This window comes from Nicotiana attenuata, unplaced genomic scaffold, assembly GCF_001879085.1.
Source record: "Nicotiana attenuata strain UT unplaced genomic scaffold, NIATTr2, whole genome shotgun sequence".
Classification (NCBI taxonomy): domain Eukaryota; kingdom Viridiplantae; phylum Streptophyta; class Magnoliopsida; order Solanales; family Solanaceae; genus Nicotiana; species Nicotiana attenuata.
Window position 1 is genome coordinate 199,048 of NW_017670455.1, and position 72,089 is coordinate 271,136.

The following is a 72,089-nucleotide window of genomic DNA, read 5'->3' on the forward strand; positions in this document are numbered from 1 at the left end:
AGTAGGTCCGTGTTATGTTATGGGACTTGTTGGTATGTTTCGAGGGGGTCCGAGGGACTCGGGCTTGTTTCGGATTGATTTCGGATCATTTTCCTTCTTGTTTCCACTGTTATCTTCTGTTGGTTTTTGGTGTCTTAGTCCTTCATCGCTTTCGCGTGGCAAGTGTCGCGAATGCGTAGTGTATTCTGATGTAAGAAGCAATTTTTTCTTCATGATCGTAAAGTATGTCCCGCGTTCGTGTAGTGTTGGGGCAAGTCTTCTTCGCGTTCGCATATGGGGGATCACTTTCGCGTAGAGTTGAGCTGGGAGTTGGAGCTGCAGGACCTTTCTTCATCGCATTCGCGAGGCTTGGGCTGCGTTTGCGTAGTTCTGTCTGCAGTGTGAATCGCGTTCACGAGGCTTGTGCCGCGAAAGCGTAGAGCATTTTCGGTGGCTGATATTTTTGCTCATCGCGAATGCGAAGGTGTTCCCGCGTTCGCGAAAGAGGATGTCTGGTCAGAAGTATAAAGTACTCTATTTCGAGGGTTTCGGCCATTTTACATTTTTGGAGCTATGGAGCTCGGATTGAGGCGATTCTTGAAGCAATTTTCACCATATGAATTGGGTAAGTGTTCTCTACTCGGATTTGGTTATATTCTATGAATCTATCTTCGATTTAGCTTTTGGTTGATGAATTTTAAAGAAGAAATTGGGGGTTTTGGCCTAAAGTTTCACAATATGAATTTTTGAGTTTTGAACATCGATTGGAGTCGGAATTGAGGGAAACTAGTATGGTTGAAATCGTAATTGAATGGGTTGTCGTATTTTGTGAGTTTTGTCGGTTTCCAAGGCACGGTCCCGAATATGATTTTTTGCCAGTTTTGGGTTTTGATTAAGGATTCGATCTTTATCGTTTGGAATTGTTTCCTTGGGCTTTATTTGATGTATTTGAGTTGCTTTTAGCTAGTTTTGAACCATTCGGAGGTCGCTACGCGCGTGATGGAATTTTTAAAGCATCGCTTGGCTTGCACGGTATTGGAATTGGCTTGTTCGAGGTAAGTACCTCTTCTAAACTTAGTGCTGAGGGAATGAAATCCCGAATTACATGCTATGTGATTGGTATTGAGGTGACACACATGCTAAGTGACGGGTGTGTGGGCATGCACCGTGTGAATTGTGACTCCGCTATTTCTGTGGTACTATGTAGTTACCTGATCTTACCTATAATCATGAAATTTCAACGTACTTGAGCTATTGAGTGATGATCCATGTTAGACACCATGTCTAGGCTTCCTGCTTATCCTATTGGGATTTACTTAGATCATTTCTGCTGTTGAGTTATTTGCTTTCATTGCTTTATATACTCAGTCATATGCATATCATATCTCAGTCTCTGTTATTGTTTATTGATACATCAATTTATCATTTTCAGGCTAGTTTCATGTAATTGTGAGACCGAGTGAGAGAGACTGAAGAGATTGATAACTACGTGAAGTCGAGGGCCTAATTGTGAGGATATTGATACTATAGCACGTGAGTTGTCCGTGCGGATTCTGATATTGATACTATAGCACGTGAGTTGTCCGTGCAGATTCTGATATTGATAATATAGCACATGAGTTGTCCGTGTAGCACATGAGTTCTCCGTGTAGATTATAGTGCTTGGGCTGTAGAAGCCCCTCCGAAATCTGCACACCCCAGTGAGCGTAGTCGACTATATATATGTGGATCGGGCTGCATGCCGCATCGAGTACTGTACAGCGTGTTTAAATGTGCTGAGAATTGAGCATAGTGAGAAAGAATGCGAGACAGTGAGATTGAGTACGCTGAGAGTGTGAGTGCATGAGCTCATCATCGAGATGCATTGCAGTTGTCATGCGTACTTGAGGTACATGCATAGAGATGTATTTCCTTCTACTACCCAGTTTTTGCGACATTTATGATTTTACTTATATCTTGACAAGTAGGCATAGAGACGTGCGTTTGTCATGCTATCTGAAAGTGAAACATCTTACTTGTTGTTGAAAGAATATTTGGGAAAATCATAATTTTCAAACTTACTCGTATTTTTGGCATTTTCGACAAAATATTTGAGTTTTCGTTGAGATACTTGAAAAGCATGCCTATTTTTTTCTAGAACTGTGAACGAACTTAACATTCTATTTCTGAGATACCTCTTTTATTACTTGTACCATGCTGTTATGAACTGTTGTGAAATATTGGTATTGGACCCGACCTTTGTGTTAGCTCATCACTAATTTTAACCTAAGGTTAGGTTTGTTACTCACTGAGTGCATGGGGTCGGTCGTACTTATACTACACTTCTGCACCTTGCATGCAGATGTTGGCTGCTGATATTGTTGTGTTCGATGGGAGCTGGATCGAAGATGTACCTGTGTCCCGGTTGTGGCTGCCTCTTGTTCATGGTAACTTTAGATCTATAAAACTCTGTTATGTACTTTTCAAACAGATTATGTATCTATTTCATTTCAGCTTTATAAACTTTATTCTTCGAAGCTCATGATTTATACTACCAGTCCTTGGGAAATGTATAAAATTCAGATAATTTCTTCTATTTAATTGTGTTATTAATATGATTGAAATTGGATAGTTATTAGTTAGCTTACCTAGCAGATTGGGTTAGGTTCCATCACAACCAGTGAATTTTGGGTCGTGACAATAGACCAAAGAGTTCCTTTGTTATAAATGTGCCATCCTTTAAGAATGCTCTTCCAAGTATAGGAGTGACTTTTCTTTTGGTTTGTGATGTAGGTTTGGCTTAGGAGTTTTGCCCATGGTGCTTGCGGATTGTTTAGCAACCTCCATGCCATGCTTGTTAGAAGAGCGATATTTTTAGATTTGGCTTTTCGAAGACCTAACCCTCCTTTATTTTTTTCTGAGGTGATTGTCTCCCAGCTAAGAAGGTGAAGCTTCTTTTCGGAGTCAATGGTACCCCATATGAAATCCCTTTTAATTTTATCAATGGAATTAAGGATTTTAGTGGGAGGAGGGTGTATTGCATGACGTGACTAGGAATACTCGCAAGAGTGGATGATGCTAGACTGATTCTATCTGCGATGTTTAAGCAGTTAGACCTTCAAATGGCTAGTCAAGATCTCATGTTTTCTAGAATATAGTGAAAGTCTTTTGCTTTTGGATTTGAATTGGTAATAGGGAAGTACAGGTATTTTCCAAAGGAGTCACAACTCTTTATTCCATACAGGTTAGAAATGTCGTCAATGCAAGTCTTAGAGGAGTTTTTTGAGAACATAATTTTAGATTTCGTAAGATTAATGGTCTGCCCAGACATTTTACAAAAGATGTTTAGTCTTGAGAGAATAGTATTACAGGACTTCCTATTTATATGGCTCATTAATGTAAGGCCGTCTGCAAAAAAGAGATGGGAGAGGGTATACCGTTTGTTGAGAGAGTGATAAGGTCCCATATTTTAATATCTACTTGATGACTGATATATCTAGTAAATATCTACATACAGAGAATAAAGATATAGGATGACATAGGATCACCTTGCCTAATCCCATGACTTGGTTTGAAATGGTTGGTGCTTGAGCCATTCACAAGCACATCCAAGAACTTGTTGAGATACATGACATTATGAGACTGATGATTTTTGGGGGAATTTAAAGTACAACAGTGTTTTGTATATGAATGACCACTCAAGTTTGTCGAAAGCTTTTTCTAAATCTAGTTTGAGGATTATTTTACCTTTCTTACTTGCACTCTTCTTAAAATAATTCATTATTTCTTGGATTAGGATAGTGTTATCACTGGCTCGCCTATTCTTTAGGAAATTGGATTTGAAGGGGCTTATGATTTTTTCCAGGAAGGGTTTCAATCTGTTAGTGATGATTTTAGTAATGAGTTTGTAAATGGTATTACAAAGGCTGATAGGTCTAAAAAAATTTAGATTGTTGGCATTGGGGAATTTTCGGATGAGGCATATGTAGGTGCTATTTATTTCTGGCAGAATACAGTGAGAGCTAAATAATTCATGGCAGAAATTAATAACACTAGGGCCAACTATTTTCCAATATTATTGGTAAAAAAAGGGGTGAAGTCCATCCGGACTTGGAGCTATAAAGGGTTAGAAGGAGAATAAGACTTTGTTAACCTCACTATCATTGAGGGGTCTGTCTAGTAAGGATAGATCTATGGAGTCCAAACTAATCGGGAGGTTGCCATTTTTAGAGTGATAGTGGGAAGTAGTAAAAACTTCTTCAAAATAATTTTGTGCAGGTAGCAAGATATCATTGTGGTTGTCAATCAAATTCCCTAAATTATCTTTGAAGAAGCTAATATGGTTCCTTATTCTTCTATTGGAGGCACAAATGTGAAAAAAATCTAGTGTTGCGTCACCATCGTTGAGCCATGAGATCCTAGATCTAAGCTTCCAGTAATCTTCCTCTGATTTCAAGTAATCATTGTAATCTTTTTGTAAGGACTAGATGCATAATAAGAATACCAAATAGTCTAGCCAAAATTTTCCTTTTTTTTTCTTCCTAAAGATGTCTCCAAAAGTATTCTTACTCCAATCTTTAATATTAGGGCAAATTTATGCATGGCCTACTTGAAGTTGTTATTAACCCAGGTTGATTGGACTATGTTGATAAAGTCGGGTTGCGTACACCAAATATTCTTTAACCTGAAGGGCTTTTGTGGAGGAAAACGGGTGAAGGAATTAAGTTGAAGGAGTAAAGGGTTGTGGTCCGAGTAGGTTTTAGGCAGGTGGGCTACTGAGGATCCCGGGAAGAGGTTTCACCATTCTTCATTAGCTAGGAATCTATCCAATATTTCCATAATTAAACCTTTGCGTCTTTTCCTATGGTTAGTGTCGCACCCCGTTTTCTCGCGAAAGTAGGTTTTGACACATTGACAACTCATTTAAAGGAAGGGTTAAAAGAGAAGAGTCGCGATCTAACGATTTTTAAGGTGCGTTAGGGCAGCTTTTTGCGAATAACTTTATTTTAACTAGTCAATGTCACCAAATTTGGGTAAGGGCTCAAATTACTTCAAAGAGAAGGTGTTAGGCACTCTTCAAGGTCCACAACTATGGGTCCCAGCCGAACTTGAATTATATGGATTAGTCAAATAAACGAAGAGAGGGAGAGCACAAAGTTTGGGAATTTTATTATAAAAAGATTTTCAATAGAGGGGTACAACTATTTTATTCAAATAGAAGAGAAATAAGATAGGGGATCCTAAGTTTTTAACCTAAAGGATCACCCTATGCAACATAAATAATATTTCGTAACTCCTTCGAGATGGGGTGTTACTCATATTATTCAGCGGACACAGATTATCATCTCCTACTATCCGGTTACTATGTTAGAGCAGTTACCTAAATGCATTCTAATTCAATTATAAGTAGTGCCCTATGCGTGCACTACCCGTCTCATACCTATGGTCCATGAGGTATTGGACCTTTATTTAGTGGTTCTAGACCTCACTTAGACTGCTCAAAAATGTCAAAACTAGGCGACTTACAAAAATACGTTGGACTTCACATATAGACAGTTAAGGCTCGAATTTGCCTCCACACTTCAGCAGCAAATGCACGCAAGACAAATGTCTATTAGGAATTGGCGGACTTCAGAATCTTAAGCCTATAGACATGCTTTCTAGGCGATCAAAGTATACATGCAATTCCAGATGTAAGTATTTCTTATAAACAGAATTGTACAGGTATGACAAGCTGTTTATTGAAATTTTTAAGTTACCAATACTACATGTGTGATGCCTAGGTGATCTACGCAGTTGGGTATAACAAAATCTGCTGGGGAGAGTATCCAGATTTTCCTAACAGTTTCGCTCAGGAACAGTGTTTAAGTAGTCTAATATTAGCCAATTAACAAGAAATTATTTCCTATAGGCACGATCTGTAATAGTTGATGATTAGAAATCATTTTATTTATACTTAGTCTTATAAAGACGATTTCTAGTGAATAATGTGATACAATGGAAAATGAAGTGATCATAATCCTATAGACATGATTTCTAGAGAATAACTGAAGTGAATTGAAGGAAAATTCATTAACACTCGTTCCTATAGGCAGGTTTCTAATGCATTTGAATGTGGTCATGCAAATTGAAGGAGTGCTCACTTCCTATAGGCATGTTTCCTATAAACACATAGCAGTAGACATAGCATTTGCACTCATGTTTAATGGTAAACAAGTAGTGTGTGTGTGCTTCTTCTAATGTCATGATCTCTACAGTGCACATATTATCGAACAACACATATAGCAAGCATATTACCAAGCCCTATAGGCATGTTATCTACCATTGCATGTATGTATTAAATTCTACTCATTCCTTTTTTACTAATACACTAATTGTTTATACAAAAGGTTATTACAGGCCTAATAATGAGTGGAAAGTACAAATGTTACATAACAGTGAACAGGCCCACAGTAGGCCCAAATAAAATAACTAAATCCCAGCATTACTGGGCCTTCAATATCTCTTACTTATCATACCTAGGTCTTCAACAAAAGCCACATTCAATACACGACCCAAAGGTTCATAGAAGAGTCCAAACCAATTTATTTAACCACAGCACCAAGTGTTGCACCACTTGGAACAACCAATATAAATACACAGTACATGACAGGGAAGTAGGATAGTAGGAACAATTTTGGAGGTTGAGGGAGTGACTAGGACCAAGCCCTAGTGTGTCAGAGTTCACAAGGGGCCTCAATTGGACCCCGAGTAGTGCTCACACTAGGGAGGCCAACGATAAGACCTAGGTAGCCTTGGCTTTCAGCCGACTAAGAATGAGAATTCAGAATAGCAGAGTAGCAAGCAAGGAGAGTGGATAGTGATAGAGGAACAAGGATCAAGCCATACACCAAATTGAGCATACATGGAAACTAGTCAAGCAGGTCAATATATTCAGCAAAGTATACATAGCAAAGTACCAAATAGACAACCTTATATTATATAAAGGAGGAGAATAAATAGGTTTAAAAGCATACATAAATTGTCATGTACAAATGCATGGAGTTAAACTAGTTGAAACCTAAAGATCCCAATTACGCTAAGTATACATCCTACAGCTATGTTAATCAGTATTTAGACATGATAGGTGACACACATGGTGATAATCACTGAAAGGACAGCGTAGCAAACGAACCGAGGCATATTGAACGAACATATTAGCAGAGGAGCAAAGACACAGTTGATAGAAAAATAGAGGGTTTATCTTAAAAATCAGGACAACAAGGAAACATGTTTAGAGCAAATTTTAAAATAGTATTCTATAGAGTTGGGGGTTAATACACAGAGGTCAGTCAATCAAACACAAGACTCATCACTTAAAGGATTCATTCAAGGTGGGGGGCTTCCATAGAGTTGGGGTGGTATCCAAAATAAAAAATATGCAAAATTTTTGTAACTAACAGCATATGGTCACAGTAGTCAGACTCATATCAAAATGAACTTTCATTGAAGTTTAAAACTGTACATGCTCATCTGCTAAATGGTATAAAACTCATTCCAGAAAGCAAGGAATCATACAAGTGCAAATCAAACAGTAAACTATCTCATCGTTCAATTATCACAGAATGACAAAGATTATTGAGAATTATCATAGTTAAATCATGATCATGTAATTCAAACACTTATAGGTATGCAGAAAGAAGGAAAGAAATTGAACATTGTAAAGGTTTAAAATACTAACCAGCAGCAGAATCAAGAGAGTAAAGAACATAATAGCAAAAACCCCAGGTCTCCAATGCTTTAGAGTTCACAAGAGCCTCGAGAATGGGCTCCGAGCTGTGCTTGCACCGGAGGAGGTCGTTCAATGGCCTTGGCTTTCAGCCGGCCCAAAATTCAATGATTTTAGAGAGTGCCCGAGTGTGACAGTGAGTGAGTGAGTGAGTGAGTGAGTGAGAGAGGAGAGTAGTAAGAACGATAGCAGTGATTAGGCGATTCCGAAGTTTGTTGAAGGGGATTTATGGGAGGGGTTTATATAGTAGCAGATTCAATACATAAAATAAGGAAATACGGTAAATTAAACACAGAATAAGAAAAATATAGCATGCGAGAATCAATTAGAATAAGTTTTAGGGCAAATAACACATAAAATAAGGAGGTACAGTAGATTAAACAGAAAATAAGGAAAAATTCATCAGTCAAACACAACAAAGGGATCTTGAATCGAACCAATAATGCAAGAATCGTTCATTATAGCATCTATATAGAAGAAAGATCGTCCAGATCTTCACAGACCTGTTCTTGAGAAGTAGTTCTTGCCAAAAATAGGGCAAGAGCTAAGTAACACCATAGACATGTGTATAATAGCGGAGTATCACAAAATAGGTAAGTAAATCATGGATTGATTCCATGTTTGAGACGGATTTGGAGAGTTTTAGGAAGGTGGCTAGGCTTTTGCGGAGAGAAAGGAGAGTATACATGGGCGCGTCTCAGGGGTAATGGGGGTTAGGGTTTCTGGGTTGGATAATAAAATGGGGGGATTGATTGCGTATCGTTGACCTTTTAAGATCAACTGCAAGGATTAAAAAGGGGCTGGGGCGAGTCGTTTGAAACGGGTCGGGACCGAGTTTATTAAAGGGGTGTTTGGTCTAGGCTTCTGATGAGTGAAGTGGAGTGGGCCAAAGATTTTGGCCTAATTTGGTCCAGAAATAGCCTTATATTGGGCTATAAAATAAATATGCGAAATTATTTTTTTAAAAAAATAATTCATAAAAGAGATTAATAAATAATAAAAACATCATTTATGAAGTAAAATGATTTAGAATACTAGCTTGGCATTATAAAAATATAAAAAAAAAATGTTTTTAGCACAAATAATACAATAAAATGTAATTATGCATAGAATATAGGATACTCTTTGCAAAATTGTATAAATAGCTTAAAAATATAAATATAATTATATAAAATAAAGTAAAATATTATGAAGCATATATACGGATGCAGAATAATAATCTGGATGATTGAGTCATTATAAAAATAATTTAAAGGATAATTTATAAATATGAAAAATTGATTTTGAAGTTTTAAAATTATAAAAAATTATGGAAAATGTTTGCATAAATCTTGTAAATTAAATAATAGTGCAAAAAGATATTTTGAAAGTATATATATGTATATTTTGAAAAATATGAGGGCATAATTGGGTATCAACAGTTAGAACACGTATACTTACAGCCCTTGGAGCCTAAATCGACTAGCCTACAATTGTTTATATGGTTCCAAATCCTAGAGGTTCTAGAATGACTAACCTTTCTACCTCCAAATTTCTTGGATGACATGGTTGTATCATTTGAATCCCCTCCCAATAACATGCTCCATTAAAGGTGTTAGCAATATTTTCTAAGTAATCCCACATGATTTCTCTATCATAAATATTAGTGCTAGCGTAGACAGTGCTAAGGAGCCAAGAAAAGCAGAAAGGGAGTACCTCTATCATTGCATGAATTTCCTGGCCCCTCCTAGTAAAGTTATTAACAGTGACTACTTTGTAATCGTAGAGAATGACCAAACCTCCAGCTTGACCTTCAGCAGGCACCTTGATCATCTTTGTGAAATTGAAGTCATTCAGCAGGGTTGCATGGAAGCCTATTCTAGTCTCTAGTAATTCTATCAAGCAAGGCTTGTGGGTGTCAAAGATTTCCCTAAAATTTTGAAGGAAATCATCATTGTTTGCTCCACGAACGTTCCAAAAGATAATGATGGCGGCTCTATTCATCCTTAATGGTTCGTGGTGGTTAGAGGTCATCTCCTCCTCCATAGTGGAATTGGGGTTGGTCCTTCTTCAAGGGACTCTGATCACTGCATGGGAACCCACTACTGGACCCCTTGGTGGCCTTATGTCCATGGAGCATTTATACATTGAGGGAGGACACTTGATTATGAACTTCTTGCTCAATATCTCCTTGAAGAGTAGTACCTTTACCTCATTTAGGTTTGCAAATTCCACACTCGATTCCATGTTTAGAGGCTCAATCTCTTCCTCCTCCTCTATTGGATTTCCTTCTTGTCCTTGATCGTTGGGAGGGGGTTTGGCTTCCATTTGATTTGGGATATTGGCCTGCAAGTTGGGTGAGTTTGATTTGCTTAGGTGTCCCATGGTATGAGTATGGGGTTGATTTGGGATATCTCCTCTAGTAGGAAGAAGCAAAGGTCCAGAGGGAGGGTCATTGGAATTTGTGGGTTCGCACGGGGAGGTAGATTCCTATGATTTTGCATGGCTTGGCTCAGATTGTGATTCATGGTTGGTGCTACAGATTGTAGCACATTGTTTATCCATGCTTGGTTCATGTAGTTGTTCATAGCTAATCTCACTCCTTCCGATATTAGCTGTGCAAGATATGGAGTATTCTGGATTACTAGAACAATATCCTGGCCATTGATCTCCATGTTGAATGAGATCGCAAGACCATTAGCCCCATTTCCATACAAGATAAGGGATGGTAGTTTGAGGGTAGAGGTGGAGACGTGTAGTAAATCGTTTGGTTTGGCAGATGAGGAGGGAAGGGAGAAAGGTTGTTCATAGTTGTTCTTGGTGCTCGGCGAAGAACTTGGATTAGTCTGTTTCTTATTCTCGGAGAATAAGGTAATCTTGGCATATTGGGACTCTTTGGGACTTATAGATTTAGATATTCTATCAGTGTACTGGATGGGGGGAGAGGCAGTAGGCAAATTTATAGGAGTAGGTTGTAATTGCATGGGAGGGGAGTGGGGAAGCATAAGGGTTTCAGCATGATCTAATAAAGATCTTGTAGTAGCCACGTGTTATAGGGCTATGTCCATTTGTTTTGTTTCTAGTGTCTCATTGGACAGATATTTGGAGGAATCTGTTAGTGTTGAGAGGTGCCTTACCCAAAGAGGGTGGTTGAACACCAGTAGGGTAGGTGATTTCGTGATTTTTTGATTGGGTTATAAATAGACATGTCGTATTGGCATGTTGTTTTTCATTAAGAATTTTAACATGCAATAGATTACGACTAAGCTATTTTTTATCTAATGATTGTATCATATAAGGGCTTGAATTAGTAGTGTTTTCCATGTGTAGGAAGTTGGTATTAGGAGTGCTAAACTTAGCTTTCATGCAGTGGTCAGATATCTCCTCAACAGCCATTGGTTTGAAGTCATTAGTGGATACTGTGGGCAGGGTTTCTAGGGAGGAATTTTTTTTGTTAGTATACAAAGTATTACCATTGTTATTAAGGGCGTGATTATGATTAAAACCTTTAATTTTGATGAACTTATCCTTTGGATCTTTTCAACAAATTTTAATTTTTGAGTTTTGAGGAACATACCAGTATCTGCATTGAAGGTTTTGACATTAATACCTGGGGTTGCTGAGTCATTAAATGCAACTGGTTGTGATCGTGTGCCCTATTTTTAGCCATGTTGAAGGAAACTATTTGCCATTCTTCACTAATTGGTTGATGTTGCATTACCTGGGAATTCTATTGTTCCTCGACGTTTGGACTTTTTAAAGACATCGAGTAGGGACAATGGAGATTAATGTGTCCAAGTCTTCCATATTTCTTACATAAGAAGTTTTCTCCCTCGTATTGAATGGACTGCCTGTGCGACCCAATAAGAATAAATGGTTTAATTGGCTAGTCCATGGGGATTTTCACACAATGTCTAGCATAACGACCTCCTAGGGTTGCTGATATACATGCATCAACTTTTAATAATCTTCCAATTGTATTCCCAATTTATCGAAGGACCATACTATCACAGAACTCGCTAGGGAGATGTGGTAAACGAACCCAGATGGTTGTATGGAGAGGCTTAGCTTTTGTTGCCACGAAGTTTGGCTCCCACTTTTGCACTGAGAGGAAATGACTATTAATAAATCATGGACCCTGGTGCAAGACGTTGGCTAAATTTTCTTCTTTTGTAAACTTAGCAATGTAATAAGCTGCACCTAAGTCAATTAAAGTGAAATTTTCTATAATCATCCATTGTTCTTGGACTTTCCTCCCTAGGTAGTGGTTCACAAATATGCTTTCTTATGAGTTTTATGTTGACCGAGTGTTTCCAAGGATGATAAATGCATTGTAGATCTTCGGATCATAGACTAGCACTATAGCCTTCATTTATTGTATCTGTATCACGCGTGTTACAGTCCATAGGCACTGGTGATTGTGCTTCTTGGCGAGTAGGCTTAGCGGGAAAAGCTTTAAACTGGATTGTGATATTGTGTAGGTTAGTGTCTGCGAGTAATTTGTGTTTGAAGGAGGGGGTATCCTGAGTAGGCAAACTAGGAATGACCCTTGAATCTCCATCAATGGCGTTATTGGTTGCGATATCTGGCGGCTTTGGAGGAATTTGTGAAGTTGTTTGGTTAGCAGTAGAGGTCGTTTCTTTGATCATCCCTTAGAGAGAGAAGAGAGAAAAATATGACCATAGAATAATGCTAAGGAACATAGTTTGTTGTACTAAGAATAACGTATTTGTCAAATCCCTAGAACAAGAAGGAATTAGGAAACAATAAATAATTTTCAAAAAATGATGATACACTTGTGTGTGAGCCAAAATTTAGATCTGGGTTTAGACAATTAGATTTTATAAAATTGAGTAAATCTTAGCCAATATTAATGTCCAAAAGATATATTAACTGATTTTATAGTAAGATAATACGTATATTATCTAAGTAGCAATAATTGTTGATACCACTAGCAATATTCAAGGACCCAAAAAGGAAGGGGATAACATTAAATAACAATAAATAATATTTAAGTAAATAAAGCAAGATTCTATAGAGAAAGTCAACGTGTTCTCTTACAAGTGAATATCTCATACCTCATAACTATCCCTCTTTCTATTTATAAGGAAACATAAATCTAAAAACCTTAATAGTACAGATCCAGAGAATATTCATAGGAATATTCTCTTTGAAGTTGTAACAACCGAAGCAGTCATTTTGCTTTCTAGGTCCCCGTTCCCCTAATTAAGACTCTCCGTATGTGCCTTTACTATTTTATGACTTGCAGGGATGGTTCACGTCGATTGGATGGGTTCGGATTGAAATCGGAACACTTGGTTCCTTAGTGGTGGCCTAAGATGGCCAAGTTTGACTTTACTCAACATTTTTAGTAAACAGCCTCAGAACCGGGATTTGACGATTCCAATAGGTTTGTATGATGATTTTGGACTTGGCCGTGTGTTTGGATCGGGTTTCGGATTATCCAGGAGTATTTCAGCGCTTAATGTTGAAAGTTGGTGCATTGAAGGTTTTCAAGTTCTTCAAATTTGATTTGGAGTAGACTTGGGTGTTATCGAGGCCCGTTTAGGATTCTGAGCCTAGGAATAGTTCTATACGGTGATTTACGATTTGTACACAAAATTTGGTGTCATCCGGAGTTGATTTTATCTGGTTCGGACGCTTGGTTGCGATTCTAGAAGTTCTTGAAGTTCATTGTGATTTTCATGCGTTTTGGCATCTGATTCGTGATTCTAGATGTTATATTGGTATTTTGATCACGCGAATGAATTCATATAATGTTTTTAGAGTTGTGTGGATGTTTGGTGTTGAGACCCGAGGGCTCGGGTGAGTAGGGAACGTGGTTCGAAGTGTTTAGAATAACTTCAGTTTTGCTCCTTTTGGTCTGGTGCTTCAGGTCTCGCAAATGCAAGATTTTGTTCGCATTTGCGAGGATGGCTATGCATTTTTGAGGTTTGGGTGGCACTATTGAGTTCACATTTGCGAAGAAATTGATCGCATTTTCGATGGCATCTGGGCGTAGCATTTTCCACATTTGTGATCCTTTTGTCGCTTTTGCGAGGTGCCCAGCTTCGCATTTGCGAGCTTTTGTGTCGCATTTGCGACTTAGGCAGTGTTGGTCAGGATTCGCTTTTGCGCCTCCATTGTCATATTTGCGACCATCGCATTTGTGAACCTCATGTCGCAAATGCGACATCTAAGACTGGTATAAGGACTTTTAATTCGAGACTTACCTTATTTTCCACACACTTTCACTTGTCTTGGGAGATTTTCTGAGCACATTTGCGGGTGATTCTCATCAACATCACAAAGTAAGTAAACTTTACCCATTTTAAAGTTAAATACGCTAATTATAGGTAGATTAAACATGGAAAATTAGTGAAACTTGTGGGATTTTGTGAAAAACCTATGGTTTAGGTAAAATTGAGATTTGATCATGGATTTGACTGTGGAAATTGGTATAAATTATATATATATAAACACACACATATATATATATATATATATATATATATATATATATGTGTGTGTGTGTGTGTGTGTGTGTTCGTGAAGTTATGGATAATAATTATTTATAAAAAAATTTGGAATCCGGGCACGTGGGCTCGAGGGTGAATGTCACGACCCTAACCCTGAACCCAGCCAGTCTAATACAATTCGTCCCTTTCAAGCAGTTAATTAACATAAAGATAGCTTAAAACATGATTTAATAGCAATAATTCGCGGAAATATAGATAACACAGTGGAGAACCATCCCGACACAGCCCTAACCGGGGTGTCTCAAGTCATGAGCAACTAAGGATCCTGATACAAGTCTACTAAAATACGATATCTGGTACAACTGTTTGAAAAACATGGAAATAATACGATAAGGGAGATACGGGGGCTGCGGACGCCAACAACTACCTCGTAGTCTCTGAAACACCGCCTGGACTGGAAGGATCAGCACTCAGGAAGGGGACTTGCTACGCCTGAATCTGCACAAACGGTGCAGGGAGTATTGTGAGTACTCCGACCCAGTGAGTAATAAATATAAATAATGGCTGAAAGTAAGAAATCTCGTAAAAACACAAAGCATTCCATACCGAAGTAGTAAAATCACTTAAAACAGTAAATCAGTGAAGTATCAAGTAAAATCCCTTTTTCAACAAGTAAAACAAGTAATTTGACAGGTAAATAACAACAGAAATTCGCCCCTCGGGCACAATATCAACAAATCCGCTCCTCGGGCAACAACTCAGAACAGTACCAGCCCCTCGGGCTCAATCCCACATCACAATGGGTACCCGCGCTCACTGGGGGTGTACAGACTCTAGGAGAGGCCCCTTACGGCCCAAGCGCAATATCAAGCCATCTCGTGGCATCAAGTCTAGGCCCTCGGCCTCATATCAGTCAAGCCACCTCGTGGCGTATATATATGTATCTCAGGCCCTCGGCCTCATATCAGTACCAGTGTATCCTCACAACTAGGCCCTCGGCCTCACTCAGTCCGAAAATCATCACAACCCCCTTGGGTAATAGTAAAACAGTACGTCTCAGCCTAAAACATCATTTAAAATATCATTTAAGTCTCAAAACTAAGTAAAATCAGTGGAAAAATATCGGAACTGAGGTCAAGTAATAAGCCAAAACAGTGAGGAAATGGTATATAAAATCCCTAAAGGGTTCAAATAGTTAGCACGAAGCCCAAATATGGCATTCGGCCCAAGTCATGATGATAACAAATAAGTTTCAGTCAAACACACGGTAAAATCATCAGCCGGGACGGACCAAGTCACAATCCCCAATAGTGCACGACCCCACGCTCGTCGTCAAGCGTGTGTCTCACCTCAATATAGCACTACGATGTGAAAATCCGGGGTTTCAAACCCTCAGGATATCATTTACAATCATTACTCACCTTGAACCGGCTAAATCTGTAGCTCGCGACGCCTTTGCCCCTCGAATCGGCCTCCACGCGTGTCAAATCTAACCAAAATTAGAACGAATGCGTCACAATATGCTAAGGGAGCAAAGCCCAAGCGAAAACAATCAAAAATATCAAAAATCCCGAAATTAGCAAAACCCGAGCCCCGGGCCCACTTCATGAAACTCGGAAATTTTTACATCATTAGATTCCTCATCTCCCCACGAGTTCATACATATCAAAAACACAAGAATCGGAGTTCAATTGACCCCTCAAATCCTTAATTTAAGCCTTCTTAAACTCAAGCCCTAAACCTCCATTTTTAGTCCATTAATTCCTTAAATTTCAGTTCCAATCCATGAAATATTACCATAGAAGTGTGTTTTAGGTCCAAAATCCTTACCTTATCGAAGTTCTCTTGAAATCTCCCTTCAAAATTGCCCAAAAGGCATCAACCCGAAGTTAGAAAGGTTAAACCCTTCAAAAATCGCGAAGAAAGAACATATATACATTCTGCCCAGGGGTTTTCGCATCTGCGACCCCTCCACCGCATCTGCGGTACCGCATTTGCGGTCTAAACAACCGCTTGTGCGGTTTCTCATTTAAAATCCAAAAGTCGCTTCTGCGACACAACTTCCGTATCTGCGGCTTCGCAGATGCGGCACCATTGGCCGCTTCTGCGAAAACTGCTTGCCAAACCAACTTCCGCATATGCGACCCCCTCTCTCGCACGTGCGGCACCGCACCTGCGGTCCCCAAGCCGCAGGTGCGAAAACATCAGAAGCAGCAATTTCTGAATTCTCTTAAGTCCTTAATCTTCCCGTTAGCCATCCGAAATTACCCCGAGGCCCCCAGGACCTCAACCAAAAACACCAACATGACCCGATACCTTATTCGAACTTGTTGCAATCATCAAAACACCTCAAAAAACATCAAATTACTCAAAACTCATCGAATTCAAGCCTAAGTTTCTAAAAACTTACGAAACACGCTTTTGATCAAAAACCGAACCAAACCATGTCTGAATGACCTGAAATTTTGCACACACATCCCAAATGACACAACGAAGCTACTGAAACTCTTGGAATTCTATTCTGACCCCTATATCAAAATCTCACCTATCAACCAGAAATTGCCAAAATAACAACTTCGCCAATTCAAGCCTAATTCTATTCCGTACCTCCAAAACCAATTCCGATCGCACTCCTAAGTCACAAATCACCTCCCGAAGCTAATCGAACCATCGGAACTCACATCCGGGCCCTCTAAGACATAAGTCAACATTCGGTTGACTTTTCCAAACTAAACCCTCTTAAAAGAGACTAAGTGTCTCATTTCTTACCAAATCATCTCCGAACAGAATCTAATCAACTCAATCACATAAAACACGGATAACGAAGCATAAAGAAGCAAAAATAGGGGAAACAGAGCGGTAACTCATGAGACGACTGGCCGGGTCGTCACATCCTCCCTAACTTAAACAAACGTTCGTCCTCGAACGTGTCAAGAAACATACCTGAAGCCTCAAATAGGTGAGGATATCTGCTACGTATCTCCCGCTCGGTCTCCCAGGTAGCCTCCTCCACGGGCCGACCTCTCCACTGCACTTTCACTGAAGCTATATCCTTTGATCTCAACTTTCGAACCTGACGACCCAAAATTGCCACTGGCTCCACATCATAGGTCAAATCATCATCCAACTTAACCGTGCTGAAATCCAAAACATGAGACGGATCCCCAACATACTTCCGGAGCATAGAAACATGAAATACCGGATGCACACTCGACAAGCTGGATAGCAAAGCAAGCATATAAGCCACCTCCCCAATCCTCCGAAGCACCTCAAAAGGCCCAATGAACCGAGGACTCAACTTCCCTTTCTTCCCGAATCTCATAACACCCTTCATGGGCGAAACCTTCAGCAAGACCTTCTCTCCCACCATATAGGACACTCTCGAACCTTCCTATCAGCATAACTCTTCTGTCGCGACTGTGCTGTACAAAGCCTCTCCTGAATCACCTTCACCTTCTCTAAGGCTTCCTGAACCAAATCTGTCCCCAATAGTATATCCTCACCGGGCTCGAACTAACCAACCGGAGATCTACACCGTCTCCCATACAAAGCCTCATATGGAGCCATCTGAATACTCAACTGATAGCTTTTATTATAAGCAAACTCTACAAGCGGTAGAAACTCATCCCAAGACCCTCCAAAATCAATAACACAAGCACGCAAGATGTCCTCCAATATCTGGATAGCGCGCTTGGACTGCCTGTTCGTCTGAGGGTGAAAAGCTGTGCTCAACTCCACCCGAGTACACAACTATCTCTGTATGACTCTCCAAAACTGCGAAGTGAACTGAGTACCTCTATCTGAGATGATGGAAATAGGAACACCATGCAACCGAACAATCTCTCAGATATATATCCCTGCCAGCCGCTCTGAAGAATAGGTAGTACACACCGGAATGAAAATGCGCGAACTTGGTTAGCCGATCCACAATCACCCAAATAGCATCAAACTTCTTCAAAGTCCGATGAAGACCAACTACAAAATCCATAGTGAGACTCTCCCATTTCCACTCGGGAATAACCATCTGCTGAAGCAAGCCACCCGGTCTCTGATGCTCATATTTCACCACCTGACAATTAAGACACCGGGCCACGAATCCCAAATAGTGCTGCCTCAAATCCTGATACATCTTCGCGGCACCCGGATGAATGGAATACCACGAGCTGTGGACCTCCTCCAAAATCAACTCTCTAAGCCCATCCACATTGGGCACACAAATCCAACCCTGCATCCTCAATACCCCATCATCACCGATGGTCACATCTCTGGCATCATCATACTGAACTCTGTCCCTAAGGACAAGTAAATGCGGATCATGATACTGGCGCTCTCTGTTGCGATCATATAAGGAAGACCGAGAAACCACACATGCCAACACCCGACTGGGCTCCGAAATATCCAACCTCACGAACCGATTGGCCTAAGCCTGAACATCAACTGCTAGGGGTCCCTCCCCAACTGAAATATACGCCAAACTCCCCTTACTCATAGCCTTTCGGCTCAAAGCATCGGCCACTACATTGGCCTTTCCCGGATGGTACAATATAGTGATATCATAATCCTTAAGCAATTCCAACCATCTCTGCTGCCTCAAATTAAGATCCTTCTTCTTGAACAAATGCTGAAGACTACGATGATCGGTGAACACCTCACAAGATACGCTGTACAAGTAATGCCTCCAAATCCTCAATACATGAACTATGGCAGCCAACTCCAAATCATGAACGTGGTAGTTCTTCTCATTGGGCTTCAACTGACGAGAAGCATAAGCAATAACTCTACCCTCCTGCATCAATACACAACCAATCCCAACTCTCGAAGCATCACAATACACGGTATAAGAACCTGAAGCTGATGGCAAAACCAATATTGGAGCTATGGTCAAAGCTGTCTTAAGCTTCTAAAAGCTCTCCCCACACTCGTCCGACCAAACAAATGGAGCACCCTTCTAAGTCAGCTTGGTCAAGGGCGATGCAATAGATGAAAATCCCTGAACAAACCGGCGATAATAACCCGCCAAACCAAGGAAGCTACGAATCTCTGTGGCTGAGGCCGGTCTGGGCCAACTCTGAACTGCCTCTATCTTCTTCGGATCAACCTTAATACCCTCGCTGGACACCAGGTGCCCCAAGAAAGCCACTGAACTGAGCTAGAACTCACATTTGGAGAACTTTGCATAAAGCTTCTCCTCCCTCAATCTTTGCAACACAACTCTTAAATGCTCTGCGTGCTCCTCCTGACTACGCGAGTATACCAGAATATCATCAATAAAGACAATCACGAACGAGTCAAGATAAGGCCGAAACACACTGTTCATCAGATGCATGAATGCTGTTGTGGCATTGGTTAGCCCGAAAGACATAACAAGGAACTCATAATGACCATATCAGGCCCTGAAGGCAGTCTTGAGAATATCCGAATCCCTGATCTTCAACTAGTGATAACTCGAACAGATCAATCTTGGAGAACACTCTCGCTCCTTGAAGCTGGTCGAATAAATCATCAATACGAGGCAAAGGATACTTGTTCTTCACTATTACCTTGTTTAATTGCCTATAATCAATGCACATTCTCATTGTGACATCCTTCTTCTTCACAAACAGAATTGGCGCACCCCAAGGTGACAGACTAGGCCGAATGAACCCCTTATATAGGATTTCCTGAAGCTGCTACTTCAATTCCTTCAACTTCGCTGGTGCCATACGATATTGCGGAATAGAAATGGGCTGAGTGCCCGGCACCAGGTCAATACCAAAATCAATATCCCTATCTGGTGGCATGCCCGACAGGTCTGCAGGAAACACATCGGGAAAATCCCTCACAACTGGGATAGAATCAATACTAGGAGCCTCACCTCCGACATCCCTCACGAATGCCAAATATGAAAGACAACCCTTCCCAACCGTACACTGGGCCTTCAAGAAAGAAATAACTCTACTAGGAACGTAACCAGTCACCCCACGCCACTCGATCCGCGGCACACCCGGCATAGCCAAAGTGACTGTCTTAGCATGACAGTCCAGAATAGCACGACACGGAGATAACCAGTCCATGCCCAATATGACATCAAAATCAACCATGCTCAATAGCAATAGATCCACTCGGGTCTCCAGACCCCCAATAGTCACCATACATGATCGGTACACACGGTCTACAACAACAGTATCGCCCACCGGGGTAGATACATGAACAGGTAAAGCAAGAAACTACGGGGCATACCTAAATAATGAGTAAAATACGAGGACACATAAGAAAAGGTGGAACCAGGATCAAATAATACAGAGGAATCTCTGTGGAAGACTGAAACAATACCTGTGATGACAGCATCTAAAGCATTAGCATCTAGCCTGCCTGGGATAGCATAGAAACGAGCCTGGCCACTGCTTGATCGACCTCCCCCTTTGGGGCGACCCCTGGCTGCCTGACCTCTACCCCTAGCTGGTTGGGCGGGTGGTGAAGTAACTGGAGCAGAAGTCGAGGGCTGACCCCTCTGCTGAGACGAACTAGCAACATGGAGAGGACACTGCCTCCACCTATGCCCAAACTCTCCACACTCAAAACAACTCCTAGGTGCTGGAGAAGGGAACTGAAGGGAACCCCTCGCACCGGAGTGACTAGCAGATGCACTCGGCATAGAAGAACCCTGAGCTGAAGGGGCACGAGATGAACTCTGAGATGAGAGGGTACTGAGTGATGACTGGCCCTGCTGAGATCCATGATAACCACGACCTGAAGATGCCCCGGGATACTCTGGGTGAGCTGACCGAGCAGGCCTAAATGGACGGCCTCTACCCTACTGGAACTGGCCCCTCGAAGGAGCACCACTGAAACTGCCCGATCCTCGAGGCCTCTTGTCCTCCCACTCCTCTCGCTCCTGACGGCGTACCGTCTCAATCTCACGAGCGATATCAACCATCTCCTCGAACGTAGCACCCATCACTCTCTCTCTGGTCATAAGAATACGGAGATGATAATTAAGGCCATCAACAAATCTCCTGATCCTATCACGATCTGTCGAAACCAACCAGTCCGCATGACGAGCCAACTCAGAAAACCTCGACTCATACTGTGACACAGTTATATCCCCCTGTCGCAACCACTCGAACTGTCTACGCAGATCCTCCCTGCGGGACTACGGTACATACTTCTCCAGGAAGAGAGCGGAGAACTGCTGCCAAGTAAGGTGCGCTGCACCAACAGGCCTACGCCTCTCATACGCCTCCAACCAAGTGAAGGCAGCCCCAGAAAACTGAAAGGTGGTAAATGCCACACCACTAGACTCAAGAATCCCTACTGTACGGAGCATCTGCTGGCACTTATCTAGAAAACCCTGGGCGTCCTCGCCCTCTGCAACTGATAAGATCTGTGCCATGGCCTCCTGAAGACCCGGGATCACGATGGGCACAGCTGGTGCCTGAACTGGTGCTGCTGGAGCATCCATAGCTGGAGCCTGATCCTGAGCTAGGGCAGCTGGTGGATCTGCAGGTGCTGCCCTTGCTGCTCTGCCTCTGCCACGACCACGACCGCGTCCACGGCCTCTGGTGGCCCCAGCTGGTGGCACTGGTGGTCGTCCACCCTGTCCGGTAGATCGTGTCCTCGCTATCTGTGAGAGAATAGAATAACAGAAGTTTAGTGCTCGGATCAACAAGTTCCCACGACAAGAGTTTCAAGAATATGAAGTTTTTCCAAAAGGTTCTGCAGCCTCTCGAGGATAAATACAGACGTCTCCGTACCAATCCGCGAGACTCTACTAAACTTGCTCATGACTCGTGAGACCTATGTAACCTAGGATCTGATACCAACTTGTCACGACCCTAACACCGAACCCGGTCGTGAGGGCGCCTTTCGTGAAGAAAAGGCCAGCCAGTCTAGCACAATTCGTCCCTTTCAAGCAGTTAATTAACATAAAGATAGTTTAAAACATGATTTAATTGCAATAATTCGCGGAAATATAGATAACACAGTGGAAAACCATCCCGACACAACCCTAACTGGGATGCCACAAGTCATGAGCAACTAAGGATCCTGATACAATCTACGAAACTACGATATCTGGTACAACTGTATGAAAAACATGGAAATAACAAGATAAAGGAGACACGGGGGCTGCGGACGCCAACAACTATCTCGTAGTCTCTGAAACACCGCCTGGACTGGAAGGATTAGCACTCAGGAACGAGACCTGCTACGCCTGAATCTGCACACATGGTGCAGGGAGTAATGTGAGTACTCCGACCCAGTGAGTAATAAATATAAATAACGGCTGAAAGTAAGAGAACTCGTAAAAGCACAAAGCATTCTATACCGAAGCAGTAAAATCACTTAAAACAGTAAATCAATGAAGTATCAAGTAAAATCCCCTTTTCAACAAGTAAAACAAGTAATTTGACAGGTAAATAATAACAGAAATTCGCCCTTCGGGCACAATATCAATAAATCTGCCCCTCAGGCAACAACTCAGAATAGTACCAGCCCCTCGGGCTTAATCTCACATCACAATGGGTACCCGCGCTCACTGGGGGTGTACAGACTCGGGTAGGGGGCCCTTACGGCCCAAGCACAATATCAAACCATCTCGTGACATCAAGTCTACGCCCTCGGCCTCATATCAGTCAAGCCACCTCGTGGCGTATATGTATGTATCTCAGGCCCTCGACCTTATATCAGTGCTAGTGTATCCTCACAACTAGGCCCTCGGCCTCACTCAGTCCGAAAATCATCACAAGCCCCTCGGGCAATTGTAAAACAGTATGTCTTAGCCCAAAACATCATTTAAAATATCATTTAAGTCTCGAAACTGAGTAAAATGGCTGAGTAGTAAAATCAGTGGAAAAATATCAGAACTGAGTTCAAGTAATAAGCAAAAACAGTGAGGAAATGGTAAATAAAATCCCTGAAGGGTTCAAATAGTTGGCACGAAGCCCAAATATGGAATTCAGCCCAAGTCATAATGATAACAAATAAGTTTCAGTCAAATACACGGTAAAATCATCAGCCGGGACGGACCAAGTCACAATCCCCAATAGTGCACGACCCCACGCTCGTCGTCAAGCATGTGTCTCACCTCAATATAGCACTACGATGTGCAAATCCGGGGTTTCAAACCCTCAGGACATCATTTACAATCATTACTCACCTCGAACCGGCTAAATCTCTAGCTCGCGACGCCTTTGCCCCTCGAATCGGCCTCCACGCGCGTCGAATCTAACCAAAATCAGAACGAATGCGTCACAATATGCTAAGGGAACAAAGCCCAAGCGAAAACAATCGAAAAATATCAAAAATCCCGAAATTAGCAAAACCCGAGCCCCGGGCCCACTTCTCGAAACTCAGAAATTTTCACATCATTAGATTCCTCATCTTCCCACAAGTTCATACATATAAAAAACACAAGAATCGGAGTTCAATTGACCCCTCATATCCTTAATTTAAGGCCTTTTAAACTCAAGCCCTAAACCTCCATTTTTAGTCCATTAATTCCTTAAATTTCAGTCCCAATCTATGAAATATTACCATAGAAGTGTGTTTTAGGTCCAAAATCCATACCTTATTGAAGTTCTCTTGAAATCTCCCTTCAAAATCGCCCAAAAGCCCTCAATCCGAAGTTAAAATGGTTAAACCCTTCAAAAATCGCGAAGAAAGAACATATATACATTCTGCCCAGGGGTTTTCGCATCTGCGGTACCGCATTTGCGGTCTAAACAACCGCTTCTGCGGTTTCTCATTTAAAATCCAAAAGTCGCTTCTGCGACACAACTTCCGTATCTACGGCTACGCAGATGCGGCACCATCGACCGCTTCTGCGGAAAATGCTCGCCAAACCAACTTCCGCATATACGACCCCCTCTCTCGCACGTGCGGCACCGCACCTGCGGTCCCCAAGCCGCATGTGCGAAAACACCAGAAGCAGCAATTTCTGAATTCTCTTAAGTCCCAAATCTTCCCGTTAGCCATCCGAAATCACCCCGAGGCCCCCGGGACCTCAACCAAAAACACCAACATGACCCAATACCTTATTCGAACTTGTTCCAATCATCAAAACACCTCAAACAACATCAAATTACTCAAAACTCATCGAATTCAAGCCTAAGTTTCTAAAAACTTCCGAAACACGTTTTTGATGAAAAAAAACCCAACCAAACCACGTCCGAATGACCTGAAATTTTGCACACACATCCCAAATGACACAACAAAGCTACTGAAACTCTCGGAATGCCATTCCGACCCCTATATCAAAATCTCACCTATCAACTGGAAATCGCCAAAATAACAACTTCGCTAATTCAAGCCTAATTCTACTCCGAACCTCCAAAACCAATTCCGATCGCACTCCTAAGTCACAAATCACCTCCCGAAGCTAACCGAACCATTGAAACTCACATCCGAGCCCTCTAAGACATAAGTCAACATCCGGTTGACTTTTCCAAACTAAACCTTCTTAAAAGAGACTAAGTGCCTCATTTCTTACCAAATCATCTCCGAACACAAATTATTCAAATCAATCATATAAAACACGGATAACGAAGCATAAAGAAGCAGAAATAGGGGATACGGAGTGGTAACTCATGGGACGACTTGCCGGGTCGTCACGGTGAATTTTAGGAATCTTCCAATTTGGGTTGGGTAATTACTCTAATAATCAAATGATACACTTTTGAGCATATATTGATTAATTTATTCAATATTTGGCTAGTTTTGGATTGCGTGTCACGGATTTGTGGCTTTAGTTTGAATTATGGACCGGGAAGAAAACTTGAAAATGAGGTAAGTCTCTTGCCTAACCTTGTAAGAGGAAATTCTTCCCGTAGGTGCTATAAATGATTATTTTGCTAATAATTGTGGGTGCTATGTGCGCACGATGTGGCGAGAGTCTGCACGTAGCTAGAAATCATACGTATGTCCGGGAAGTTTTAGGACTCTACCATGTATTACTTGCATTACTTGTACTCAACTTGTTAGTTTGACTCCTTAAATTATATTTTAAGATTGGATAAAGGACTGAGTTTCACTCCTTATATTTTGACTCCTTAAAATTATATTTTAAAGACTGAGTTTCACTACTTTGAGTTTTTGGCAGGTTACTTGACTGTTGGTGGAAACTATACATTCCTTGAGTATTATTCTTGTCTAGTAGCCGTTAATCAGAGATCATAGAGTATTCTCCCTTCTTGTGGATCGGGTGGCATTATAATAGATGCATCTATGGTTCGCGCTAATCGACCCTCGGCAGTGTACACATTATTCTGGATCGGGTCATACGACCTCGACATAAATCGTGCGTGATATTACTCGGAGTATGGATATGCTTGATATTTCCTCCATGATTTGACAATTTGTAAATACTTGATGGCTCGTAATTGTTGAAATGAGTATGTGATAGTTGGACACTCTAACCGATATTTAGTTAAAGAATCACTTATTTATTGTTCATTTATTTTTTATTATTGATATACTCCCTGACTATTTATAACTTTATTTATTGACCCTTAGTAAGTGTCGATGTCAACCCCTCGTCACTACTTCTTTGAGGTTCGACTAGATACTTACTGGGTATATGTTGTTTATGTACTAACACTGCACTTCTGCACTAATCGTATAGGATCTAAGGCAAGTACATCTGGCGGACATTCATGCGCCTAACCCCGTCACCAAGAGGCTTAGGGGTGAGCTGCTCTTTATGCCCATTCTGCAGCGCCCGGAGTCTCTTCCTATTGTATTTACCTTTCTGTCTATCTTACTCCTAAGGTTGTATTGTGGTCCGGGCCCGGGCCTAAATGGGCCAAACGGGCTTGGGCTTTGGCGAGTCGGGCTTTGGCGGTCCCGGGCGAAACGGTCCCGGGCCTAACGGGCCAAATGAGTGGAACCGGCCCACTGCGGTCCTAAGCCCACATGGTCTCAGGCTAAATGGGTCGGGCCTAAACGGGCTTTTTCGTTTCGGGCTATTTTTTTTAAATTTTTTTTATCTAAGGCAGTTTCTTGTAAACTATATATGTATATACTAATATAAATTGCTTATATATAGCTATATATATATATATATATATATATATAGTATATATAGTATGTATATATAATTATATATTGCCTTATATAATATATAGCTTATATATATTATATATACTATATCTATATCTAATATCTACAAATATAAATTGCTTATATATATATATATATATATATATATATATATATATATTATATTGCCTTATATGATATGTAGCTTATATATATTATATATACTATATCTATATCTAATATCTACAAATATATATATATATATATATATATATATATATATATAGTTTATATGTATTAGATATATAATATATATACTATATCAAATTTAAACACAAAATAAATTGCAAAGAAATATTCAAGGGAATGTCTTTTAATTTTTATTATTACGACATTAACAAAGAATGGCAATATCTTTCTTAGTCTTCCTCCCCCAATGGAATGAGCACAACAAGGTACTAATACCACCATTAAAAGGAAAAAGAACTAAGGAAGATGTGCCAAAATACAAGTTACATATTAGTCTATGTATTATCTCTAACAAATCTCATAAATCCTTCAAGGTCCGGAGGAATTTCCGTTGGTGGAGGTGGAAAAGAAGCTTGTTCATCACCGCTTTCGGGCGAAGCAGCATCCTGCGCAAGTTCCGCTAGCATTTCTTCATAAGCTTCGTCTATCTCCGGTTGCGATTCTGCAAGTCCAAAATTTCTTCTTTCCGAACGGATCCAATCTCTGAAGAGTACTGATTTTTCCAAGCTCTCCCTCATAGATGCTCTATGATCACCGATTTGAAGTCTCGCTTGACTGAAAGCGCTCTCCGATGCCACAGTTGAAGCTTGAACATTTAAAATATCTCGAGCCATCCTTGAAAGAACCGGATAGTGTTTTTGTTTGTCCTTCCACCATTCCAAAACATCGAAGGAGCTGTCGGGATTCTTTGATTAAAGTCCCTGCGACAAATAAACTTGAAGCTCATTTACTTGTGAACTATCACCAATATTATCACCTTGAGAACCCCAGAACTCCGTCCAAGAACTAAGCGCTTTTAGGCTCGCAGTTCTTTTAGATGATTGCGAATTAGACGAAGTAGGAGTTGGAACATTTGGTCTAGGATGATCTAAGGCAAGTTGATAAGCATTATAAATTGTTTGAGCATTTATTTTAGTTGAGGCTTTTGCATCTCCAAGTGTAGCAAATTCCTCAGCTGAAAGTGATAAAGCGTTATAAACTTTTGAGTACTAAAAGTGAGGACCTCCTAATTTCATTATAGGATTTAACACTGCAGCAACACCAAAAATAGGAGGGATAGGGAAAAAATATTTTTTAAACTTAGCTTTCATAGAATTAATAGCTTCTTGATAAATTACCCCACCCTCTGAAAATTGAGTAAATAAATCTGCAAGTGCTGCAATATAAACTAAAATTTAGAAATAGTAGGATAATATTGCCCAGATAATTTATTTGTAGCAACATGAAATTGTTCTAAAAAGTCTACAAGCATTTTAATATTAGTACAATCTTGATTTGTAAGGTGCTCATCATCATCATCATCATCATCATCATCATCGTCACCTACACGAGCATTATACGACATTATACGTTGCGCTTATTGGGTTTTTATATTCATATGCAACAGCTAAACTTTCATACATGTAATTCCATCTAGTCAGACAAGGTTTAGGAACCTTTCTTTCTCTAAGGCCAAATTCATGATATTTTTTGAAATAGTCTCTAAGTCTACTTCTACAGTTTGAATAAAAAAGCCAATTAAGAGCCATTTTAACCTTTTCAATTTCTACATTTAAAGCTTTCATACCAGCACCGACGATTAAATGGTAAATATGACAAATTCATCTAACATGAAAAATATTACTAAATGCAGGATTTAATGTAGTTGTAAGCAAGCCTATAACATTAGTGTTACTAGAAGCATTATCCATTGAAACAGACATTATTTTATCTCTAATGCAAAAATATCTACAAATATCTGCAATTGTGTTAGCAATAAACTTACATGTGTGGCGTGAATTAATTATTCTATAAGCAATAATGCACTTTTACATTATCCACTCCTCATCTATCCAATGACTTATAACAGTTAGATAATCACAGTCATTACCACTTCTACCAATATCAGTAGTAATAGCAATGCGACAATCTATATGAGTAAATAAATAGCGCAAATATTGTTCATATTCATGTTTATATCTATAAATATCGCTCTTTACGGTTGCGCGAGGCCATCCTTTATAAGTAGGATTAAAAACTCTTCTAATATAATGCACTAAATGAGGGTTAGAAGGAAAACTATAGGGTAAGCACATAACAGTAACCATTTTTGCCAATTCTTCACGATCTTTATTTGGATCATAATATAAAATGCCACCGGGAACAGTGTTAATTCCCGGTTGAACTAGATTTGAACTTGTACTAGGGTTAACCGTAGTATCTACACTTGTCCCCTCTTCCGCAGCTTTCATTTGTAAATATCTAGCTTTATCTCTAGGGTGTTTCAATATGTGTCTAGTCAAACTACCCGTACCATTAGGGTCTCCAGTATATTTATGAACCATCAAAGACCCACAAGTTTTACACTTAGCCTTATTTTTGTTCTCCTAGTTGAGTAAAAAAGTGCCAAACAAGAGATGTTTCGGGTCGTTTAGAAGGTTTTCTATTAAAAGTAGGGGTTACTATAGGAGGGTCAGGCGGGGCATCAGTTGGGTTATTAATAGGACTAGTAGGTGTATCATCTAAATCCGGTTGCGTTTAATCTAAATCATCATTTTTCTCATCGTTTTCAAAGATAGTTTGATTAGGATAAAGAACATTCATAAATTCTTCATTTAATTGTTGACCTGGTGCAACCATGGCAAAATTGACTATCGAAAAATTAAAAACAAGGGTTATCACTATCAAGAATAACAGGTGGAGGAGGACGGGTAACAGGTCTGGGTCGGGGAGCCGGAGGAAGAGCAGTAGCTTGGCGACTAGATTCAGCAATTTTAGATTTTCCCTTACCCTTACCACCAAATATTTTTTCAAAGAAAAGTCCATATTAATTATAATTATACTAAATAAAACAAACAAAACTATAATATTATAACTTAAGAGTTGGAACGAGTTTACCAAATTGACGAACAACTTCTTGAAAATTGAATATCGTTGAAGACTTGAATACTTCAATTCACCAACTTCACAATTTTTTCACGAAATTGCAATAATAAAAATTAAGCAATTATAGAAGAAAATTTAGGGAGAGATTGAGAGAGATTGATGAATTTGTGAGTAAAAATGAAAGAATGAGGGGGTATTTATAGTTGAGAATTGGGAAAAAGTGTAATTATAAAAATTTTTGGGTTAAAACAAAGTTTGGGGGCCAAATAGCTATTTTTTAAAGTTCCAAACGGCTAAAAATTGAAGGCCAACGGCTAGATTTTAAAAATCTGACCGTTGGCCCTTTTTAAAAAAAAAATCCGTTTGGCCCGGTTGAACCCGGCCGGCTCACGGGCTTTTTGGTAAGGACCGGCCCGCTATGTGCTTTTGCACCACTAAAGACCGGCCCGTTTGGCCTGTTTGGCACGCGGGCCCGGGCCGGTCCCGGGCTGGGCCCGGCTCGCAATACACCCTTACTTACTCCAGACAGAATATAGGAGGTTTTTATATTCTTCCAGTTTGCTCATACACTCGTGACACCGGATTTTGGAAATATTCTAGTAGACATTTTATGGTTTTAATATTAAATTCACCATTAAACTCTTTCGTTATTTTATGCTTTACTTTACTAAAATTACCTATGAATCATTCTCTTATTAAGTGAAATCAATTACTTCAAAAATATTAAAAGGACCAATTACATGGATGGTTAATTGTAGGCTTGCCTAGCGGTGACAATGGGTGTCATCACGACCTATTGTGGGAATTGGGTCGTGACAGAAGTCTAATCTAAAACTAGCCGTTATTATTCCTTTTTAAAGTTATTAAAAGGAGTGCTCGTCCTCGACCTCGACCTGTGATGACTCCTCAATCAAATCCTTCGTCTCTCGCTAGATCACTTCGACCTTAAATTCACCTCTTGATGAAGTCATACTGAGGACACGTGGAAGCTCTCAAAGGCTCTCTTAATGTTGATATGGTCTAAACATAACTAAGTTAATTTTTGGCCCATACAGTTAGTGTCACGATCCAAAATTCACTAGTCTTGATGGCACCTAACCCAACCCGCTAGGTTAGCCAACTAATAACTATCCAACCTCAATAATTCTAATATATCAATTAAACATTAATAACTTATCTGGATCTATTACATTTCCCAAGGACTGGTAGTACAAATCATGAGCTTCTAAGAAATAGAGTTTACAAAGCTGATATGGAAATGTGACGACCCGACCCGTCATCTCATGAGTTACCGCTTTGTTTCTCCCATTTCTGCTTCTTTATGCTTCGTTTTCCGTATTTCTATGTGGTCGAGTTGATTGGTTTGAGTTCGGGGTGAATTTGGTAAAGAAATGAGACACTTAGTCTCTTTTAAGAAGGCTTAAGTTGGAAAAGTCAACCGGATATTGACTTATGAGTTAGAGGGCTCGGATGTGAGTTCCGAGGGTTCGGTTAGCTTCGAGAGGTGATTTTTGACTTAGGATTGTGATCGGATGTGGTTTTGGAGGTCCGGTGTAGAATTAGGATTGAATTGGCGAAGTTAGTATTTTGGCGAATTCCGATTGATAGGTGAGATTTTGATCCGAGGGTCGGAATAGAATTCCGAGAGTTGCTGAAGCTTCGTTATGTGATTCGAGATGTGTGTGCAAAATTTCAAGTCATTCGGAGGTGGTTTGGTCGGGTTTTTGATCGAATGCGTGTTTCGAAAGTTTCATAAGAACTTAGGCTTGGATTCGATGAGAATTGATGATTTTAGTGTTGTTTGATGTGTTTTGATGATTGGAACGAGTTTGGATGATGTTTTAGGATGGGTTGGCACTTTTGGTTGAGTTCCCGGGGGCCTCGGGGTGATTTCGGATGGTCAAACGGACCAACTTTGGCATTTGGAAGTTGCAGATTTTCCAGTTATGGTGTTGCAGAGATTTTGGTCATCGCGATCGCGGGGGTGGTGTCGCGATCGCGTAGAGGAAAATGGGGAGGCAGGAAAATTGTTCATCGCATTCGCAGTGGGTGTTCGCGATCGCAGAGGGTTATCAGGTGAAGCTTCGTGTTCGCAGGGGTCCCTCCGCGTTCGCATAAGAGGATCTTGGAGCTAGCGTATTTTGTTCTTCGCGTTCGCATCAAATGGAATGCGTTCACATAGGTTTGGAAAGTAAAGCTTCGCGATCGCATTATGTTGGCCGCGTTTGCATAGGCCAACTTGGAGACCTGGAGAATTTGTGCTTCGCGATCGCGAGCCTGGGGCCGCGATCGCATAGAAGGAAAGTTGTTGCTAGGCAGAATGTTTTTAAGTCACCTTTGTCCGCGATTTTGGGTCTATTTTCACCCATGGCTGCTCGTTTTTGGAGATTTTTGGAGGAGATGAAAGAGGGATTCAAGAGGAATCGACTTGAGGTAAGAATCTTGGTCTTAAAACTTGATTTAATTGTGGAATTAACCTAAAAATTCATGGAATCTTAGCTAAAAGGGGAAGAACTAGGGCTTGGATTTTTGAATTTTAAATTGGGATTTGAGGGAGCATTTATGAACTCGTGGCGAGATAAGGAACCTGTTGATGTGAAAATTTATGAGTTTCGAGAAGTGGGCCCGGGGCTCGGGTTTTGGTAATTTCGAGATTTGTGCCTGTTATTGATTGTTTTCGCTTGGGCTTTGTTCCCTTAGCATATTGTGATGTATTCGTTCTGACTTATGGATAGATTCGACACGTGTGGAGGCCGATTCAAGGGGCAAGGGCGTCGCGAGCTAGAGATTTTGCCGGTTCGAGGTAAGTAATGATTGTAAATGATGTCCTGAGGGTTTGAAACCCCGGATTACACATCGTTGTGTTACTTTGAGGTGACTTACACGCTAGATGACAAGCGTGGGGTACAGCACCGCTGGAGATTTGTGACCTAGTCCATCCCGAATGAGTAATTTAATGAGTAATTGATAGTTAACTGTTTGATGTTATTATACTTTGGGCTGTATGCCATGTTTGGGGCCTTGTGCCGACTTGCTGTGACCCTTAGGGGCATTTGAATGATTTTTCCTCACTCTATTTGTTTGAAAGTATATTCTCAGTCATGTTTTACTATTTATTTCTCAAACCTGGCTTTATCAATGTATTCTTAAAAAATGTGGAAAACTGTTTTGGGCTGAGTTCCATGTTTTACTGATATAGACCGAGGGTCTGATTGTGAGATCGACGACTGAGATAGACTGAGAGTATGATGGTGATACTAATGACTGAGAAAGGCCGAGGGCCTAGTTGTGAGGATTATATATCTATGGATCGGGCTGCACGCCGCAGCAAAGTATATATACATATGGATACGAATCGGGCTGCACGGAGCAACAATGCTTATATGGATCGGGTTGCATGCCGCAGCGATATATATATTGGATCGGGCTGCACACCGCAGCAATATTGCGCCTGGGCCGTAAGGGGCCGCTCCCGGAGTCTGCACACCCGCAGTGAGCGCCGTCGACGAAGTAAATGGATGGAGCTGCACACCGCAGTGATATATGGATCAGGCTACGCGCAGCAGCGGTTACTATATGATGCCTATTGAGCGTTAATGCTGAGTATGAGTACTGATTGGTAAGGGTTGAGTCACGAATGATAGAGAGGCTACCTCGAGGGGCGATAGATATATATACATGCATATGAGTGATGTTGCCTGAGAGGCCTGTTTATGAGCTCATTGATTTCACTCCTCTTTAAAGTGAGTTTCTATCGAATATGTTGATTTATTGACTGTTTTCACTCATCTTTATATTGAGCCTCTGTCGGAAAGTTGAACAAATTTTTTAAAACAACTTTTATTTAAACTAGGGGTTTATGAGATGTTCAGGAATTAATCACTTATTTGGCAATTGGATATTTCCACCGAGATTTTTAAGTTATGAAGTGTTTATGATTACTGTTTTGCCTGATGGGCTGTTTTACGAACTATGCTTAGCCCGAGAGGCCGATTATGGCTTTAATCTCTATTATTATTTGTAATAGAATTGCTCCCCTACTGAAACTGCTGGAAAGTATTTCAAAATGATTTTTACTAAAAGCTGGATTTTAAAAGGGAAGGTTGACTCGTATTATGATTTGAAAGCCTGTTGTGTTTATTGAGCCTAACGTGAATGTGGATTCATTGTTTCCTACTACTCAGTCTTTATTTACTCTTATTACTTACTAGGTTGGAGTACTCACATTACTCCGTGCACCTCGTGTGCAGATTCAGGTATATCGGAACCCGGTAGCGGGTATTGATTTGCTCAGACGCGGAGTCATCAGAGTTAGCAGGTGGCTGCATGACGTTCGCAGCACCGCTCCTTTCCTCACATTACTATTACTGTATTTAGTACATTATTTTAGACTTCTTGTTGTATTCAGACCTTGATAGATGCTCATGACTAGTGACACCCCGATGTCGGGCTTGTATTTTATTCCGCACTGTTATTTCAGAAGTCATTATGAAACGTTTAATTAAAGGCTTAAAAATGACTCTTAATACTTAAGGGGTTAATGTGAGTGTTGTGTCGGTTGGCCTTGTCTTCACGAGAGGCGCCATCACGACTGGGCTTGTTTGGGGTCGTGACAAGTTGGTATCAGAGCCTAGGTTATATAGGTCTCACGAGTCATGAGCAGGTTTAGTAGAGTCTCGCGGATCGGTACGGAGACATCTATATTTATCCTCGAGAGGCTGCAGAACCTTTAGGAAAAACTTCACATTCTTCGAATTCTTATCGTGCGTCCTTGGTTTAGATTGGGAAGTAACTCTTTAAATTCCTTCCACGTGTTCGTATGCGCGCATGAGCGCTCAGTATCAGATGTGCCTTGATGGCTTGTAATTCCCCGATCGAGGGGCGAGACGTGATCTCTGTGAGTTTGATGTTGGGCTAGTCTGGAGGACTTGAGGCCGGATCTTATCCTATGGCTTGAGCACCGAGGTGCTGATTGTGTGAACAAGTATTTTGAAATTGTATGTTCGGTATTGTCCCTATTAGTGGGAATGACGGCTGGATAGCTACGTGATGAGTAAGTTAGTACTGCGAGATGTATCTATGTGACTTGGAAGTGATGAGGAAGGTCTGCTGGATGATAGGTGAACTATTAAGTGTTTGATTTCCATTGTGATGGGATGTGTAGCCCCGAGTTATGGGCGCGTGAAGAATCTTTTCATGTCTCCTAGTTGGGAGTGAAGTAAATTTCATGTTGCGGTATGAACTTAGACTCAGGAAGACTAAGTGACTGCGTAAGGTGTATGGCGGTGGAAGGTATGCAGAAATGTTATATTGAGGCGAAGCATGTGGGTTATCTCATGCGGAGTGTTCCGAAGTGGTGTGATCCTTATGTGTATGTTAGAAGATCTTATGTGTAATTGAAAAGTACGTGTTGAAATTTGAAATTTCGGGTCGCTTAAGAGAGTGCGCTTAACTGTTGCGGGGATGAATGCGAGATTTGCAGAAGATTTACAGTACTAGATGAACTGTTTTTTCACAAGCATACAAATGATTTGAGTTTAATCTCACTATGGTATAGTGGCATCAATAAAGTAAAAGTGTTATGAGTTATTGAGTGTATCTTGATCTATGGCTTCGAGCCAACTGGGGAAGTCTGCTGTGAGCAGTTGATTGCACGGTTAGGTGTTATGTTGGTTCCAGTTTGAGGCGTGCGAGTGAATTTGCTATGACTTGCGGAAATTGAGACCGAGAATGGCTCGAGTGAAGGAAGATTTTGACAAAGGTTATATTATGCTTCATAGAGTAAGAAAAATCACGGGATGTCTTAAGTGGTTGTTGGTAAAGAATGCTCGGTGCATAGAGCAGGAAGTTGCTTGGTGGTATTGGGATGAGGTTACGTTCTGTGGTGTCGGAGTTCCAGTGAGGCACGGGTTGTTCGGTTTCTTTGATTAGACTAATTGCAGTTTGAGGAGAGCGGATGACCTGCGAGAATGGTTCTAATATGTTCAAGATTCTGCATATATCAGTTGGGCAATTTGGAGTTGCATGTGTGGTTAGAAACTGGGTTTCATTGGAGGATATCAAGACTTGTAGTATTTTCTATAAATTGTTGGCTTGTATGTAGCACTATCAGGAAGGTGCAGGTAATGGTTCGGAATTCGTAGAATGCTCTATGATGTTTTGACTTGCGATGTAGCAATTGGAAGGTACAAAATGGTTCGTGGGATTTGAGACAGTATGGTCTCGTGATTCAAAGTCACTCGGGATGAGTGCGGATGGGTGGTGTTATGTGTTGAATGCAGTTACTATTATTCCTAAGGCAATCAGGGTAAGTCGAAAGAAGATGGATTGGTTAGCCATATATCTGTTGGCATATCGGTGGTAGAGATCTGTTCCTTCAGAATGATCAAGTTATGCATGTGATTTGTGGCGGTACATGTGAGGCATGTCGTCCGTCGTAATTGATGTTATTTAAGAGTATTCCATTGTTATGGGCCCGTTACATGTAGGAGGATCCCGGAAGGGTTATGGTGGGTTAGACCACTACTTAGAGATTTGCATATTCTACGGTTATGGGAATTCACCTATGTGTTTCTATGGCTCTCCTGAAGTGAGTTAAGTGGAAAGTTTTATATGATGAAGTGTTAACCTAATAGTGATTCTGAAGCTGTGATGAAAAGCGTGTTCTATCGTATGTTGGCATGTTGGGTGCAGTGAGTGCTATGGAATTTGAAGTGAAGATAAAGGTAACATCTCGGTGTGGACAAGGATGTCACGAGCTCAGATGAGCAGGGAAGGAGTTTCGACGTTTAAGGTAAGTTGGTATTGTCTTCAGCGTCACCTGAGAACGGTGTTTTGTGAAAAAGGCTTTGCATTCTGGTTAATAATTCTTGATCGCTTTTCAGCGTTAGTGCGGCCGGTGGTTTGGAGGTACGACCCAGTTATTTGTTATGGTAGGTTGTGGGAGGGTGTCCCACAGGAAGATTGTGTAAGTGTGGCAGGTAGTCACTTGATTGATTAAAGACTTGAACCAAGTATGAAGGTTGTGATAATATCGTTGAATTGAGAATATATGCCCGGAGGGCACTCAGTCTATTGAGTTATGGACTGCGGATGATTCCTCCGACTATGATGGATGTTCTTATGTGTTATGAGTGGAAAAGGAGTTATTAGGGACCTTTGAAAGGTAATTAGCCTAGTTCAGTGCGATCAGAACCGGCTTGAGGTCGGTGGATGGATTCAAATGTGAATATGGGCTCTATATCGAGCCAAACGTGTTCATTTCAGTGATGTGCTCCTCATGGAGGAGTAGTCAGGGTGTTATTACATTGTCAGATATTTTATGCAGTGATACATTGCTTATGTGTTGAGGATCCGCGTAGAAATGAAGTTATATGAGCAAAATGGCTCTTGAGATTCAGATCGTATATCCCACCTCAGTTGTGCTTGAGTTTTGTAGCTTATAGTGCTATATGTCCCCTCAGGGACGGTATTATGCACTCAGCGTGCTTGTGACCAAAATTCGGTATTTTATTGTAATGAGCAATTTAGCTTGATGTACATCTCTTTAGGTGAGTATTATGTGTGGATCGGGTGGCACGCCGCCATGGGTATGTTATTTGGATCGGGTTGCGCGCCGCAACAGTGTAATGTTGGGTATAGTTTTCTATATGCCATTTTTGTATGCCTTGCTTCCTATTTTCTAAGGAAAGCCCGTATTAGTGCGTGAGTTAGATAGTTCCTTCCAGAGTTCATTTTTCCTTTTTGTACCGCGTTTGAATTGGTAGCCTATCGGCACATTGTGGCATCGTATGAGACTTTTGATTATGCAAGGGAAGTGGCTTCATGAATGGTTGATCTGAGAAATGGTGATGGCTTACCGCGTGTTTTAGTTGTCAGTTGTTGTATATGTAAAAGTGTTAGAATGACACTTTAGTTGATAAGAGGTTTTCTACTGGTATTCAGGCATTGTGTGCAGCTGCTGCGAATGGAAGTTATCGCTACATGTGTTTGAGTTATGTGGAATATAAGGTAATTGCACCTGAGGTTGCAGGTATGGGTTATTATAGCTGGTCGGGCTTATTCAGAATATAGATGTGAAGTTCTGATCTTGTGTATGATTTTGGAAATGGAAATGTGGTTCTAAGGTTTATGGGCTAGATTGGGTCGTGAAATTTCAGTTACAAGGTGTTATCGGACCTATATGAGATAGGGTGACATGGGATCACCCCCGGGTATATGCATGGTAAAGTTATTCAGCGATTGGTTGGCTTTTAGAACAACCCTGGGTATGTTCGAGGACGAATGTTTGTTTAAGTTGGGGAGAATGTGACGACCCGACCCGTCGTCTCATGAGTTACCGCTCCGTTTCCCCCCTTTCTGCTTATTTATGCTTCGTTATCTGTATTTCTATGTGGTCAAGTTGATTGGTTTGAGTTTGGGGTGAATTTGGTAAAGAAATGAGACACTTAGTCTCTTTCAAGAAGGCTAAAGTTGCAAAAGTTGATCGCAGCCGTCTCAACACTACACAATGGTAGGAAGAGTGGGTAGCAATAACTAATACCCGAATAGTGGATCGGGGTCGAAATTCCACAGGGAGCTAGTAAGGGAGTTATAATATCGGTTTAGCCTAGAGTTGCGGTTGTGCTTCTAATATCACTTCTAACATTTTTGGTTTTGATTTTTATATCTTCTACTTTAAGACTAATAGATGAAGCTAAATTATGCTATGGAGATATTGCTAACTTGTAATTAATATAGAGAAAGGGACTAGGGTCGTGGCGTTACCTAGGTGGTTAACCAACGAGTAGATGATACTAAGGATAAGATGATATACTTGGGGCTTATGCTATAACCGTTGCACAATTGTACCCACTCTCACACCTCTCGGTAGAGAGAGTGATTTTTCCCAATTGACTCTCTCGAGACCAATTGGGTAGGCCAATTAGACCAAGCAACTAGGGTTCAAGTAGGGTGATTACTCTCTCGAGATTTAACTCGTTAATTGGGACTACCATTCCTCATGGGTCCACCCCAATTCCTTGTTGGGTCAATTTTGGGGTCATGGACTCTCTTTCTCAAGAAGAGTTAAACCCACAAAGCTAAAATCAGTGTTTGCAACCACCAATTCTAAATTAAAACCTAAAATTAACCCAAATAGCAAACACCCAATATCATCCTAACCTTAGATGGCAACACCCATCAATTAACCACACTAGGGTTGAGCCACAACCCTAGCTAATGGGTTTAGCTAGACATAATTAGAGAAGAAACAGTAGAAATAGATGATGAAATGAACATAATAATTGATTACTACTTAAAATCTATGATATTCAAGAGTAAAAATGCCAAAATAGGCTACAAAATACTTCTCACGAGCGCAGCTCTTGTTCAGCAGCTAAAACATGACCTAAAAATGTTAAAAAGATCTATTTATACCGAGCTAGAAAATCTGGACAAAAATGCCCCTGCGGGGTCAGCGCGGACCGCGCAAAAAGGGAGCGCGACCGCGTTGGCTCTTGGACTCTTGAACTCTGTTCTCTAAAGTTGGGACCGCGGACCGCGCAGAAATGTAGCGCGGCCGCGTTTGAAGATGGGCGCGGACCGCGTATAAATGGAGCGCGGCCCCGTGGCAGTACTTCGGCAAAAACACCATCTCTCTGAATCTCATCCACGCGGACCGCACTGATTTGTAGCGCGGCCGCGTGGGACTTTTCCTTGAATTTGCAAGCCTCTGAACTTCACAAGCACGGACCGCGTAAAGAGGCGCGCGGACCGCGTAGGATGCCCTTGAATGAACCAGTCTCTGAATCTCCTAGCGCGGCCGCGTGGCAAAACAGTGCGGTCCGCGCTAGGTCTTCTTGTTCCCCACTTTACTTGGTCTTTGACACTTGGCAGGTTTCACTCCGTTTTGAACCGATCTTTGACATTTGTCATCTTGTCGCTCAAACCTGCAATAAGCGCAACTTGTAAGCATCTTGGGACTATTTTGTGGCAATTCATAACAAAAGCAATAGCAAGTAGGGGTATAATCATGTTAAAATCCTAACTTATCACCCTACACTTTTGTATTGGAACTACGGGATTGTACCCGGTATATTCCCCCAATATTGAGTATTTATATTTGGGACTACGAATGTCGTATTCCGGTAGATCCCAGCGCATTTATGAGTTGGACTACGGGACTGCACCTGGGAGATCCACTGGACATTTATAATTGGGGACTACAGGACGGTATCCTGGGAGATCCCCCGGTTGTTATCTCTGTGTTGAGCTGCATTTGTTTACCGTGATTACTTGTTTCTGTTTCAGTTATCATTATCCTTTATATCCTGTGTTACTCTTGCTGCTGTACTCATTTATACTGCTTTGTTCTACACTGTCGGACTCTATATTTTGTTTAATCTCAGTATGGCCCTGACCTTCCTCGTCACTAACCGACCAAGGTTAGGCTTGGCACTTACTAAGTACCGCTGTGGTGTACTCATGCCCTTCCTGCGCATGTTTTTCATGTGCAGATCCAGGTACCTCTACTCAGACTTACCATCCTTGAGGCGAGGCGATCTTTCGGAGACTTCGAGGTATATCTTCCGTATCCGCAGACCGAGGAGTCTCTCTCCATTCTCTCTTGTAGTTACAGTCCTTCTGTATTTACTTTGTTTTAGACATTCTGGAGTTAGAGCACTATGTAGTATCCTTAGCTTGTGATCATGAGATTCCGGGTTTTGGGAAAAGTATTTGTTTTTGAGAGTTGAGATTGTGCATGCCGAGCGGCACTATTAAATACTGTTTATTCACTATTTCGGGTTTTATCTATTTTTTCTTCCGCAATTTGGTTTATTATTTTCCCGCATCATTAGGCTTACCTAGTCGTAGGGACTAGGTGCCGTCACGATGGTTCACGGAGGGCGAATTGGGGTCATGACAAGTTGGTATCAGAGCTCTAGGTTCATAGGAGTCATGAATCACAAGCCGGTTTATTAGAGTCTCGCGGATCGGTACGGAGACGTCTGTACTTATCTACGAGAGGCTATGTAACTGTTAGAAAATTTCCACTTCATTTGATTTCCTTGTCGTGCGAACCGGGGTCGTGACAGTATTGTTGGATATAATTGAGTCCATTTCATCATTAATGGCCTATTTCCAAAAAGCAGCGTCTTTAGAAGACATTGCTTCTTGAAACGTCTTTGGGTCTTCTTCAACATTCAATACAATAGGAATTTGATTACAAACGTTTGTCCTATCTCCTTCAACAAGAAATACTATAGACTGTGAAGAAATAAAATCAGAACCAAGATGTTTTTCTTTTCTTATTCTTTGGCTTTTCCTTGGTTCTATTTGCATATCATCACTTCTTTCTTTATTTGTAATAATTTTAGAAAGTGACAATTTATTTGCATCAATACGTTTTCCATTTACTTCAGTCATTTCATCAACATTGTCACTTATAAATCTATTTTCAATAAATTCAATATGTATAGATTCTATAATGACATTAGATTCTAAATCTAGCAGTCTATATGCTTTGGAGTGTTGTGCATACCATACAAAAATACTTTTAATTCCTCTAGGACCCAATTTTGTTCTTTGATGGTCAGGTACTCTATAATAGGATATACACCCCCACACTTTAAAATAATTTAAATTTGGTTTTCTATCATTCCAAAGCTCATAAGGTGAAACATGCATACTTTTTGAAAGCACTCTATTTAAAATATAACATGCAGTTAGTCGTGCTTCACCCCATAAATTATGTGGCAAATGTGCATTAAGTAACATAGCATTAACCATGTCCACCAAAGTTATATTTTTTCTTTTCGCCAACTCATTTTGTTGAGGAGTATAAGGGGCACTCATTTGATGTATCGGGCCATGCTCTTCACAGAACTTATTAAATTTGTTAGGAAAAAATTCTCCGCCTCTATCACTTCGAATAATTTTAATTTTCCTACTCCTTTGATTTTACACAACAGACTTGTATTATTTAATCTTTTGAAAAGCTTCATCTTTAGTTCTAAGCAGGTAAACATATGTAAATCTAGAGAAGTCATCTATAAAAGTAATAAAATATCTTTTGCCTCCTCTAGTTAATTCTCCATTTAATTCACACAAGTCTGAATGTATTAAATTTAATAATTCTGTGGATCTTTCAACTTTACGAAATGGTTTCTTTGTCATCTTTGCTTGTATGCAAATTTCATATTTTATATGTTGAGTTTTACCTGAGATATAACCATTTCTGGACATATAATTCAAGGAGCCAAAATTTAAATGTCCTAGTCTAGCATGCCATAAACAAGAATCAGACTCAACGATATAAGCAGAAACATAATTTATTTCATTAATACTCAATTTGAACATGCCATTACAGTTATAGCCTTTTCCAACAAAGACTCCCTTAGACACTATTACATGATCAGAATCAATAACTATCTTGAAGCCTTTCTTTGACAGCAAAACAACGGACATTAAGTTTTTCTTCATATCAGGAACATGATATACATTCAGTAATGTCAACTTCTGGCCGGATGTGAAGTTAATTAATGCTTCCTTTTCCACCAACATCTGTCGCAACATGGTTCCCAACAAGACTTGTTCAGAATCTTTCACGTCCGCATATATTTTGAACATCTTCTTGTCATAACAGACATGAATAGTAGCACCTGAATCTAGCCACCAGTCTTGGGAATTTGTAGCAGTGGTAGCCATATTCAATTCGGTGACCATACCAATTTGCATTGCCGAATTTTCCACTATGTTTGCCTTTTCAGAATTTCCATATTTTCCAATCTTTCCAGACTTTCAGGTATTGCCTGCATTGAAATTTATTCCTGCCTTTCTATATCTATAATCCCGAATCATATGGCCTTTCTTCCCACAGTGATGACAAATAAAGTTCTTTCTCTTTTTTAAAAGAAGACTTTTTGGAAACTTTTAGATTTTTGTTCCCACTTCCTGAACCATTCCGACTGACAAAATTGACTGCGGAACTCAGGGGCTGACTAATAGCATCACGAGCACGAGTCTCATTTTCAATTTGAATGTGAGTACGAAATTGTTACACAGTCATTTAATCCATTGAATGTAGGATTTTCTTTCTATAGTCATTCCAGGAGGAAGGCCATTTCGAAAGAATTGCACATATTTGAAGTGCATCAGGAATTTTAACTTCAAGATCACATAGTTCTGATACTAAGATTTGCAGTTCATGAACCTGATCCATTATAGGCCTAGTATCAAATATTTTAAATTCAAAGTACTGCAAGGCCAGGAATTTGTCGATACCTCGTTTTCATTCTGGTATGCAATTTGTAGAGCAGTCCAAATCTCCCTTGGCGACTTCAGATTGCAGTAGAGATCATAGAGTCGATCTGTCAAGGTATTCAGAATATGATCGCGACACAACAGTTCATCATGTTCTCGTTTCTTCCTTTCTTCCTTGACTGCATCAGAATCTTCTGCTGTGGACTCGGGCATCGCAGGCAAGGCAGAATCAAGAACATAGTAGATATTGAGAGCAGGCAGCAAGAATATCATCTTGTCTCTCTAGCGGGTAAAGTTCGTTCCATCAAAGCGATCAAGTTTGATGAACTCCTTCAGATTCTCAACAACAGACATCAATTTCTCCATAGCAGAATAACTCTTTAAGATTGTTAGAAAATAATAAACAAAATTGGCTTTGAGGCGTGAAAAAATAACTCTCTTTAAAGAGTTATCGCCTGTATACTAATTTAGAAAAAATACAAAACGATTCTCTTCAGGATACAAAAAAGCCTCCAATAATACTTGTGATTTTCTATACCACTTCGTTGGAAATTCTTGTGTATTTATAGGCAACCAACAGACCCTTTCAGAAAAGATGTCTTGTTTCACAAACAGACATATCTGGACAGACCCTTTCATAACAGACATAACTGTTTATTCGAATTTTGAATTTAAAATTCAAATAAATTGATTTTTCTGTCACAAAATAGAATAATTAACTTTAGGATCCGACCCAGCCCCAAGTCCAAGTACAAGTCTTTGATTATATAATATATAAATATATAGTGTACTTAATTGCACACACTTAAAAGTATGTGTCCTAAATCAAAGACATGAAAGGGACAAGAGCTTAAAAGGCTCCAAATAGGCCTTCTCTCTTCCGATGTGAAAACAATCCCACTTCCCAACTAAAATAACAAATATTAACAATAATTCTAAGCATGAACAAACTCTACATGTATGAGTTCATTTGCATTATTATCGGTCCCAAGTCTAAATAAAGAAGAAGTGTTGCGATAAGTTGACAACCTGCGTGTCTTATCGTTTATTCTCAACCATATTGTCAGAGTATTTATGGCAATCAAAGTCCGCGGTTAGCTTTTCTTGTATGTGTGCATCTCTAAGCTGGTAAGGGGAAGTAAACTGAGCCCTACACTATACTGTACCATCTCCATACTAGTCCTATTGAACCTGGACTTTGATGCCGGTTATTGAGCTCAACGAGCCCGAATATACTCTTAACATGGTGTGAAATATATTGTTTGCTTTGTGCCAAACCCGCACGATTTTTCCCAAAAAGTCTCACATCATTTAGAGATCTCTACACATTATACGTAGGATTTCAATCTTTTCAGCGATCAAAATGATATTTTATTCGCACACCCAACAAGATCTATCCTCACTGGTAACGAATAGCTTATTTTACCTGTTTTAAACTTTAATTTCTTTGTTAATCAGATCAGTAATATATCAATAAGTCTATAAATTGTTTATGAAGTACTTATATTTTGATAGGATTGCTGGCCTTACATTTCTTTATCAGCTAGCAGAACTGTTAAACAAATAGAAATATTTTCCACATTTCTTGCTAGCTTATAGATCAACATGGGGCAATACGAAAGATATCATACTTGTCTCCTACACATTTTCCTTTTACCTATTAATCACGTGTCACTAATTATACTAATCAGTTTTAAATTAAACGTAACAACCATCCCTAATGGTGAAAATGTAACTGAGAATATAAAAATATGCTCTCTCTAACAATTACTTGAACGTATGATCAGATATATCAACATCAATTGATTAAACCTGAAACACCATTTATTATTTGGCTGAAATTAGCAATTAATTGAGTATCTCATTCTAGCATATACATGGCAGAAGGACCATAGGCATCAGAGTCTTGAATAAATTAAAACTTAATTTTGTCCACAAATTTATCGCAAAACCTTCATTAATTGTTAATTCTATGGTAATTAAAACAGAAAAAGAAGAAAGAAAGAAAAAAAAAAGGGTAAAAGATCAGCATTAATAACTGTACTACAGGCATATACATATCAATACCTATACATATGAAAATATAGAAACTACCATCGAAAACACTATCAATATACCTATACATATGAAAATATAGCCCCCTAATTACTGATCATTCTTAGTAAATATATATTATAAAAAGTCAAAATTAAAGCAGTAGCTCCAATAGAGTCTTAAGTAACTATATATAGAAATGGAACTTTTATTTCCACATAACTCCATTTAAAGAATATACATATGTACAAAGTCTCTAAAAAGATTAATTCAAAATACTTGGTACGTAGAGAACGTAACTAAAGAAATATATGTTCCTCACTTTACTTATATTGGATTAACAATATACGTAGCTAATTAATAAATACATAAACCTATATTAGCTAGTCTTCATGTTAACTAAGAACCTTTTAGCTTAGCAAAGTTGCAGATGAATTTGCGAAGGAACCATAAAAGTTAGGTTTCTGATCTCCGATTGAGAAAGAGATTTTGGTGGCTGAGTTGTCGCCGCCGCCGCCGTAGGTTCTCTCGCACGACGGGCACATGCTAAGGGTGGCCGCCGATAATTGAACACGAAAGGGTGCTGCCATTTTCAGAGATTTCAGCTCTTGCAGTTCTTTATTTAGCCTTCTGTTCTCGCCTTTTAAATCTTCATAACATTTTCTCAGTATTTCACAGTCTACTTCTATTTGTTTCAGCTTAGTCCTGTTATCGATCGAAAAAAGAAAACAAAATGAAGTTTGTTATAAGATTGAAAGATTCCAATCTTGACATCATGATACCCGCAATTATTATTATTATTATTATTATTATTATTATTATTATTATTATTATTATTATTATTATTTTTGGAAATGAGAGTTGAGTTTCAACAATTTCTATAAGAAAAGTTAGAATATCAAGAAAAGCTGAAAAAGTATTTGGATAAGCAGTGGCGAAGAGTCCAGCGGCGGAGCCACCTTAGGGGTGTCAATTGACACCCCCTTCGCCGAAAATATGTATAGCTAGATCAAAAATTTATTTTTATGTATATATATATAAATTATATATTTACTTTCATTTTTTTCTTATGTATTTATCTTTTTATATTTTGATATCCCTTAGTAAAGAATGTCATCTGACACAATTTTACTAGAAAAATTTACTAAATATATATGCATGAATAACAATTTCTGTAAAAATAATGTGTATATACTATCTTGAAAATAATAAAATGAAAAATCAATAACGTTTTATAATGCCAAAATTAAAGATCCATATACACATACTAGCCAAATTGTAATAAAGCTAGGGGAGTTGATTATAATTGTATTTACCTGGCCCTTCGATTCTGAAACCATACTTCCACTTGTCGAGGACGTAAACTTAATCGTGTTGCTAGATCTCGCTTTTGCTTCTGAAAATTTGAATTTAAAATAAAGAAAGGTCAAATTTAGAAATATTTCAAATATTTATGAACAAGAGAAAAAAATGACATACAGAATTAAGAGTACTATGCTCTTTGAAGCTATCTTCTAAAACGGCAGATTGCTCCTTAGTAAGTCTAAGTTTCTTCCTGGTACCAAACTCATGATCTTCATCTTGTTCCTGATCAACATCGTCTAACTTTGGAGAAATAATTACTTTGTTAGTATGCAATTCTACTTCTTCTTCAAAACTAGCATCTCTTTCCCTTTTGACACTTGAGTTAGAAAATGAAGAAGCTGCAGCACTTATTACCGACGAATTAACTGCTGAAGATGATAAGCAAAGAGTTAAAGAAGGGAGAGGATTAATATCTAATTCTTGATCTTGGTTTGATTTTCTCTTGTTGTTATTTTGATGAATAGCTTCATTAGGAGTAGTAGATTCTCCTGATGATCCTAATAAGCTTAGACTCAGCCTTGTGTTGCACATCATTTTTTGAGATTTGAGTGAAATGAATTACTAATATTTTACACGGTGGTATTGTTAATATATAAGGAAGGTTTTGAGGTTTATGGGTCTAGCTGAGAGGAGAAAAAAGAATCGGATTTCTTTTTGGAAATAGCTGTTTAATTAATTACTAATTAAAGAGCAAGAAATGAGCAAGGGACACCTATTTAGATTGAGCATATTTTCTTTTTTTCTTTTTTGTTTAAGTAAAATATATATATAACGTTGTCTCTTTATAATCTTTCTCTCTTCTTAGGTTGACCAAGATAAACACTCTATTCATTAACCCCCTCCCTCCCTACCCCCCCCCCCCCTACACACAAAACAGAGTAGTAAATATTTTATGTATATAACCAATAAAAATAGGTGACATACGTAAATTCTACGTGGAATAATCTTGGAAGTGGATGAAGCAAAGTACACGAGGGAAAGGAATGGTGTGCCACTTTTTATGTATTATATTCTTCTCTCTTCAACTTTTTTCCCTCCAAAAAAAAAAGAAAAAAAAAACTACGTAATATATTTTGGTTTTAGTCTGTTTGGGGAGTACGTTTCCAAAGCAAAACATAGTTATCTTGTTTATGGGTTACGCGTTGCAAACTTTATTACATATTCTAATAAAAGTGGTACATGCTGGTAGAGGCTTCTCTGTACGATTTGTGTATACATATATTTCCACTATGCAAGTGGGAGGTACAGCTTTTTTGTTCAATTCAATATTATGCTTTAAACGGAAAAGGGTATAATCTACCCCTATCGTTTATTTAATGGTTTACAGATGTTTTCTGTCACCTGTTCATCCAAAAAGCACATCACGTTAATAACAAAATTATCCTCGCGATTAACGGCAGAACTTGTGGACCTTCTATTTAATAACATGGCGATTTTTCACTGGGCCACGATGACAATATCGGTCAGAACAAAAAATGGGTCTTATATTGACCCATTTACCTGATTCAACTCAAGGTTTTCTTACCTTCATTCTAAATAGCATAAAAGGCACAAGACACTCTTTTTCAATTTCTATTTTTGCATCCCAAATTTTAATTTTGTTTTTTATTTTTGCAGACATAAATAATTGGTAGAGGCAATGGTAATGGTTTTTTCGATTTCAGCATAAACATATATTTTCTGTGAAAAACCCAAGAAAATATTAATCTCAACAAATTTTCTCTTAATTTTTCCTGAAAATTTGCAAGAAAATTTTGAAGGGTCATCAGAAGCTAACTGAATTATTTTTACAGATAAGTTATCTTTAATTATCTCCTCAAACACAATATTAAACAAAAAAAATATGTTGGTTGTGGGAAAATATTATTTCCAGCAGAATAAATGGGTGTTCATTTTTAGTTTTTCTTTCTTCTTCTTTCAATTGGGTCTCTAATGATGTTTTGTAATTTTAAATAAGATCCTTTGCGATTTAGGGGCTAAAGCTAAGTTCTTTTGAGCTATTTCTTCGTATATTTAAAAAATGATTGAATTTTTTTTGCTTTGCTGGTGCTAAATACAAATTCTGAAGAAGACCTTTTTGGATTTCGGGGCTAAAGATCAGTTCCTTAAGTTATATTTTGATATTTTTGGTTTATTGGTGTTTGGGTTGTGATGAAGTTTGTCCTCATTATAAGCTTTGTTTTGGTTGGTGAATTTCCTTATCATGGGTTTTCTTGATTGATTTTAATAGTATCAGATTTGATCTCTTTTCTTTTCTAATAAGCTTAAAGTAATTTTATTCCCCGGTATGAAAACTTTGGGTTGGATCAGGTAAATGGTCGAAATAAGACCCATCTTTTGTTTAAGACGATTGCCACGTGGCCCAGTGAAAAACTGCCATATTATTAAATAGAAGAACAAGTTCTGCCATTAATCGCGGGGTTAATTTTGTTAATATATAGAATTAACGTCATGTGTTTCTTTGGACGAATAGGTGGACGGAGGGCATATGTAAACTATTTATTAAATGATAGGGGCAGTTTAGGCCCTTTTCCATTCTTCAAATAACCTAAGGAAAAACAGAAAACATGAGCACTTAGAGACGGAGACATGATTTGAAGTTTATAGGTTCTGAGTTTGCCATCAATACGTAATTTCAGTATTCAATGTGTATTCCTGAATAATCTCATTTTTCAATTACTCAACCACTTCATTTTATCAAGTTTAATGTTAGCCAGATTAGTCAATATTTATCGCTTTCGATGCAACAACAAGATCTTATGTAACAAGTGGTTTTGTTGGTCGGTTAATTGTCACATTTTATTTATGAAATGACTTGGTATTATTCTCGATACAACAAAATCATTCTATTGATCTAAGAAGTACATTCTTACTAATAAGTACCTTGTGTTAGAATAGAGAAATTAGATAGCTCCGATTTTTACTATTCTTTTATTTATTATATGTGTCTACTAGTTAGTGGATTCACAATTAAATATTTATATTTTTTACTAATTTTCCTAATACAAGTACAGATCTAAAGAAAAACTATTAGATCAATCCGAACTCATAGTATTGGAGCTTCGCCACTGGGCACCCGTGATTCTAGAACGCACGAGTTAATATTCAGCATGAAGCCAAATAATGTGTTGCTTTTAATTGCAAAGTATTAATTAGTTATTTGACCATTCAACCTAAGCCACTCTTATTATTACAGTTATATAGCAGCACTTGGTTTGGATGTTAAGAGGTTGCTATCCTTCGTCTTTTTGCAGTCTCATTCCTAAAACTAGACCATCCTCTGGTCCCTCACTCGCCGTGCCTTTAGCCCTTAGGGTTGTAGAAAGTAATGAGCATAGAGTATTATACTGAAGAAATAAATTAATGATATGGTCTACAATTAGGCTTTATTATTCTAATATTATTGCATTAAATCTTTGATTGGACTTGTCTAAAGTGGTCCATACTTTTATTTTAATCGATAAGGAAAAGGGGAAAAAATGCATGTTGAAAGAAACTACATATTGATAAAAGAGATAATTACGTGGATAAATGTTTTGTCGGCATCATTTTTGGCTGGTCTTAGTTGATGTAATTACATTAGAAACTAAATATTCAACATTTTGTCAATTGCGCAAGTTTTCTTTTAAAAGGTTTTAATTTCGACGAAGATATATTAGTATATCATATGTGAGTATGTTTAGCGGACACGAGCATGGATTCATTCTCCAATAAGAATATTAATGCAATATTTTACTATGGGTGCGGATTTAGGTGTGGAAGGGGTCACCCGAACTTCCTTCGCCGGACAATTACATTGTACATATAAGGCAAAATTCGATTTGTACCTCTATATTTTATATTTTAAATCTCTTTGACACAATCCAAAAACTTAACTAAGTGGTCAAGGGGGTTTATAGTATCTTTTAACGCCGTTGGTTCAATTCCCTTCTAGCCACATTCTCTTTTAATTTTTTAACTTTTTTTTTTCTTTTGAACTCCCTTAACGAAAGTCCTGCCTCCACTACTGATTTTACACTAATTGATTGCTTTAGTTTTTTCTATATTCATCAATAATAGTCTTAACACCAAAGTGTTATGGAATTATTTGACATATGAGTACTGTTAGATCATTCTTCTTTAATTTGCTTTCTAGAAAGAAATAAAGAGATAGGATGTTATACACCATAGGGGTGCGGCTACTCCGCCGACAATTTAATTATGTCCAATCGATAAACCTAATGATAATGACATTAAGATGTGGTTCTAACCGTTTAATAATTTAATACACTTTGGTCTTGAAAGTTACTGTAATCTTCCAAGAATATGATTGTAAAGATACAAAAAAAAATTGATGAAAAGTGGAGGATTAGGGCGTTATGCTACAAAAAGTTTGATTAGATGAATAATTTAAACAAGCCTTCATTGACAAGTTTCTTGCGTGGATAGATATATGGACAATTACATTGACGCGTTGTAGAAATCAACATTGTGATTACACCTTAGTTTCTCTCACTTCCTCAACACGATGACTAGGAATGATTGCGATTATACTAACTAATATTTCCATAATCCCACACTTGCCCAATCGATATAGTTGAGATAAAAAATAGAACAACTAAACGTAAACTAACTAGCATTAGCAAAGCTTCCACAACCTTCATCTATTAGTTCGTTTTTTTTTTTTTCTATGGACAACCATAAATTTAAATTTGAAAAGAACAATTGAGCAAGTGATATTCCGTCTTACCACTTCCAACAATTTGGTGTCTCTTGGAAACTAAACCAAGATTAATTAGTATTTATAAGTTGTTTAGGATTTGATATTTGATAGTGTATTTAATTCATGTCTAGTTAGATTTTATTTACCAATTTTATATTGGAATAGGTTTTGGTTTTTCAATATTAAAAATATGGGTGCTACTACATATTTCCTATTGCGGAGAGGCAGCTACGATGTAGAGAGATTCAAGAGTTTATGAGTTGTGAAAAAACCTCCTACCACGTTCTTTCCCTAGCTTGATAAATTTCTTCTCTATATATAGCCTTTGTTGAATTTTTTTGCTTGTGCCTAAACTATTCTTGGGGTATTTCAATCCTTCAAATTGGTATCAGAGCCTGTGTGAGATCCTGTCAGAGCTAGTAGGAGATCCAAAAAAAAAATTATGAATACTCTATTACTCGATTGTCCTGTTTTTGTGTTTGATGGCAAAAATAATTTTGAAATTTGGTATCAACAGATGAAGAACTTCTTTAAAGCTATTGGATTATGGTCCACCATTGATAAATGATTTGAGGAACTCCTAGAAGGCACAACGTTGACGGTTGATGCAGCTACTCAATTGGAGAAGAAGAGACATTTAAATTGTAAGGCATGCTACTATCTTGCCATCAAGGTCGAATTGCATGTATCTAAAATATATTTTCATGCAAAGTCATCAAAGGAGGCTTTGGTGAAGTCATATCAAAGAGCTGCTGACATAAAGAAGGAGAAACTGCAAGAATTTAGGAGTCAAATTGAGTTGGCTTACATGAGACCAACAGAGTCTGTGAAAGAATATTTTACAAGAATTGAAGAAATAGTCAATGGTCTAAGGACCAGTGGAGAAGTATTTGAAGAAGATAAATTGTTAAAAAAATATTGCAGTCTCAGTTTTAAGTTTAACAACAAAAAAGTTATTCTTGAGGCTACTAAAGATCTTAGCACTCTCAGACTTGATGCTATAAAAGGGGAATTGGTGACATACGAGAGATCACTGAATCAACAAAAAGATGAGACATTAAAGGAGGCATCGCAAGAAAAGGATGAACAACAAAAAGGAAAAGAAGGCACATCAATAATGGCGGAAATGAATCAAGAAGGCCAAAATTCAAAAATAGAGGAGAAAAGAAGAGAAGGTACATGTAAATTTTGTTGTGATAGAGATTCCATTGAAAGCGAAGAGAAGTCAAATAATGTTCAAATTGAGCTTCCAAGAATTTCAGCGATTGTTAAAAAGGACGATATGGTTGCAAGCGATGCCCGTCCAAAAGAGATTGGTGTTTCACAAGAAGAGTTATTTGATGGTATTGAAGATGAACCTAGTAACGAAAAAAGCAAGATGATTCATCAAGAGAAAGCTTTTGATAATCTACCCAAGATTGAGGCAGAAATAACTTTGGATCCAGAACCACAACAGCGTATGATTATAGATATTGAAGATGCAATCAATTTCGTGCCAATGTTCGAGATTACATGTTTCAAGGAGCAAGACGAAATGTTTATTGGTGGCATACTCTACATCCTATGGAATGGCAAATTGGAGTTGGATGTTTATACAAGTCCAACTAAAAGGCAACCAGAGAAGTAGATAATTTTAAAGTAAAGGAAAAATATGTTAATGATATTTTGAAGGGATTTACCATGGTTAAAGACAGATCTTACATGGTCAATATTGAAGAGAAATTGAAGTTAACTAAAGATGATACTCGCGACTTTTTTGATGCAACATATTTTAGGGAATTGGTGGAGAGTCCAAGGTACTTGACTTCTACAAGTCTTGATGTTACTCATTGCATGCTCAAATTTGTAGATCTTGGTTTAGGAGAGGATGTTGGAAACTAAAACAAGATTAATTAGTATTCCTAAGTTGTCTAGGATTTGATATTTGGTAGTTTATTTAATTCATGTCTAATTATGTTTTGTTTATCAATTTTATGTTGTAATAGATTTTGGTTTTGCAGTATTATAAATAGCGGTGCTACTACATATTTTCTATTATGGAGAGGCAGCTACAATGTAGAGAGATTCAAGAGTTTATGAGTTGTGAAAAAGTCTCCTACCACGTTCTCTCCCTAGCTTGATAAATATCTTCTATATAGGTTTTGTTAAATTTTTTTTCTTGTGCCTAAATTATTCTTGGGATATTTCAATCCTTCAGTGCCAATTTCAATTATTTTTTCTTGAAAAAGTTTGTGCGTCAACTACAATTTGAGGTACTTTACAAAATATTCTCGTTATCACTTGCACAAATTTGCACGTCAATTATAAATTGAGACATTTGAAATAATTTATAGGAGTTATTGCATAATACATACATATATATTACGACGAGGTTGAGGCCTATCTCACCTGCTGAGGTTTCTCTCTTCTAGTGTTGAGATAAAGGGTTCAAACCCCATCAATAGTGTGGTATCCTTCTCCTGATGCAATGCATGAGATTTACTATCTTTATCTCAATATTTTATATCGAGAGTGATTATAAAATTTAATATGTAACTTAGTATTGTCAATCAAATTGATTGTGCGTACAAATCAAACATATTCTCGTATATCAGACACTTATTTTAATTCTTTTAAACACCTTTTAATTGTTACTGTTCTGTTGAAGTAGGTTTCAAGAAAGATCAAGCGACACGTGTCAAGCAAGTGGGAGAAGAAAGTAGGGCCCATCAATGATTTGGCATGATGGGGGGTTTGATTCTAAGGATAAAGGATGATTTATATTGAACGTTGATGTTGGCAATGATGGGGTTTTTGTTTTAATTTGGGGGAATTTCTCCCTTTGAGGGTTTGGAGATGATGTTGGAGAGAAGGTTTCAGATGTGCCTCCGGACTTTAAGGCCGACCCGACCAATCTTAGTGCCATTTTGTGCTCTTTGTTTGGCTTTTTCCCATCCTTTATTACCCTCCATATCCAACTTATTTTTTTTTTGTCCATTCTACTTAGAGACGCACTTAATGAAGATTTAAATAGTCCAACCCGATACACAATGCATTATGCAGGACCCAGAAAAGGATCGCACCCTAAAGAGTGTGATGTATACAGTCTATAAATATAAATATTAGTGGCTGCTTCCACAGTTCAACCTGTAATTTATATATAAATTTAACTGAACTCATACTCTATATACATATATAAAAAGTACATAAATGGTATACATATGGTAAATATTAGGCAAAATACATAAGTTGCCACTTGAACTATGAACTAAATCCCTCTTACATATTTTTTGAGGGCGAAAATCATTTTACACACTCAGCCATTTTGAAGTGTGTCTAACACACACCATTTTGAGTCGCGTATTTTATACTCAAAAGAAGCCCGTTAAGCTGTAAAAATTTTGTGTTAATTCTTTCAACACGTGTCACAAATTTAATATTTTATTCTAAAAATAATAATTTTAACACCTTTCTTTAATTACTCACCGTCCCGCTACCACCAAGCCTCAACCTTATTTCGACGGAACCTTACTTTATACTTTTCTAACCCAGAAGTTGTTTGCCTTGTCTTCTTCCCCAAAATATGGGAACGTTTTCAATAATCTTACTTATTCTTTTGTTTATGAGCTTATATTTCTTTAAGGTGGTGGTTTTAGATTTTATTGATCGGAGAAGACGGCGGCGAATTAGTGGCCAGTGATGGTGTAGCAACTTTTTGATGAAACTTTTGATAATTTAATGCAGATCTTGGGGGAATTTATTACAAGACCAACAATAATTTTGATGTCTTTGATGCTCTTTAACTTGAGAAATATACCTTCTAGCCTTAGCATCAATGATGTACTTTTGTTTGACTCACTGAACTCCATTGCAGTCTTTGTCGTGTATCTGAAGATCTCTAATTCCTCTCACTTTCTTGAGTTTTTCTATTTTGAATCTCGATATTTCTAGGAATAAAATGCACAAGAAGCTAGGAGCTGACCACAATTATATAGAAATAAAAAAGTAATAGTTAGCTTTGGCTTTTGTGTTGGTTTGAATTGGAAGCTGATGGTATGTTTTCTTTCTACTGGTCAGCGACAATGGAGATTATTCGTCGGAGAAGAGAAACAGTTGAATGGGGGAACTTAGTTAAGGGATATAATTGTAATTTTAAGCATTTTATTTATATCTTTTTAAAATGACACGTGTCATAGCCTTATTGGTGCGTGATATTACACATATTTTAGAAAACTGGTCAAGAAAAAAGTGGTGTGTAATAGATACACTTCAAAAAGATTGAGTGTGTAAAATAATTCTCGCCGTCAGAAAGTGTGTAACAGGGATTTGGTATATAGTTCTGGTGGCAACTTATGTATTTTGCCTAAATATTACGTTCTTTTGAACTATCTAGCTCTAAATCCCGAATTTGTCTACATTTCAACTTCAATTAATCTACCTTTTATAACTCTGAAACCCCGTTGTTTATTTAGTTCATTTCCCCAGTTATTAGTGCTTGCACTTTTTGTATAGTCATAAAGAAGTGGATTGTCTAAAAGGGTATACGTAAGTTTTTGGACAACGCGTACTACTTTCATATCGCAATATTTGTTACTTTATGTTCTCTGTTCCAGTTAATTAACACAAAGCGGAGCAATGTTAGACGTTTAAACTAACATATAAAGATACACAAATTGCACGAAAAATATTGCAATAATTAAAGCTGTGGTTCAATTATTTTGAATGTTGAAGAAATCTTGATCAAGAATATTAATATCCCAAATTGACTATCAAAAGATAAATGATAAGTGTTCCAATATAAAAGAGTATACTCTTTAAAAGTGCTCGTAAGCAACAAGTATTTTAAGTTGCATTTTTTATTAAGTCCTTGTAAGCATGTTGATAATTGACTTCATTAAAAAATGTAAGTGACAAATATTCTGAAACAGAGAAGAGTATGTAATTTTATAGTGTTTGTGAGCAAAAGTTGTATTTTAAGGGTATGTAAGTGTGTATATATATATATATATACATACACACGTGGATTTATATAATGACTGATAAGACATGACACGTGGATCATCGAGAAAGTGACAGCTGGATAAATGCATTAAAAGAGGCACGTGACGTAACAGACACGAGCAAATCACACACGAGAGGAGAAGATATGGTCGTTCAAGTTTAATAGTTACATGAAGAGGTACCGGCGGAATGAATCAAGACAGTTAAAAGGAAGGATTCGTGAATCGGCCATTAATGAACGTGAATGATCTCAAAACTTACAGAATCTTCATGAATAGTTACAATTACCAATTATATCATCTCATTAGTGTCATTAATGCTCATAATGATTCGTTCATAAAAGGGGAAAGACGTTATTTTCGTAGATTCCTATAAAAGGAAAGAGATATCATTTGTACAGACACGTTCTGATTTTTATTGGAATACAATTACTTTCTTTTGCTTTCTATTGACTACATTGCTATTTCATATTCTAATTTCCTTTCTTATTGCGAGAATATTGATTTTCTTGATTATCAGTAACCCGAGTACTTCTAAAAATAGGCTTTGACCGAAATTCCTATTTTTTGGTTACAAATTGGTTCTGTTACCGGGAAACTGATAATCTTTTCACTTTTCAAATTCATTTATCTGTCGAAAAATTATGTCGACTATTAATACAACAACCAACAAAACCTACAAAACCAACAAAACTAGCAGACCCGCTGAACCAACAGAACCGACAAGAAAATGCCACCTCAATCCCTTCACCTCAAAATTCTCCTCGACACTCCCGAGACAACTCACCTGACAGATCAACATCACATGTGAATGATCAACAAGGGGGCGATCAAAATGTTGATGATGCATTGAAGCAACTAATTGCAGAGCATGTGAACAATGCTCTTCAAGCTTTCGTTAGCAGATTACCAATTGTACCACTAACTCTGCCTCCAAACAACATCGGAACAATAGAGAATTCACACTCAGGACACGCTAATTTGGGCTGCGGAGGAACTCCCAGCGAATCTCGCAATGGAGGGTCAGGTATCCCAATTAATTCTGATTTACAAAGTTTAGCACTAACTTTGCAGAAACAACTCAAGGAGCAGAACGATCGCATAGAGCAGATACCTGGTGTTTCACCTATAATCAAAGGATTAGATATGGATAAATATTTTCAACAACCCTAGAAGCCAAGTGCCGCTCCTTTGCCTATTCCAAAAAAGTTTAAGATGCTCGATATCCCAAAGTATGATGGGACAACCGATCCACGAGATCATGTAACTGCATTTACAACTAGCGTGAAGGGCAATGACTAGACCAAGCAAGAGATTGAATCGGTGCTGGTCAAAAAGTTCGGTGACTCACAAGGGGAGCACTAACATGGTATTTTCTTTTACCTGAAAGTTCCATTGATTCTTTTGCTGAGCTTGCAGATTCATTTATAAAAGCACACTCGGGAACTCAAAAAGTTAAAAAGAGGATGGAAGACATCTTCAAAATAAAACAAGGAGATATGGAGCTACTCAGGGAATTCATAGATAGATTCCAGCGTGAAAGAATGATGTTACCAATAGGTATAGCAAGAGTTATCAGGTAGATTAGCCAAGTGGGCCATAGAACTAAGTGAATATGACATCACATATCAACCTAGAACTGCGATAAAATCACAGGTTTTAGCAGATTTCGTGGCAAACTTTAGCCCAGGGATGGTAACAGAAGCAGAAAAAGAACTGCAGGTATTTTGTGCACGGTAAAATCGGGGGTCCAATTTCTCCATCATTATGATGCCCCGCGAGTATACTTCCCAAGGCTCGAGACTGGGGTCGAGGTTCACCTTCGAGGGCTATCAATGCTCGACCTCGGAGCCGTGCAGATCAACGGCTATATCGGAAAAATAGGGAGTTCCCAAGGCATGCGGCTAGGGCTGACACGGTCTAGCGAGCTACTCTAAACCCAAATCAGGGCGTCATTCAGCCATCCCATCCCCATATCTATGTAATTAATGTATTTTGTACTATGTGGGGATTTCCCTCCTATATAAAGGGAGTCCTTGCCATTTTGTAGGGGATCTGTTGCTTCAGCTGCTTCACAAGAAATATAAAATAACATTCTCTCTGCTCTCTTACATACTCTCTTGATATTATTGCTTCCATTTATTATCTTCATTATTGTTCATCATTTATCGCTTATCATTCCATAAAGAGCCTTCTTTGATTTTATCATAACTGTTAGTCATACTTCGATTACCTTCGATAGCTCACAGTCGAGTCCCGGAATCGACCTCGAGGCCCCGGAATCGGCAAGCTCGAGGCCCCGAGTGTTAACCTATCGGTTTGACCATCGCCTTATCCTTAATTCTTATTTCATTTCTAACTCTCGCATACATAGCATCAACTGCTTAACAATCGTCATAAAAATAGATCACGTATTTTTAGAGTCCCATAATCAAATTTAATTGTAATTCCCATTTCCACGGTAAACAGTTTGGCGCCCACCATGGGGTTAAAAATAATAGTGATTATTTTCTTGCTGGTTCCATTACACAACGCAAGTTATCTTTTACACCTTTTCTTTCCCAAGATCTTCAATTTCAGGTTGAAATGCCTAGCTTAGTAAATAGAGTCAAAAACGACAATCTCGAGAACCACGGAGGGAATGGTATGGCTGTTCCGGGTGCCGGTATACCACCACAGGACCCTATGAACGCACCGGAGCCGACCTACAAGGATATGACCTCGCGCGACACCCAATGCATTGATGCCGCTCCTCGGGTTCAGCAGAAAGTGCGCCGAAAAGTTCCGCGGGAAACTCGGCAAAATCCAACCTGGGCGAAAAAAGAGATTCCTCAGCATACCGTTCATATGATTACTAGAGGGACCGACATCCCCCAAGGGCCCATGATCAAGCGGACAAAAATATCCACCGCAGAAGAAGGGCCGACCCGAGACCGCGTGGCCGAAGACACCCTCGCATTCGGCGAAGAGGATCTCGAGACCTTGGCAGAACCACACAACGACGCGCTGGTAATCTCATTTCTTTTAAGCAACATTCGAGTTAAACGTGTGCTCATGTATCCAGGCAGCTCGGCCAACATAATCAGGTCAGAGGTAGTAGAACAACTTAGGTTGCTCGATCGCATCATACCCACCTCCCGGGTCCTCCACGGCTTCAACATGACCGGTGAGGTGACAAAAGGAGAAATAACCCTCCCGGTCGACACGTCCGGCACGGTTCAGAACACCAAGTTCCAAGTCATCGGTGGCGACATGAGGTACAATGCATTGCTCGGCAGGCCATGGATACACAGCATAAGGGCAGTACCATCACTCTGCACTAGATGATAAAATTTCCCACAAAGGATGGCATAACGACCATATATGGAGAATAGCAGGCGGCGAAAGAAATGTTCGCGGTTTACCACGAGGCGCCGACCCTCGCGCACCCAACCTCGGATGAGTCTAGGAGCATACAGACCCCCGAGGACGACAAAGAAGATTTCTTCGCTCCTCGAACTTACGTTGCCCCCGAAGAGTCGGATGCAACGAAATCTACAATCGAAGATCTGGAGCAAACTGTTTTGATCGAACACCTCCCAGATCGTAAGGTATACCTGGGAACGAGATTAACCCCCGAACTAAGGAAAGAATTCATTCAATTTCTTATTAAAAATATCGAATGTTTCGCTGGGTCCCACTTATATATGATAGGAATTCCGCCGGAAATAACCTCCCACAGACTGAGTGTCGACCCCGGGTTTAAACCGATGAAGCAGAAAAGGAGACCACAGTCCGAGGTAAAACACGCATTCATCAAGGAGGAGGTAACGAAACTTCTTAAAATAGGGTCCATCAGAGAGGTAAAATACCCCGGATGTCTAGCCAACGTAGTAGTGGTACCCAAAAAGGGAAATAAGCTAAGAATGTGCGTAGATTATAAAGACTTAAATAAGGCGTGTCTGAAGGATTCGTTCCCATTGCCTAACATCGATCGTCTGATCGATGGTACGGCCGACCACGAGACCCTCACCTTTCTCGATGCCTACTTGGGGTATAATCAAATTTAGATGAACCCCGAGGATAGGGAGAAGACTTCGTTCGTCACGAAATATGGTACCTATTGTTATAACGTGATGCCCTTCGGACTAAAAAAATGCAGGGGCTACGTACCAGCGTCTAGTTAATAAAATGTTCGAGCATCAAGTAGGCAAATCCATGGAAGTTTATATTGATGATATGCTAGTTAAGTCCCTGTGCGCAGAGGACCATTTGACTCTTTTGTAGGAAACATTCGACATCTTCATAAGCTACAACATGAAGCTCAACCCCGAGAAATGTGCCTTCAGAATGGGTTCGGGAAAATTCCTGGGCTTCATGGTATCAAATAGGGGGATCGAGATTAACCCCGATAAAATCAAGGCCATCGAAGAAATCACGGTGGTAAATAATGTAAAGGCCATGCAACGGCTGACAGAGCGAATAGCGGCTCTGGGCAGATTCATATCAAGGTCATCCGACAGGAGCCATCATTTCTTCTCTTTACTCAAAAGGAAAAACAACTTTGAATGGACTCCAGAATGCCAACACGCCTTAGAGGAGTTGAAATGATATCTGACTAGCCCGCCTCTGCTCCATACGCCAAAGGAGGATGAAGCACTATATCTATACCTGGCTGTATCAAAAATAGCGGTAAGCGGGGTGCTGGTTCGAGAAGAGCAAGGTACGCAATTTCCTGTTTATTATGTAAGCCGGACCCTAGGGTATGCCGAAACTAGGTATCCGCACCTTGAAAAATTGGCTCTCGCTTTAATAAGCGCCTCACGAAAATTGAAGCCCTATTTTCAATACCACCGTATTTGCGTTCTAACAACATATCGTCTCCGGAGCATATTGCATAAACCCGAGCTATCGAGCTGATTGGCCAAATGGGCCATCGAACGTGGGGGGTATGATATCGAATATCAACCCCGAACGACCATCAAGTCCCAAATTCTGGCGGACTTCGTGGCCGATTTTTCACCCTCCCTCGTGCCCGAGGTAGAAAAGGAACTTTTACTAAAATCAGGCACATCTTCAGAGGTATGTACCCTATTCACCGACAGTGCCACAAATATGAGAGGATCCGGACTCGGTATAGTCCTGAAGCCACCTACGGGCGGCGTAATCAGGCAATCTATAAAAAATGCAAAATTGACTAACAATGAAGCCAAGTACGAGGATATGATTGCAGGTTTAGAACTGGCCAAAAGCTTGGGAGCCGAGACCATCGAGCCAAATGCGATTCACTCCTAGTAGTAAACCAGGTGAATGGGAGCTATGAAGTCCGGGAGGACAGGATGCAGAGGTACTTGGATAAAATCCAAGTCACATTACGTCGTTTCAAAGAATGGAACTTAGTCCACGTGCCTCGAGAGTAGAATAGCGAGGCCGATGACCTCACAAACCTAGGATCATCTGTTGAAGAAGATGACCTACTCCCCGGGGCTGTTATTCAGCTATCTAAATCAGTGGTCGAGAAAAGTCATGCCGAGATTAACTCCACCAGCCTAACATGGGACTGGAGAAATAAATATATTGATTATTTGAAAGACAGAAAATTGCCCGCAGATCCAAAGAATCGAGGGCTCTACGAACCAAAGAAGCCCGGTTCTCGCTCGATGAAAACAAGACTCTGTACAGGAGAACTTTCGATGGCCCCCTAGCAGTATGTCTGGGGCCAGGGGATACAGACTATGTACTCCGAGAAATTCACGAGGGTACTTGCGGAAACCATTCCGGCGCTGATTCCTTAGTCTGAAAGGTGATCAGGGCAGGCTACTACTAGGACAACATGGAGAAAGACGCCAAGGAATTCGTCCGAAAATGCGATAAATGCCAGAGACATGCCCCCATGATTCACCGACCCGACGAACAACTACATTCGGTCTTATCGCCATGGCTATTCATGAAATGGGTAATGGACATCGTCGGGCCCCTACCGACGGCGCCATGTAAAGCTAAATTCATTTTATTTATGACTGACTATTTCTCAAAATGGGTGGAAGCGCAGTCCTTCGAGAAAATAAGAGAAAAAGAAGTCATTAACTTCATTTGGGACCACATTATGTGCCGATTCGGGATTCCCTCCGAGATAACGTGCGATAACGGGAGGCAGTTCATCGGAAGCAAGGTAACACAGTTCCTTGAGGATCACAAAATCAAGAGAATCCTTTCGACGCCTTACCACCCGTGTGCAAACGGCCAGGCCGAGTCCACAAATAAAACCAACATCAAAAATTTAAAAAAGAAGTTGGAGAGAGCCAAGGGGAAGTGGAGAGAAATGTTTCCCGAAGTGTTATGGGCATACCGAACGACTTCAAAATCAAGCACAGGGGAGACGCCTTTCTCCCTAGTGTACGGCGCTGAGGCTTTGATACCGGTGGAGGTCGGGGAGCCGAGCACCAGATTCCAACACACCACCGAGAGCTCAAACAATGAGGCCATGACAACGGCCCTCGAATTGCTAGATGAAAAACGAGAAGCCTCGCTGGTCCGAATGGCCACCCAGAAGTAATGGATCGAAAGGTATTACAACAGGAGAACAAACCTCCGACATTTCGGAGTTGGGGACTTGGTCCTAAGGAAAGTATCCCTTAACACCCGAAACCCTAATGAAGGAAAGCTAGCTCAAAATTGGGAAGGACCGTACCGTGTCTTCGGAGTAGTTGGTAAAGGGTCTTACAAGCTCGGTACCATGGAGGGCGAACAACTTCCAAGCAACTAGAACATATCAATGATAAAACGGTATTATTGCTAGGGCATCCGATTGAAAATTCCGAAAGCACCCTCGAGCACGCGTTGCACTCTTTTCCTTCGATCGGATTTTGTCCCTAGAAGGGTTTTATCGGCAAGGTTTTTAGCGAGGAAACGGCCATATGCTACCTAAGGAGATTCAACAAGTATTCAAGATTTCTTTTGCAATCCACCTCGAATACTGGGGGTGATTTCCCCGGAAGGTCACCTACTCGGGTAAGCCAAGGTATCTCAAATGGGACATTGATAGGAAAGTAATGTACCGGGCCAAACGGTCGAACGAACCGTGCCCATATAGAGCAACCGAGCCCTTAACAGCAAAAACATGTATACTTGTACCAAGTAATCGGAGAATACTTTCTCATTAAAGCATTTCACACTTCAAAGGAAACTCGACGTTCTAGAAAAAAGGACTCCTCTGTCAAAAAGGTCCCGAACACTTGGAGACTGGCTTCAACAATTCGACACCCGAACGACCCCCGGGTCGGAACTCCAAACTCATAAGCCCTCAACGAGGCAACATCAAAATCATAAAGCGTCTCCAAAGCCGAAAGTGTCCCGAACACTCGGAGACTGGTGCCAAAATCTCAAAAAATTGCATGACCTCAAGGTCGGAGTCGCCAAAATCATAAGCCCTCAATGAGGCAATACCAAGCTTACAAGTAACGGCTCCCGAGCCAGGATACCCTCGATGACTCGGAGACTGTCGCCAATTACCATTCATTAAAAAACCCGAAGCCATAAGACCCCGAGCGGGCAGGCTCGATTTCGCAAGACCTACGAAAGGCAACAACAACATCTGTAAGACCTTAATCAAGGCATAAACCACACTTGCACTAAGTGGCAATATCTGTAAAACCTCAAGCAAGGCATGAACCATACTTGTACCAAGTATCTAAAAACTGTAAGACCTCAAAGGCATGAAAATTTTGTAAGACCTTGCTAAAAGCATAAACCCGATATCAAAGTTTAGGCTATATATCGAACTTGTAAGACCCCTAAGGGGAATACCCTCGATATAGACGCCTAAACTACTTCACTCGGGATCAAAAATGGCTCCGGCCAAGCACAAATGACTACGGTCATAAGTCTGTACCAGCCAAACTAACACGACTCGGGGACGCCCGACCGTTTCTACAAAATCCCAGGCCTTCAATTACTTCGAATCTATTTCGAAAAGAACTGGTTAAACAGGCTACACTCGACATAGGCAAAAGAGGTTCGACCATGTCAGCTCCAAATCACAAGCTTCGAGATAGTCAGCCTACGTGCCGAACCTTTCGAGGTGCTCGATCATCGCCACATAACGACTCATAATCGAGGTTTTTATTGAACCGTCGAAGAGTCAGGCAAAAATTTACTTCAAAAAAGTCCTTAACGAGGAAAAACCAAAGCCTATAAAAGGCCACATCGGCCCAAGGCGTAAGAGCCATCGCCAGCCAACACAAATCCAAAACTTGAGGGTCGAATGAGCTCGAGTCGAAACCCGACTCGGAGAGTGAACCTGAAATAGTTAACTACATATGCCTAAGGGCAAAGCGTAAGAGCCATTGTCGCCAGCCCGCATAAAAGGCGGTATCAGCCCAAGGCGTAAGAGCCATTATCGCCAGCCATCACAAATCCAAAACTTGAGGGTCGAACGAGCTCGAGTCAAAACCCGACTCGGATACTGAACCCAAAATAGTCAACTACATATGCCTAAGGGAAAGGCATAAGAGCCATTATCGCCAGCCCGCATAAAAGGTCGCATCGGCCCAAGGCGTAAGAGCCATTATCGCCAGCCAACACAAATCCAAAACTTGAGGGTCGAATGAGCTCGAGTCAAAACCCGACTCGGAGACTGAACCCTAAATAGTCAACTATATATGCCTAAGGGCAAGGCGTAAGCGCCATTGTCGCCAGCCCACATAAAAGGCCGCATCGGCCCAAGGCGTAAGAGCCATTGTTGCCAGCCAACACAGATCAAAAACTTGAGGGTCGAACGAGCTCGAGTCGAAACCCGACTCGGAGACTGAACCCAAAATAGTCAACTACATATGCCTACGGGCAAGGCGCAAGAGCCATTAACGCCAGCCTGCATAAAATGCCGCATCGGCCCAAGACGTAAGAGCCATTGTCGCCAGCCCGCACAAATCCAAAAACTTGAGAGTCAAAATGAGCTCGAGTCGAAATCCGACTCGGAGACAGAACTCGGAACAGTTAACTAAGAATGCCTAAGAGCGAAAAGCACCAGAGCTCAAATGACAGCTTACGCTAAGAGGGCGTACTGACCCAATACGTACGAGCCACTGTCACCAGCGCTAAGATCAAAGGTCGTGCCGGCCAGATGCATGAAAAGAACAGGAACGAGGGTCTAACCCGAGACCTGGGACCTCAGGTCAAAAGTCAAAGTACATCACGTAGTATTTCCAAAAAACAAAAAGGAAAGAAGGGGTAGGAAACAAAAGCCTTCTTATGGCCCACAAGGGGGATGTTTACAAATATTGAAAAAACCCTTACAAAGAGAGAAGAGAACAAAATCCTAATCTATCATTGAGCCTGCATCTTCGATGGCTTTACCAAGGGTTACACCCCAACAACTACGGGTCCTTCAGCGTTCCCTTCTCGACGGCCTCTTGCCCTCCGCGGGCTCCGCTTTTATTTTTATCACCTCCTAAGCCACTGCCCGGCACACCTCTGAAAGCAAGCAAGTCGGCATCTTTCCTCTCTAGGGTCTCCACCCTCCCGAGCTCGGCAGGCAGAATGGTATCTCCTGCATGTACGTCCCCAAAAGCCTGCCTCCAAGAGCCAAATCGAGCACGCTCCACAGCTCGAGTCAATTTCGGATCGGCCCCCTCAGGCGCCCTCCCGGTTTGAGCGTTCGTCGCCATGGCATCCTCTCTATGCAAAGATATAAGCGCCTCGGCTTCAGTTTTGATCCCGGATAATGCAGCTACCAGCTCATAATTGTGACCTCTGTACTTGTCACTATCCTCCCTCGCGTCACTAAGCTGACGCCTGACTAAGGTCACCTTCTCCTGGAGGGCATCCCTCTTGGAAGTTATCTCCCTCATATGCCGTTTGAGTTTGGAGACTTCAGAGTCTCTGGCCCAGAGCTCCTCCCTCAGCAGGGCGCTTTCCTTCTCAAACTGCACGAATCAGGTCCAAGATGTTAAAACACTGCGATCTGGCAAAACATTCAGATAATAACAAAACAGGGACTAAGTAACTTGTTCAGTAAGGTGAGCCTTCTCGCGCTCATGACGGGTCACCTCATCCTGATACCGGGTGAAAGTCTGACTATAAAGCGCCTTGGCGTGAAACCACGAAAAAAGACAAGTTAGAAAGGCAAAGTTCATAACAATCGAGACCAGAGCGACAGACAGAATTCGCACAAATTACCTGCTCGCAAAGCCTGCTCATCTCACCAAAGACGAGCGAAGCATCGATCTCAGGGGTTTCCTCGGGAACGGTTGGAAGCCTCTCGAGCGCATCTCCGCCTTTGATAGGTCTACCCACATCGGAAGGTTCTTCGCGCGGGGCATCTTGCACTCCCTTAGGAGGTAGGGTCGTTTCCTAAAGGGAATCAACCACGACCACGACACTAGCAGGGTCGATCAGGATCGTCCCTTGTTGAATCAGGGCTCCAGAACTAGACCCCTCCAAACCTCCCACCGAAGGCACCCCTGCCCGAGGGGAACCCTGGCCATCGGCCAGCTCAGGGGCAGCACCCGATACTCCCTTAGTCGTCCCTCCGCTACAAAGCTGGATTGCAACGGCATCAGACTCCAGCTCGTAAGGCACCATTTCTACGGCCCAAGGATCGGCCAGGTTCATCACTCCCCCGGGTGCTGTCGAGAAGCTATTTTCCCCCTCACCTTCAACTCTAGGGTTTCCCGCCTATTCCGGAGTTAGGGCTGCCGGGTCGGCCTTGGTTTCTTCCGCCTTAATCTTTTTGGATTTTGATGGTTCGTCCGATGATTCCCTTTGCCTTTTCTTCCCTTCCTCGGGTACCAAAGCACCCTCCCCGCCAGGGAATGCTCCCTTCATCAAAGGGACTTCCCCCAGACCTACACAAATGCAAGAAGTAAGTGCAGGGAACGAGAACGCTGCTAATAGCAATTTAGATCGAAAAATGTGACTACAGCAGGGGTAGAGTCTCACCATGATCCTTAGCTTCCCACCGAGCTTGGGATAGATCATGCCACACTTGCTCAGCATACGGGTAGATCGAGTCCAGACGGCCGACCCAATTTGGGAGGTCCGGAACCGCGCCAGGGTAAATTGCTGCGGCTGCATTGGCAAGAAAAATTAAGTGCCTGGAAGAACGTAGTCAAAGAGAAGCGAGGGAATGCTAGATAATGTGTCCACTGACGTTCCATATTCCACCTCTCGAGGAACGGCATCCTTTCGGCCGAGATCAGGTCAGAAGTCCTTACTCGGACAAATCGGCTTATCCATCCCCCATTCCCGAACTCCTCGGTACAGGCGAAGAGGACCCTCGGGGCTCGGCAGCGGATCTTGATTAGACCCCCGCGGAAGAGACGAGGGCTGTACATCCTGATCAGATGATCGAGGGTGAAGGGCATCTCCTCGATCATGTTCACGTAGTGCCTGATCATGTAAACAACATGCCAGAATGAAGAATGAATTTTGCCAAGGGTCACTTGATACCGTTGGAAAAAGTCGAGAATCACGGGATCGATCGGGGGCGAAGAAGGCCCCACCGGCCCTAGTGTAAACGAGTAAGTATACACACTGAGAAAATCAGCTTTATATGTCGTAATATCTTCCTCCCAAGCAGAGATCTCCACAAGCACTGCGTCCCCCCAGTGACAATTAGCTCTCACTCTTCGGACGTCTGTTATCGAGCTAATATACTGATTCACGGGCTCACGATGCCCTAGCCTCGAAGAAGGCCTCTCGAACTTGAAATCAGAAGCCATCCCAAAGAATCCTGGGACATATTCCTCAGCACAAGGAGGTATGCCCGCTTCACCTTGAGATAAAAGTGAAGAGGATGAGGTCACATTCTCCTAGGAAGCAGAGGCGGAAGTTTTCGCCATTCCCAGAAAATTCCGAAAGAAAAAGGGGAGCTGCATTGCTAAGAAAGAACAGAAGTAAAGGTAGAACGAACCTTTTTTAGGGGATGGAAATATTGTGAATTGTAAAGAACAAGAAGAAGAGTATTTATAGAAACCCCGCGTGCGCGTTCGAGGAGGCCAAGAGACAGCTAACTGCCATGATCAATGCAAAGACCTTCAGGGGCTGCATGTGCATTGTCTTTTGGCACCTTATGACTGATGTCGCTACAAAAGTATCAGAGGGGGCAGATATTCAAGGTCGTTTCTTATCACTTTCACTCTAAGAAACGCAGAGACTATCTGTGCACGGTAAAATCGGGGGGTTCGATTTCCCCGTCATTATGATGCCCCGTGAGCATACTTCCCAAGGCTCGAGAGTGGGGTCGGGGTTCACCTTCGAGGGCTATCAATGCTCGACCTCGGAGCCATGCAGATCAACGGCAGGAAAATGGGGAGTTCCCAAGGCACGCGGCTAGGGTTGACACGGTCTAGCGGGCTACTCTGGACCCAAATCAGAGCGTCATTCAGCCGTCCCATCCCCATATCTATGTAATTAATGTATTTTGTACTATGTGGGGATTTCCCTCCTATATAAAGGGAGTCCTTGCCATTTTGTAGGGGATCTGTTGCTTCAGCTGCTTCACAAGAAATATAAAATAACATTCTCTCTTCTCTCTTACATACTCTCTTGATATTATTGCTTCCATTTATTATCTTTATTATTGTTCATCATTTATCGCTTATCATTGTCCATAAAGAGCCTTCTTTGATTTTATCATAACTGTTAGTCATACTTGGATTACCTTCGATAGCTCACAGTCGAGTCCTCGAATCGACCTCGAGGCCCGGGAATCGGCAAGCTCGAGGCCCCGAGTGTTAACCTATCGGTTTGACCATCACCTTATCCTTAATTCTTATTTCGTTTCTAAGTCTCGCATACATAGCATCAACTGCTTAACAACCGGCATAAAAATAGATCACGTATTTTTAGAGTCCCATAATCAAATTTAATTGTAATTCCCATTTTTACAGTAAACATATTTAATGGGTCTAATCCAGGTACTTGGACCCTGTTTACCGATGGCTCCTCGATTGTTAAAGGAGCGTCCTTAGGCATCATTCTAATCCCACCTACGGGAGAAACTATAAGGCAAGACATAAAGTGTCATCCTATTACTAATAATAAAGCATAATTTGAAGCTATGATTGCAGGTTTAGAACTGACACGAGAGCTCGGAATAGAGCAGGTTATAATCAAAAGCGACTTGCAGCTCGTAGTTAATCAAATGCAGGGGACTTATATAGTTAGAGAGGCGAGGATGCAACAATATTTGGAAAAGGCACGAGATTTGATCAGGAAATTCCAATCATGGAAAATCGTGCAGATACTCAGGGAAGAAAATGTCGAAGCAAATGCGTTGGCTAATCTTGCATCCGCTGCAGAAGTAACAAATGAAGAAAATGCTTCCGTAATACATTTCTTTCATTCGGCACTCGACCAAGGTAAAAATGAGGTAAATTTCAATAATTTAACCTGGATTGGACAAACGAGATCGTTTATTTTTTGCAGTACGGAATTCTACCTGAAGATAAGAAAAAGGCTCAGGCACTTCAACGAAAAGCTGCCTGTTATTGTTTGGATCCAGGCAATTTATATCGAAAGATGTTCGGTGGTGTCACGCCCTAACCTCGGGAGGCACGAACGGCGCTTAATCGAGTGAACCCAACAGAGCAAGCCTTTTGGACACTTTCTACCCAACTCAATATGATTAAGGAAACCATGCTTTCGTTTATTTAGACAGTAGGAAAGTCATACATGCAAACATTGTTAGTTCATTTTATATTACAACCCTTAAACCATCGTTAAGCTTCCAAGATTTCATACCGATACAGTTTAGAAGAACTAGAGTTTAGAATTACAACACAGTTCATTGACCCATCCGACGCCCGTACATAACCCACACAAACGTCTACGGAGCCTCTAAAGATACAAAAGACAGTTATGATAATGCCGGCAATAAGGCCCGTCTATACCTTAAAAGTGGTAGTTCATAACAAAATACATACTACATCACCCCTGGAAGAAAAGGGGCTCACCAAGATTGCTGAGTGGAGGATGCTCTGCTACCTACAATCGGCAGTGTCTGCTTTGTAGCCACCTAGTATGTATAACTAAACACCATCTCATTAGAAAGAACTATCATACAAGGACAAAGAAATCATAAGGATCAATCAAAAGCTTTAAACGATCACCACATCATCAAATAAAAGGATCATATAACTTCCACATAATTTCCATAGCTTTAGTTGGGGCATTTAATATTCTTCATCATTATTTACAATACCACTGTTTTCTTGCGCGGAGTCCGATCATGGCCCGATGGCTAGGTTGCCTCATTTGAGACATGTATCTCAACCACAATCTCATTCTCACTTTTCGGATTCAATATCAGCACAATACCACCATGTGTGCGGCATGGTGTCCGATCATGGCCCGATTGGCTAGGCCGTCTTACCAAGACATTGTTCCTTATTCATTAATCATCTCATGTCAATCTTTATTTCACATATATCAATTCATAGGTACCTGGGACCACAATTATCACATCATACTTGGCACTAGGCCACATTTCATAACTCAAGCTCTTTTTTCCCACATTTCACATCATTTCCACTTTCAATGTTAACCTTGCAATTTAGGATAATAGGCATATATAAGAGAAATTCAAGTTGTAAGCATAGAGAAGATTTCACATATTTGGCATAATAATCTCAGTTTAAACTTGACTTGAAGTCTAGGCATTTCAACACTTGGTTCACATTCTTCACACATCCTTAAATTACCAAGAATAGTATATTGAACACATTGAGACACACCTTTCATGTATATATTTGCAATACCAATTCATGTGAAATAACAATCAATACATCAATCAAATTTCGGTCTTACAACATTTGAATGGACACCAAAGGAGCTCAATTTCTAAGAAGAGGGGGTTTTAGCCATACATACCTCAATAGAGCTTTTCTGAAATTCTTACAAAATTTCGGAACTCTTAGCAACTTCGATCTATTTTATGAGAATTACAAGTTGAACCAAAAATTAGAGAGATGATTAAGATTCTAGCTCATTTGAGTATATTATCAAGCACTAAGTGTGCATTGTGATTTTAGGATCTTTTTGTGAGAGGTTCTATCATCCTACACCCCATTTGTTATATTTTTAGCTCACAATCTCCCCATACCCTTTTATCATTCATGCATGCAAGATAATCAATTCTTATACCCATGAACCCACTTGTTAATTACTCATTTTAGTAGGAATTTCGAAATCAAAGATTAGGGCACAAGTTCTTACCGCTTAGAATGAAGGCTTAGTAACTTGATAATCTTCAAAGATTTGGGCAAGGTTTGAATGGGGACTTGGTGATGATCACTTCCTCTCTCTAGAATTCTTCTATCACTCTAAATGCAGTAGAAAATAGCATAAAAGGGTCTAATGGGGTATTTTTAATGAGATGGGGTCGGGTTTTAAAAGTTAAAAAATAGGAGCCCCGACTCAATCTGCGGTCGCATATGCGACCGCATAACTGATATGTGGCCCACAAAAGGGACTGCAAAATGACCCTCTAAACTTGAACATTCTGCCCGGGTATGCGACAAAAATGCGGTCCGCATACCTGTTCTGCGGTCGCATAATGCACCGCAGAACTGCCCCTCGCAAAAATTCCAAGGAGGTTATGCGACGACTATGCGGCCCGCATATCCATTATGCGATCACATAATTTGGCCGCAGTTGTCCTCAAATTAGCCAACATTCTGCCTCACTCTGCGGCAGTTATGTGGCCTGCATTGTTATTATGCGGTCGCATAACGGGCCGCAAAAATGCGCTCTTCTGAAAAATATTTTTCCTTAACTTTTTAATGCACAGATCAATCCAAAAGGTCCGAACCGCGGCGAGCTAACTTTCTAACACATATTCCTAACTTGGCACTACGTGATCTCGGGTTTTTGAGTAAGAATTTCACGGGGCCTTACAGGTGGTCCTTTAGCAAGGTGTCTCTGACCTTCTCAAACAGAGTATGTGATGAGAGAAGTACATGAAGGACATTGTGGAAATCACGCAGGAGGAAGATCCTTGGTAAAAACTCTAATTAGAGCAGGGTATTACTGGCCAAAGATGGAAGAAGAAGCGGAAAGCTTTGTGGCCAAATGTGACAAATGCCAAAGATATGGTAACAACATGCATCGACCAGCAGAGTTATTACATGAGATTGTTGTACCATGGATTTTTATGAAGTGGGGGATGGATATTGTGGGTCCATTACCACAAGCCAAAGGAAAGGTACGATTTTTATTAGTACTCACTGCTTATTTTCCTAAGTGGGTAGAAGCATGTGCCTTCAAGCAAGTGTGAGAAAATGAAGTTAGGAACTTCATTTGGCAAAACATCATATGTCGGTTTGGGGTTCCAAAAGAAATCGTGTGTGATAACGGTCCGCAGTTCATAGGTGCGAAAATCACAAAAGTCTTTTAGAGTTGGCAAATTAAAAGGATTACTTCAACACCTTATCATCTTATTGTCAATGGACAAGCTGAATCAATAAACAAAGTTG

General features: G+C 40.2%; 1 protein-coding gene across 1 annotated transcript; it reads right to left on the reverse strand.

The window, feature by feature from the left end:
- Positions 1-44,781: 44,781 nt before the first annotated feature.
- LOC109239662 (homeobox-leucine zipper protein HAT22-like) lies at positions 44,782-46,632 on the reverse strand. Its single transcript, XM_019406249.1, has 3 exons — positions 46,069-46,632; positions 45,906-45,985; positions 44,782-45,294 (listed from the first exon to the last, which is right to left on the reverse strand). The coding sequence occupies exons 1-3, from the start codon at positions 46,486-46,488 to the stop codon at positions 45,000-45,002; spliced, it is 795 nt and encodes a 264-aa protein (XP_019261794.1). The 5' UTR covers positions 46,489-46,632; the 3' UTR covers positions 44,782-44,999.
- Positions 46,633-72,089: the final 25,457 nt, after the last annotated feature.

What these genes read in the sequence shown, in the direction of transcription:
- LOC109239662 (XM_019406249.1), bottom strand. Translation starts at nt 46,488, where the DNA reads ATGATGTGCAACACAAGGCTGAGTCTAAGCTTATTAGGATCATCAGGA. An exon ending in AGCATAGTACTCTTAATTCT is followed by an intron (nt 45,986 to 46,068) that starts GTATGTCATTTT and finishes TCAAATTTTCAG; the next exon opens with AAGCAAAAGCGAGATCTAGC. An exon ending in TTTCAGAATCGAAGGGCCAG is followed by an intron (nt 45,295 to 45,905) that starts GTAAATACAATT and finishes GATCGATAACAG; the next exon opens with GACTAAGCTGAAACAAATAG.